Raw genomic sequence first — 72,089 nt, forward strand, 5'->3', positions numbered from 1 at the left:
ACCCCAACATGGATCCACCAATCCTTTACTTGCTTTTCAGCTTCCTCATGGGTCCCCTGGGTCAACAATAGTCAATAAAGATTAAAACCAAAGTCCTCCACACAAGTACTTTATTCAGCACTGCATCAATAACACAGGAATGAGCAGAGTCTGTCCTGGTGCTGCCCTACAGTAGCTGCAGAGTGGCTGGTGGGAGGCCACTGGCTTTCACTGGGGAAAGACCCCAGAATGCTTTGGGGAGTGGCCTTGAGCAGCTCTGGGCCTTGGCGGGCCTGGATTTGGGCTGCACCACCTCAGCATGACTGGCAGCAAAGTGGGCTGGCTGGCCGAGAGACAACAGCAAGGGCACTGGCAGAGTGGCAGTGGTTGGAGCGTGAATGTTTTCCCCCTGAGAGAGAACAGCAGGTTGGTGCTCCACACCAACAATGCCACTCCCACAGTCGGGCACCTCAACTATCCACGTAATCTGCTGGAGTACAAATTGGTGGGCAGCTTTGAGAGCTGGCAGTGCCTGCTGAGCATTGAGATCCATGTCCGCAGGGGCAGCTATGCCTGCCTGGATGCCAGCAAACCTAGGATCTCATTGGTCTCTGTCTGAGCAACCATTGTAGCATTAACACACCAGGTAGCCTCTGTCTGTGCTGCAGTGGAGCCACTTCACCATGGGTCAGCCTGACCGTTCTGCCATGGAGTTGCCCACCAGTTCCACACTGGGCTCCAAGCTCAGCAGGATGCCCTGTGCCCACAGCGGAGTCGCACTCCTACGTGCTCCCAGCCAGTGTCTGGAGGCCTGCCAGTGCACCAAGCACCTTGGTTTGCAAGTTCATCAGCGTTTTCCCATAGCCTGCCCCAGTCAGGTCCTCATCTGAGTCCCCTGCAGCAGAACTGGTCTACAACCTCAGCCTCTGGGTATGCACAAGAGCTGATGCACCCTCCCGGCCTGCTTGCTGCCCACACATGCCTGATCACACTAAAAAAGCCTCTAATGTTCACACTGTGCCAGTATCTGAGCTGCTGGCCATCAGCATTGGGTCGAGTGACGTTACACTTCCTCCTCTCTCCCTACTGTCACATGGTGCTGGCAGGGACTGAGCAGCCGGCAATTCTTGGATACCTGAAAACACAAAAGTAAGAGAAAGGGTGAGGGGAGGGGGTTGGGGAGGGAAGCAGAAGGTCCACACTCACCCCTTGGGCAGCTTCCACTTCATGGCACATTTCAGAATCTTAAACGAAGCATCTGTTCCAACTGAAATTTTGTACGAATTAAGTAGTGCCATTGTACCTACAGACACGAAGGCATCAAATCCACCCGACAGTGATGTTTGTAAAACATCGCACAAACTATAGAACAAGCAATCACATAGAGAACTATGACTGACAAGGCAAGGACACTCAGAATCACAAACTGACACCACCTCAAATGGAAGAGATAAAAGACAAGCAAACCTAAACTATAGCTTGAGGAATCAAACAGAAACCTGAGATGTCAGTTTGTCTAATGTGCTGAAGTCTACTGCCTTAGTTTTACACAGTGTAATTGTCGTCAGTTGCTTTTTGCACACAGTCTGAACAGTATCCATGGCAATATGTGTAAACAAATTTCTTTGGGAATTGAGGGTTAAAAGCAGCCAGATAAACGTCTGTGTAAATAAATAGAAACTCAAAAGATTAAACCATTTAGTCATCTGGACCTTCATTACAGTTCAGACTTACATACAAGCCAAAGAGCTGCCCTCATCAACTCACGTTCCTCTTCCATTTTATTGAAATTACTTTGGAATGATTATCAAGCACCAAAACAATTATTTCAGATGTGTAACCTCTACACACAGAACCCCAGGAAACAATGGATGCTTTCTCAGCATTCACTTCTCCTTCTGGGAATCAGCTGTGATTCAATCTGTAGCACTGTCATCTCTGAATCAGAGGGTTGTGGGTTCAAGTCTCACTCCAGGACTTGAGCACAAAACTCAAGGCTGACTCTCCGGTGCAGTACCGAGGGTGCGCTGTAGCTGCCTTTTGGGTGAGACTTTAAACTAAAGCTTTGTCTGCTCTCTCAAGTGGATGAGAAAGATCCCATGGCACTGTTTTGAAGAAGGTGAGTTATCCCTGCTGTACTAGCCAACAGTTATTCCTCAATCAACATCACACAAACAGATATCATTATATTATTGCTGTTTGTAGGAGGTTGTGTGTAAATTGGCTGCTACATTTCCTACATTACAATAGTTACTACGCTTTATTAAAAGTACTTCATTGTCTGCAAAGCACTTTTGGGATGTCCTGTGGTCAAGAAAGGTGCTATATAATTGCAGGTTTTTCTTCTTTCTTTCCTTCTTTACTTTTGGACATGGAGAAATAAATGTTTGGAATGGGATCTTTGTGTTTAACAGTCAGATCTGAAGCTCCTAGTCTCAAATCTGAATCCAGAGGTACAATGCCACAGGCCTACCAGCTGACCAAAGAAAATTAGCACATACCTTCCACTAAAGCATCAATAATTCAATCACATCACCCACTTGGCTGCCGAGGAAAATGACACCATTGAAAATGGACACCTATCTAAGCAACTCAATTCTTGACCTCCTTTGGTAAATTGAGTGACAGGCTTTTTAAATATAACGGCTGAAATATTATACCTTGTAATGCACCAAGTATTTGAACCTCCAACCCGTTCTCAAATCCAAGGGCCAGAAGCTTCATCGTGTTTGGCCTTTATGATTCAACCTCTGATCTGGCTTCGTATTGATACTGTGCCTTGGGTTGTGTAGTCAAAATGTTCTGTCATTCCAGGGTATTCCTGGGAAGTTAAAGATAACCATAAACTTCTCCGCTCCATAGCCAACAACATCCTCAAACTGCTTGTTTTCCTCACCCTTCATTCTCATTTCCAATTACAAGTGTAAAAGTTTCATTGATTTCTTAAGCTCGATTCTATCGGTGCAGCTCCTTCCCCCTGCCATTGCCTCTAGATCTCCACCTTGCCCAGCTCCCACTCCAGCCGTGATCTCCTAACTCTCTACAGGTTATGTCCATCTCCCCCAAACCCTCTCTCATTGCCCATCTCTTTCATGAGCCCCACACCTTGAAGTGTTGACCTACAACTCTTGATCATTCAACTACCCTCCTTGGCCCCTTGTAAACTGGCACAATGGCTCCCTTTCCTCGGACACCATTCCTATCACTCAAAATTGCTGTTGTTATCCCAGTGTTCAAAAAGCCCACGCACATCTCACCTGTGTTCTCCAACTGCAAATCCAACTCTAACCTCCCTTTCTTCTAGGGTCCTGGAATGCATCGTCACATCCAGCTCTGTGCTCATCAATCTGGCTGTTCCTTCTTCAAATCCCACCAGTCTCCCTTGTTACTAAACTGAGACATTTTGGCCAAAGTGAGAAAGATATTGGGCAGAATTTTACGTTCCCCCTGCCAGCGGGTTTCGAGGCCGGGAGGTGGCCATAAAATTCCGTGGATGGCCTTCCCACTGGGCTTTCACCTGCCCTGGCCTCTCCGTAATTTTAAGGTGGGATGGGCCAGAAAAGGCTGGTCTGCCTGCCCTTGATCCAATTCAGGCCCTTAAGTAGCCAATGATTGACCACGTAAAGGCCGTTTCCTGCCCAGCCTCAATTTTCTGGCTGGCGGGAGGAGTTCAGGGGGAGCAGGAGGAAGCCTGAAAAGTAGCCTTGCTCAGGCCTCAGGTGGGAAGGGGGGGATACGCCTCCATCAACAGCCACCTTTCAACTTCGAGCGCCCCCCAAAAAAGGGCTGATCCCCAAAACACAACTGTTCCTGGACTCCCAGGACTTAGACTCTGGGGACTGCTTACAGTCACAGCTCTGTCCACTGCAGCTTCTGGCACTAGATAGCTACCAGCCAATCAGATTGGCTGGCAGCTTTCTGAGGTGGGACTTCTTCCTGACTGAGGTGTGGAAGTCCCACCTCCAGCCAACTAACACTCCCCGGAGTGTTAAATGGCAGCGAGGCAGGCAGTGTTGGTAACAACATGCTTCCGCTGACTGCTCAGCTCGAATGGTGGGAATTAAAACTTCACCATCCGAAAAATCCCGGCCATTGCCTGTGGTTTCCTCTTTGACTTCTCTTCAGCATTTAATACGGTTAAACCACACCACTGCCTCCACTTTGTCTCTTCCACTGTCCTGTTTCAGGGGACAGTTCTTGAATCGCTTGACTTATCTATCTGAACATTGCCAGCATATCTCCAGTAATTGTTTATCTTCATGCCCATGCCATCATCTGTGGAATTCCAAAAGCATTTAACCTTGAGCTCTGCTTTTCCTTCTCTCACATGCCTCTCCTCGGTGATATTTTCTACAGATATAACATCAACTTCCAGTTTGTATGCTGATGACCATCTCTATCACTTCTCTTGATCCCACAACACCTCTTTGCTATCAGATTGCCTGCCTGGCATTAAGTCATAGATTACTCACAACTTCCTTCAATCAACATCAGGGAAGCTGGAACCTCTGTCATGAACTTTGCTCCCTTGATACAGTCTCTATTGCCTGAACTGAACTGTGCATAACCTTGGTGTCCTGTACAACCCCAGAGTTGAAATCCCAATCCGTCCACAGCCAAGACTCTGTTCCACCTACGTAACACCTTCCAACTCCATCCCTACCTCTGCCTCCCCACCGCTGAAACTTTAATCCATCCAACTATGGATTACTCCAATAACTTCCTCAGTGACCTCTCACCCTTAATCCTTCTCAAACTCCAACTTGTACAAAATATCACAGGCAATAGATATGCCATCCTGAATGAGCCAATTAATTCATCCTTCTTCATCTACGTTGTCTTCCTGACCTGAGATCAGTAACTCTGCCCCTGTGATTGCCTCCAATTTCAAGACATATCCCTGCCAGAGATTGCATCTTAATCTAGGCAAGACTAAGCTCCAGCAATGGGATAGGACAACAAACTGAAGGTGATGGTAGGCTGGACAGGTAGAGTGTTCTAATGTGTTCTGCTCTCTTAACATGGAAGAGCCAGGATGAGAATATCAAGGTCACATTGACTAAAAAATGAAACATTTTAATGTGAGACTACCTTAATTCAGTGTTTGAAGAAGCCTGCAGGTGGTTTTCAGGTCATTTTCAAACAATAAGGAACAAAAATATTAGGTTGGATATTAGCTTGATGGAAGGGAAGAGCCAAGGGGAGGTGGGGTGGGTTGGTGGGATGGGGCTTTGAAGTTGGGAATCCCAGAAGTAATTTTTCTCTGTAGGTTTCCCACCCACTGTACGCCTGAAAGTGGCAGTGGTTGATGAGGTGGGGTGTCCGATTGGAGCCAGAGGCTCCAATTGCATGGGTGTAGATGACCATGGGGGTTGAGGGCTGAGCAGGAGCCAATTATGAGAGGGGGGCAGATGGTAGCAAGGTAGGGGGTGGCATCCCATTGTTGTGGGGAGTTGGGGGGTGGTCAGTTGGTAGGCAGACAAATTGTTGGGGGATTGGTTTACTGGTAAGTTTGTTGAGGTTGAAAGAAACACTCCTGCTCTTCCTGGCCCACAAGCAGTGCTGTAAAGGTACTTTTTTCATGGACTCAACACTTTTCGCCTCCTTGCACCCCTTGGGTTTCCCAAGGCTGACTGTGGTTAAAAATAGAATCACCATTAAAATGAAGGTGTATGGCCTCATTGAAATATTTAAATGACCAACCTTCCTCCTCCTCCTCCTGCCTCTGTTAAAACCAGGAGCACGCATGTTCAAGGTAGGTTTGGTTTTTGCCTCAGAAGTTTAGCTTTTTATCATCCCATATGAAGTAAATATACCCAAGTGAAAGAATATTTATATTAATGGGAATATTTAATTATATTACTGTGAAAATGTATTTTTCCTTTAAATTTTTGTTTCAAATATTATTTTTTGGAATAAAAGTAATTACTGGGGTGGGGGGGATGAAATATGAAAATGTCTTGGAGAGTTATTTATTTTTGAGCAAGTTTATTGGCTTACCTTCATCTTTCATTTATTCATGGGCTGCCCTGACTGAAATTTGAAGATCAGTTCTTGGGAGGTTGAATTTCCTCGAACTACTCCGAGTCCAACGATGTAACTTGAGCATGAATCCTGTTTATGTGAGGTAGAGCAGGAATAGCCCCACGGATACTCATCCCTTAGACCTTCTATAGCTTCCCATGGGTAGTGTTCCAGCTGATTTCCTTAGCTTTGATATGTGTAGTTCTGGTGGATCCATTGCGACTGAGCATCATAAACCATATTGGTCCCACCCAATAGCAGAGACAAAAGAAGCAGATTGCAAAAAATCCTCAGGCAATTCAGAGCAGAAAGGACTTCCAGAACATTTCTCTCTGACCCCTGAAGAGGATGGGATCAGAACATGTTTTTAGGAGATTGCAAAGACAATCAGGCTCAGTGACCACATCCCAATTACCTTTTGTATGCAGTGTTATCAGCCACAGCCAGGAAATCGTTTAGTTCTCTTTTGAATACTTGTAGCAAATCCACACTTACTGCACAAGCCAGAAACTTATTTCAAAGCCAATGACACTGTACCAAAAGTATATTACCCCGACATCAAACCGAGTGTTATCCAAGCATAACTCACCTACTTGTCACCCTCATTAACTAAAGTATCTAATTCAAATAGTCTATCCACATTGACATGGTCTACTCCCTTCATTACTTAAAATACCTCAATGAAATCTCCTCAAAGTCTGCAGTGTTCTAGGGCACAAAGGCCTAGTTTTATTACCCTATTGTGATAACTTAGGACTTTTAAAGTCGGGATCAATCCAGTGGTCCCGCTCTAAACTTTTTCCAGAGCCTTTATATCTCCCACCATGTGAAAAGCAGCAAGTAACATCCAACAGTGTCGCTGAATCCTTCACCATCAACATCTTCGGGTTGCCATTGACCAGAAACTTAACTGGACCTAACCTTATAATTAGTGTGGCTACAACAGCAGGTTAGAGGCTGAAAATTCCATCGGGAGTAACTCACCTCCTGACTCCCCAAAGCCTGTCCACTGTTTACAGGGCACAAGTCAGGAGTGTGATGGAATACTCTCCACCTGCCTGGACAAGTGCAGCTCCAGCAACACTCAAGCAGGTCAACACCATCCAGGAAAAAGCAGCCCACTTGATTGGCACCCCATCCACCACCTTAAACAACTTCACCAGCGACACACTGGCAGCAGTCTGTACCATCTATAAGATGCACTGCAGGAACTTGCTATATAGCTCCTTTGATAACACCTTCCAGACCTATAAGCTCCCCTCCAAGCCATACGCCACACTGAAGTCGAATTATGTCACTGTTCCTTCACAGTCACTGGGTCAAGATTCTGTAACTCCCTTCCTAACAGCACTGTGGATGTAGCTACACCCACATGGACTGCAGAGGGTCAAGATGGAGGCTCACCACCACCTTTCTCAAGTGCAATTAGGAACGGGCAATAAATGCTGGCCTTACAAGCGATGCTCACATCTCAAGGTCGAATAGAAAAAAATAGAACAAGGTCATCGTTTTCACCATCACTGTCTGGACAGCGAATGGAAATTGGGCAGAGCTGTAAAGGATGACAGATCACAGTTCACCCACCCAGAAGTGGGCTCAATAGTCTAGTCTAAAGAAGCATTAGAGTGCTTTGTATTTTCTATTGGATAGTATTAACAATGCATTCTAATACTCCATGCTCAGAATTTTTCCTTTGTCAGGTGGGCTTGGCGGGAGGGGGAGGGGGCGGGGGCAGCCAGGAAGCCGGCTGCCGCCCACGATCTGCTCCGCTCCGCGATTTCACGCAGACGGGCCAAGGAAGGCCTGTCCTGCCATGGATTGCCAGCGGCAGGGCTCAGCGTTGCCTGTGCAGGCGGCGGGGAGGAGGGAGAGCTGGGCCTAGGGCCTCAGGGAGATTGAAGCGCTTTGTAAAAAAATTAATAAATACAATAAAAATTTAATGAAACATGTCCCCTCGTGTGATTGTGTCACATGAGACGGGACATGTTTTTAATTTCACACTAAAGTTGTTATTTCATTTGTATTAGCTTTAGGAAACCTCATTCTGCTCATGGATGAGGTTTCCTAAAAAATGTAGAGGCCGCTTGGCCTTTTTGCGTAAATTTCAAGTTAATTAATGTGTTAATGGCCTTAATAGGCTTTCAATCAACGGCGGGTGCGCAGCTGGGTCCAGCGTGCGCCCGCTGAACGAAATGTCGCGCGGGTGCGCGATGATGTCGGGACACACGCCTGAGGTCATATTAAGTTCATGCGTGTCGGGTGCCCACCCACATGCCGAAGGTAAAATTCTGGCCAATGTGTTTTTGTTATAACCTCAATGACATAGCTGTGAACGTTTAGAGGTCACTCACCATAACAGTTAGGACTATTTCCTGCGCAACAAACTTTAAGGCACAACTCTTAATGTTTCAAAATGAAATCAAATATGGGAGTCATTTGGAATAGCCTCCCTTTTTGAGTATCCTTGGAGATTTCTTCAAGGACAACCAGGCCAATGTGATTTCAGACCCTGATTCTTTCCTGGATTATACCAGCCTTTACTTTACAACTTTCGCCTGAAATATGCATTGCATCAACGGTACTGATGGTCATGGTATTAATGGTATATAACTGTATACCATTATTTTAATGGTAATTGAGGGCCAGGATTTCCTGGTTGGTGAGCAGGGGGGGCGGGGCCCACTCGCCGACACTTAAAATAACGCAGGATGACGTCGGGTGGAACTCCTGATGTCACCGCGCCCCGGGAAGGCGGGGGCTCAGCAGAATCAGCTGTGCGCCCACTGACCTGTCAACGGCCAATTGAGGCGATTGACAAAGTCATTGAAGTAATTAGCAGACCTGCCCGTCCAACCTTAAGGTTAGCGGGCAGGCTGGAAGTGCTGAAGGCCACCTGAAAAAGCATGAAACCCTCATCCACGGGCGGGATGATGTTTCATCTAGGTTTTTAAAAATGTGAAGAAGTATCTTTGAAAGTGATGGACATGTGCCCAATTCATGTGACAGTGTCACATGAGGGGACATGTCAGGGAATTTTTTTTCTGTTTTTAAGATTTTTTATTGTGGAGCCGATCTCCCTGAGGCAGCACTTAGCCTCAGGGAGAGGAGCACGCCCTTTCATGCACATGCGCGAAAGAGAGCACTGTCGGCTCTGGGAATCCACCCCCCCCCACCCCCCAGCACAGCTTCCTGGTGGACGTCACGCTGGGTGGGCCTTAATTGGCCCGCCCACGTAAAATGGTGGCACACCCCCAATCGGGCGCGCCAATTGGAGGCGAGCCTCCACGCTCCCGCTCCTAAACATCCCCCCCCCACCACAACGGGGGGATAATTTTGCCCGAGGTATCCTGAAGTGTCTATGCTGCTGCTTAACTTGGGTCAATCATGATGTATTATAAGAAAATGTAATAAAAAACTGTGATTGGAGAGTGTTAGAGGAAGTAAGTGTTTACTTACAAGACTTTTAATATTTTACAGATAGTCCTCCAGGACTTATACTGGTGATTTGTGATTAAATTCTCTAATTATTTCTGTAAGAATCATAAATGAGTATGCCTGATTATTATTTTTACTCAATTTGAATTGCTTATCTTTTTTAAAGGCCAGGATACACAACAAGTTAAGGGACCAGTTAGGTACCAAGATAAGGCAAAGTGACTTTATTCTGAAGGTGATGTAGGAGTTGCAGTGAAAGAGGCTGGAGACACAGACCAGGAAATCTAAGGAATAGGGAGTATGTCATAGGGTGGCCGAGTTGTGCTATTCATGATGGAGTTGAACTGCAGATACATCTTGGGTGGAAACATTGGGCAGGATTTTGCTGTCCGAGAGCAGGGGGCGGGGCCCACTCGCCGACGCGTAAAATAACGCAGGATGATGTTGGGCGGAACCCCCGATGTCATCCCGCCCCATTTAAATTTTCAGGAAGGCGGGGGTGCAGCAAATTCAGCTGCGGGCCCGCCGACCTGTCAATGGCCAACTGAGGCCATTGACAGGATCATTTAACCAATTAAAGGACCTGCCCGTCCAACCTTAAGATTGGCGGGTCGGCCAGGAGCCCCGGCGGCAAATAGAGAAAACACGAAACCTCATCCACCGGCGGGATGAGGTTTCATGTAGGGTTTAAAAAAGTTTAATAAACTTATTGTGTAAATTATGAACATGTCCCATAGAAATGTTAAGGATTTTTTTTCTCTCTATTTTTAATGTTTAAACAGCTGTCAGCGATCTCCCTGAGGCTGCACTTAGCCTCAGGGAGATGTGCACTCTTTTGTGCGCATGCGGGAAAGATCACACTCTCGCTTTTGGGGAATTCCCCCCCATCCGCACAGGAAATGCATAGCGCTTCCCGCCGGACGTCACGCTGGGTGGGCCTTAATTGGCCCGCCCACTTAAAATGGCGGCAGCGCCCACTTCTCTGGCAGGGATCAGCTCCCTGCCCGCCGGAGATTGGGTCAGGCCCGCCCGCCCGACAGGCAGAAAATTCTGGCCACTAAGTTTATTTACAATATACTCAGCAGCAGCTACACTTGTGCTTTCAACTCCAAGGCCTGGATTTTTCCCGCGTCGGGTGGGCTCAGCGGGAGCGGGTGGGGGAGGTCAGGAACCCGGCTGCCACCCACAATCAGGTGCCCACTGCCATTTTACGCAGGCGGGCCAATTAAGGCCCACCCAACATCATGGACGTCTCTGGGATCAGCGGGAAGGGGCGGGCGGGGACGGGAGATCAATGTCAGCCGGTCCAATGGCGGCCCGGCGGCCAATTCAAAAACGGCGCAGGCAGCCGTGTGAAGGCCGCCATTGACAGGGCCGTACCGATGCTGAACGTCGTTGGAGAACAGGGCAGGCGGGAGGGCAGGTTGGGTGGGCAGTCAGCCCCGAGGTTTTAAGACGACTGCCTCACTGCCCCCCTGGAGGGGGCGGTAGCACGCCGAGATATCCCTGTCCTAAGGGACAGGAGGAGGAGGCCCTCCCACCACCTCACAAACCATGCACGGGAGGAGGTGGCATCACGGGTCAGCTCCCAGGGTGTGGTGAGGCGCACATGGGTGCAGTGCCACAAGTGGTTTAATGACCTCCTGCGATCGGGAAGGGTGTGTACCGTGTTCGATTGGGTCACTCAGCACAGCAGTTCGGTGCCCACCCCACCAGCCTCCCCCGGACCTCAGTGTTCCTAGAGTGTGAGTGGCCAATGTCAATGAGGCTGCTTGGAATGAGTGTTTTGCAGCTCCAGGGTCACGAATCAGATGAGCCCTGCGAGGTTTTCCTCAGGTGGGGTTGGCCAGGCTGCAATGGCAATGCAGGTACAGGATGGACTAATCAATGCTCCTCTCTCCTTTCAGTAGAAGACAGCCCACAATAACGCTGAGAAGCTGTGGACTGGCAGAGGACAGCTCCACCTTCTAATCTTGACTAGATACGAGCAGGAGGCACTGGAGCTGGAGAGGTGCCATGTGCCCAGATTAACCAGCCGCGGTGAGGCTGGGGTGCCACAGGGAGGTAAGAGTGCCGTGCACTGTTGTCAGAATGTCTGTCAGTGCAAACATCCCACTGTTGTCTGTATATTGATATGAGCCTCCAACATGGAATTCCCATTGATAATGGAAAGACGAGGGCCCCCTGATCTGGGTGCCAGGCATGCACAGTAACAGTGTAACTACTTCAGATAATCACATGTCCTTGTTCTTCCTTTCAGGCTCACCAGAAGACCCTCCGTCTCAGAAGCCTGCAGGACCACCACTCACCCCTGAGTACACGGAGGGTCTAAACGCCCCAGCGTCACACCCTCTCACCCTCTCACCCTCTCACCCTCTCAGCCAGGCAGGCACCAGCACAGATACCAGCACCTTGGTGGGGATTAGATCGTCGGCTAGTAACTCGGTGCACAGCGGTGAGGCCACTTCACACTCGCTTGAGGTGCAGGCGGAGGCAGAGAGTGCCCAGGGTGCCAGCAGTTGGAGGAATGCTGGGGACCAGGAACATGCTCAGTCGGTGGCTGATGATGTCCCTCTGGAGTCGTCCCTGAGGCAGCAGATGCTGGAAGTCCAGCAGGATGTGCGGGAGGGACTGGCGGAGATACATGAGGGAATGTGTTCCATGGCCTGTGATGGTGGAGTCCATGCAGAGCATGAGCAATGCAATGACCCTCACTGCCCCCTCCATGGAGAGAGTGGCGACTCTCACGGAGAGGCTCCTCCAGGAGCTCAGTCAGGGCTTCCTGGGGATGCGCTCGGACCTGCAAAGCCTCACACCGGCAATGACCTCAGGTGGTCACTGTCAGCGTGGGAGATGGATTGGGCACCCAGTATCCCAGATAGGTGCCCATCCATAAATGGTGAGCAGGGAGGTCTAAAGCGACCTGATGTTGGTGCACGAGCTGCCTGTTGTCTCTGCGGCTCCTGTCCGGATGAGGGCAGCAGTCCCTCCACCCCTCTGCCAGTGACTGTGGCATCTGATGAGGCTGCGGCGACTGGGGAGATACCAGCTGTGCCACTGGCTGCTCCCTCCCAAGTGGGGCCAGCACAGGCTCCATGGGCCAGAGGACGCCCGCCAAGGTCATCAAGGCCAACAGGACAGCAGAGTGAGCACGGCTGCCTCCAATGCTGGTGCCAGCGAGAGGGGAGCACCTAAATGTAGCATCTGTAAATACAAACATATATCACCCTAGGCACAACACGGGCTTATCACTGGTGTTCTTTTCTTGCCTCACTTTTAAGTTCTTTTTAAGTTGGTGTGATGTTGAACACCTTGATATTTAATTTGATTTCTGTATGCCCAGCTCCACACCCAGTAAATGTGTTTGTTTTCAACAAGCCTCTGGGTGCTTCATTAGTTCTGCAGGTGAAGGTTATGAGTGACTTGTTTGTCATTGAGCTTTATTGAAATGGCACATGGTGCATGTTGCTGACCAGGCAAATGTTCCTGTCAGGTATCGAGTATGGAGCCTGAAGCCCTGGTGGTGGTTCATCTTTGGTAGGCTAACTGAAGGTGTGTTGGATCAAAGCCTCCCGGGTGTCCCTGTCTCCCTGAGGGTTGCCCGGGTCAGTATCTATCCCCTCAGTGTTCCCCTGAGTGTGCTCGTCCTCGGACTCACTACTGGACACATCGTCTGCTGCCAGAGCAGCTGCTTCAACATCTTCCTCCACTGCGTCCTCCCTTTCCCAGTGCCAGATTGCAGCATGTAACCACTATCAGTGACAGACGATCTGGGGGTTACTGGAGTGCACCCCCTGAACAGTCCAGGCATCGGGAGTGCATCTTGAGACGACCGATGGTTCTCTCCACCACCGCCCTTGTGGTGCCGTGGCTCCTATTGTGCCGCTGCTCAGCTTCTGTTCTTGGATGGTAGAGAGGCGTCATGAGCCACCTTCTGAGGGGATAGCCCTTGTCACCCAGCAGCCATCCATCCAGCCGGGCTGGAGCACTGAAGAACCCCGGCACCTGGGAGTGTCTGAGGATGTAGGCGTCATGGGAGCTGCCTGGGTACCTTGCACAGACTTGTAGAACCAGCATCCTGTGATCACACACTATCTGCACATTTATGGAGTGGAAGCCCTTCCTGTTGATGAAGGCACCGGGTTCACCTGCTGGTGCCTTGATGGCCAATGTGTGCAGTCTATTGCACCCTGGATGTGGGGGAAGCCAGCAATGGCTGTGAAGCCTCTGGCTCGCTGTGTCTGGCTGGCCTCGTCCGTGCGGTAATGAATGAAAGTCAATGCCCGCCTGAACAGAGCGTCTGTCACCAGCTTGACACAACTGTGGACGGTTGATTGGGAGACTCCACAAAGATCATCCACCGACCCCTGGAAAGAGCCGGAGGCATAGAAGTTGAGGGTCACTGTGACCTTCGGTGCCACTGGCATGAGGTGTCCACCAACACAGTTGGAGCTGATCTCAGGGCCGATCATCTGACAGATGGAGGTCACTGTCTCCTTTGAGAGATGGAGCCTCCTTCGGCATTGCACCTCGGACATACTGAGGTAGCTGCATCGCCGCCTGTAAACCCTGGCAGCAGGATAGTGGCGTCTTCTGCGGCCCCTTCTACCTTGCACTTACTGTTGGCCCTGCACTCCTTGTGCCTGTGCCTCTCCTCCCACAGGTGGCTCCCCTGGAGACTGAATGTGCACTCTTGGCCTTCTCCCCCTTCTGGCCCTCTCTTCCTCCTCAGAGGATGTGCCTCCAGCGGAGAGCACAATCCCCATTCCCAGGGTAAGGGGAGGCTGTCTGATACCTGGAAGGCCCCAAGTGTTATGACTCCTGCAGAGTCCGGAACTGAAGCCGGTTCTGTCTGTCAAAACAGCTCTGAAGAGAATTGAAGTTGTCCAGTTCAAACAAGCAAATAGCAGTAAGTAATAACCAGAAGCTCTAACAACTCGTATTAGCGAGTCCACTCACCTCTCTTATCCTGCCCGTGGATGAGGTTTTTGAAAATGTGGCCTACCCGCCTGCCCGTTGCGCCCGTGCAAAGCCCTGAAAATCGCACGGGCTGCACAAAATCAAAATCAATTGCTGCCTCAAGGGCCTTAACTGGCCCATTAATTAATGGCGGGTGCGCCTCCTTCCTCATAGCGCCCGCCTTCCGAAATATTGTGATGGTGCGCGGTGACTGAAAAATCCTGACCCAACCCTATCTCCAAACTGTCTGCTGAGGTAGCTATTGGTTACTACAGATCATGTGATCTCCCCTGACAAGTATTATTCTTTTAAGGTACATTACACACTAAATAAAACCATAATTACTACATTCCTCCCCCTTTAACTTTAACTCCACAACCTCAGATTCTTTGTCTCCTTTTCTGGAGTTGCCTGAACATCAGGTGCTTCAGTGGGCACTTACAGTTCTGTATCCTCAACTCCTACAGGAACATCAGACATGTCAGTCCTGGGTCGAGTATCCTCAACTGGAAACGCAGATCCAGTCGTGATCACTGGTGGAACTAAATCTTGGTGATTTTGTCTCTCTCTTCCTTAAATGGTCCACATGTTTACGGATGATCAGGCCTTCCACCTCCATGTGGTAAGATAGAGGTCCAGTCCCCGCACTTATTTTACTCAGTGACCACTTTGGTCCTTCCCCAAAGTTCTTCACATATACCGGCTCTTCCAGGGTACATTTCCTCTCATGACTCTGCCAGTTGTGTCCAGTTTTCTGGCTTCCCTGGTTCCTTTCTGCCTTCCCCTCTAAATTGGGTATTATTAAGCTCAATCTCGTCCTGAGATGGCGTTTCAACAGTAACTCTGCAGGTGTGACCCCTGTTGTTGTATGAGGGTTATTCCTGTAATGAAAAAGAAAGCATGTTGGCTTGGTTGCTACGGAATCACTAGTTAGCTTTTTCATACCAGTATTGAACGTTTAAACCAGCCTTTCAGCCAGTCCATTTGAGGAAGGGTGGCACAGTGCAGTTTCCACATGAGTGATGCTGTTGAGGCTGATAAACCGTTGAAACACAGCACTCGTAAATGCCGTGCCATTATCAGAAACGACTACTTCTGGTAATCCGTGAATGGCAAAACTCTGACGTAGTTTCTCAATTGTAGCGGCCGACGTTGGTGACTTCACCTCATATACGTCCAACCATTTTGAATGGGCATTGACAATGAGCAGAAACATTGTCCACAGGAAAGGTCCAACATAGTCAATGTGTAACTGCACCCAGGGTCTACCTGGCTACGCCCATGAGTGTACTGGAGCTGTCACTGGCAACTTTTGCAATTGCTGATATTGCACACAGTGATTTACTAAACTCTCTATTTCGCCATCCATCCCAGGCCACCATAGATAGCTACGTGCTATGTGCTATGGTCTTCATTTGGGAAATTCCTGGATGAGCACTGTGTAGTTCAATTAAAGTGGTTCCCTTCCCTTTGGAGGAACTATCACTCATGCACCCCACAATAAGATGCCGTCCTGGCTGGTTATTTCATGTGGATAAAAGCAAAAAACTGCGGATGCTGGAAATCCAAAACAAAAACAAAAATACCTGGAAAAACTCAGCAGGTCTGGCAGTATCTGCGGAGAGGAACACAGTTAACGTTTCGAGTCCGAATGACCCTTCAACAGAACTGACAGTTCTGTTGAAGGGTCATTCGGACTCGAAACGTTAACTGTGTTCCTCTCCGCAGATACTGCCAGACCTGCTGAGTTTTTCCAGGTATTTTTGTTTTTGTTTTGGTTATTTCATGTCTTCTGTTGAAGTACAGTTTCATTTCGTCAGATGCGGGCTCCTGTGACCAACCATGTAGCACTTCTTCTTGTACCTGAAATAGGACTGGGTCCTGACTTGTCCAGTTTCTGATCTTGTCGAGTACATACCGGCGAGGAATCTAAGAAATTTAACAGTAAAACAAGTTCCTGTGGAACTGGGAAATGCTCATCATTTTCTTGTAAAGGCAAATGACTAATGGCATCAGCATTTGCCATTTGATTGCCAGGCCTATGTACGAAAGTGTATTCGTATGCTGCCGGAATTAAAGCCCATTGTTGTATTCTTGCTGAGGCTATGGGTGGTATAGCCTTGTCCTCACTAAATCCTAGCAATGGTTTGTGGTCTGAAATGATTGTAAAATGGTGGCCGTGTACGTACTGGTGACACCGAAGATGATGGATAGGCCTTCTTTTTCTATCAGAGAGCATCCCTTTTCCGCTGTGGTGAGCGTTCTTGTTACCTAATCTATTGGCTGTTCTGTGCTGTCGTCCATCTGATGAGAGAGCACTGCTCCCACTCTGTAGGGAGATGCATCACATGTCAGCACCAATTCTTTTGTCTGGTTATAATGCACTAATAGATTGGACGAGTGCAACAACTGTTTCACCTTTATGAAAGCTTCTTTCTGGGGCACTTCCCAAGACCAACGTTGGTTTTTTTTGAGTAGAGAATGCAGGGGGGGTCAGCACTGTTGACAAATTGGGTAAGAACCACCCTAATAGTTAATCATTCCTAAGAATGATTTGAGCTCTGAGGTGTTCTTTGGCACAGGTGCCTCTCTTGTGGCTCTCACTTTCTCCTCGACCAGGTGGAGGCCCTGTGAATCTACCCGGTGACCCAAATGGATTACCTCCCTCACTCGGAACATGCACTTATCTTTTTTTAAGCATACTCCAGCTTGCAAGAAATGTTTCAAGACATCTTCTAAGTTTGCCAAATGCTCTTTTCAGTGAATCGTGTCATCAATACATCCTCTAAATAGACTATAACTTGGGGCAGTCCCTGCAGTAAGCTTTCCATTGTTCTCTGAAAGATGGCACAAGCGGAGGAGACACCAAAAGGCAATCGTGTATATTGGTACAACACTTTGTGGGCATTAATTGTGACAAATTTCCAGGAGGCATTATGCAACTCTAAGTTGCATGGTAAGCATGACTCATGTCAAGCTTTGTGTACGTTGTCCCGCCTGCCAGCTTGGCATACAGGTCTTCAATTTTTGGAATGGGGTGCCTGACTAGCTTAGCCACTTTATTAACCGTCAGTTTGTAGTCACCATAAATTTGGATGCTTCGGTTGGGTTTAAGGACGAGGACCATGGGTGCTGCTCCTTCTGAGAACTGAACAGGTTGTGCAATGCCCAGTTTCTGTAGTCTGTTCAGTTCAATGTTGACTTTTTCTCACAGGGCACGAGGCACCGGTGTCACCTTCATGAAGCGAGGGGTTGCTTCCAGGTCCACATGAATCTTGGCCTGCAGGTCCTGGATTTTCCCCAGTTCTTCCTTCAAAACAGTGACGTACTTTCTAAGTAGCTCTCGTGTCCCACTTGCTCTCCACTGGAAAATTTCAGACCATTCTAGTTTAATCTCCTTTAACCAATTTCACCCCAGGAGGCTTGGCCCTTCACCTGCTACCACCATCATGGGTAGCATTAGAGACTGGCACTCATAAGGGGCAGTTATTCTGCTTATGCCTTTTACTTAAATGTCTTCACCGGTATTTGATTTTAGCTTGGCAGCTGTTTGTTCTAAATTAATTGATGTTCACCATTATTCAAATATCTGAAGGTATGTTCCCCAATTACTGTAGTGGAAGTTCCCATGTCCACTTCCATTCAACAGGTCTGTCAATTTACTTTCACTGTGACAAATATTGGTTCCGTCTTTCCAACTTTCAGATTAAACAATGAGTAAATGTCAGAATTTGTTGTTTCAGGCTCTTCTACATTGTAGATTTCATTGGGCTTCTTTTGTTTACAAGTCTGCTTGAATCTTTCCTTGCATTGCCTCATCATGTGTCCATTTCTATGACAATAGTAGCATTCGATTTTTTTAAAACTGCCGATCACTAAAAGAATGATTGTTTCCACCTCTATTAAAATTATTCTTCGATTCCACTGCTAAGTTATTTTTCTCTATTCTTCGGCTAGCTGTTTTGGAGCTGTTTCCCACTTCTCGACAGAGTCTTGCTTTTTCGCGCCATTTTCAGTTGAGGTTTCCCGCCCAACGGGGAGGACGGCACCATTTTGTGCACCCTGTGTTGCTTTTGACTCTCTTACTGCACTTTCCATGGCCAGCGCTATCTCTGGCACCCTCTTGAAATCCAGATTCACTTCGGACAATAATCTTCCCGGAATAGTGTCCTCTTTCACACCACACACTAAATGATCTCTGAGCATGTCGTTCAGAATCATACCAAGCTCACAATTGTCTGTTAGCTGCTTCAAATTTGCCACGTAGCTCGCAATTGTCTCAACCGGGGCTCTATTTCGTGAATTAAACCTGAACCTCTGCAATCATGACTGAGGGTTTTGGTTGAAAATGACTCTTCATTGAGTCCACCAATTCATCGAAATTTTTTGAATCTGGGGCACTGGGTGCCATCAAACTTTGAATCAAGCTGCAGGTTTTGTTCCCACAAGTACTCAAGTGGATCACTCGGTTCTTCTCTTCCCCATAATTCCGTTCGCTTGAAAAAAGAACGTGAGGCGTTCTATGTATTGAGACCAATCGTCTGTGGCAGGTTAAAAAGGATCAATTCTCCCAAACTGTGGTATTTGAGAGGGGATAACTTCTTCAGTTCTAATGGAGCTTGCTACTTACAATCACTGGGTGATGTACAGTGTCGATTTCTTTATAACTTGATTTCTTCTGTTCAATCCTTTTTATCCTCTTTGCCAGTTTGTTGTAGGGTGGCCGAGTTGTGCTATTAATGATAGATTTGATCTACAGACACTTCTTGGGTGAAAACATTAAGTTTATTTACAATACACTCAGCAGCAACTACACGTGTGCTTTCAACTCCAAATCTATCTCCACACTGACTGCTGAGGTAGCCCACGCTACTCTCCTATTGGTTACTACAGATCATGTGATCTTCTTTAACAAGTATTATTCTTAAAGGTACGTTACACACTAAATAAAACCATAATTACTACAGAGTAGTTGTTGGATTTTAGGTCAAGCTGTTCCAAGGCAGGGCTGTGGAAATGTAGAAAGGCAATTTGAGTGAAGGAGTTTTCAAAGATGTTTGGAAGGAAAGTTCTGCCCAGCTGCCACTAAGAAGCAAGATGTTTTGGTTGTTCCTGCAAAATAAATGGTTAGGGTGTCATTGATTAAGTGAAAAGGAAGCACACGTGCATAAGTACATCTGTTCTATCTTGTTCTCGGTATAAATAAAAAATAGCAGCTGGTGTAGTTATCTCCCTCTGTCTCTTTGATCAGCTCTCAGCCATTCTTCATCCACATTTAAAGTTGTCAAATTTTACCTTTAAGCTTCTAAAGTTTATGCTGCAGCTAATGTTATGCCATTTGGAAAGATAAGAAACTACCATTGAAGTTGGATAGATAGCTTAGCTTTGTAAATATGCCTTTGATTGATCATGCTGCATGTCCGAGATCCAGTCCCAAATCAGTAAACACATCCTCCAACTAAATATTGGGAAGATCAAAGCCATTGAAGTTGGTCTTCACCTCACACTCTGTTCACTAGCCACCAACTACATCCTTCTGTCTAGTCACTGTCTGAGGCTGAATGTTCATGACCATGGCACTCTATTTGACCCTGGGCTGAGCTTCTGAGCACATTTCTGCTCCAAGACTGCCTAATTCCACCTTCGTAATGTTGCCGCTTGACTGGGGAATATTGTCCAGGGCAACAGGGATAACTCCCCTACCCTTCTTCAAAATACTAGCCATGAGGAACTTTATGTACATCTGAGGGGGCAGACTGGGCTTCGATTTAAAGTCTCGCCTGAAAGGCACCTCTGACAATGCAGCGCTCCCTCAGTGGAGTGCCAGTACAGATTGAGTGTGACATGGGAAATGTATTGCCTCAGTATTGTGGCTGGACTGTGACAAACAGGAAGTGTTCACACAGTTGTGCCACTTTTATGGAAAATATAGTTGTTTAAATATACTCAACATTTCTTTCTGCCCAATTAGGAGTTAAGTTGAAATTTTCGAAACAATTTTTTAGGACCTCAATAAATCAGAGATTCTCATTCCATAAATCTAGGATGGGCTGAAACCCACGAGAGAGAGGATTGCGATAATTCATTGGAAAATCTACTTTCTGTTAATGTCCAAGGAAAATAAAAATATTTGAACAAATACTAGAGATAGAAGATACATCTTTGCTGTGTACCAAACCAGAACTGAATGGCTGGACAAACACAATGACATTTGGCATACTGCACATTTTTTTATAGCAAAAATTCAAATCCAAAGAAAGGTTACCTGAATTAAGTTCAGGTATTGAACCTGGGTGAGTGCAGCTCCAGCAACACTCAAGAAGCTCGACGCCATCCAGGACAAAGCAAACCGCTTTGTTGGCACCCCATCCACCACCTTAAGCATTCACTCCTTCCACCACCAATGCAAGGTGGCAGCTTGCAGATGATGTATACCATCTGCATGATGCACTGCACAACTTACCAAGACTTCTTAGAGAGCACCTTACAAACCCGTGACCTCTACCACCTAGAAAGGCAAGGGCAGCTGGCGTATGGGAATACCGACCACCTTCAGGTCCCCATCCAAGCCACACACCATCTGGACTTGGAAATATATCGCTGTTCCTTCACTGTCATTGGGTCAAAATCCTGGAATTCACAATCTAACAACAGTGTGACATGACATGACATGGATGGCAGCCGTTCAAGAAGGCAGCTCACCATTACCTTCTCAAGAGCTGATAAGGATGCAATAAATGCTGGCCTAGCCAGCGATGCCCACATCCCATGAACAAATATAAAGAAATTGACAAATTAGCCTGAAAAGGCACAATTGTGGTCATTTAAGATCCTTAATTTCAATCCTGATTATAATCCAATGCACTTGTTTAACATCTCAAACGTTAATTATTATCAAACAATGTTTTGCTCTCGAACTCATGGCACTGGACAAAGCCATTTGCACAGTACAAATATCTCCTGATAGGGTAATCTAGTGCAAGACTAGTTGCTATGGGAACTTCTGAACAGCTTCTGAAGCGAATCATTCAATTTAGTAAGATTTGTTTTGCATTGAAAACCTGAGGTAAAGCAAAGCTTTCAGCAGGAGCAATCAGTAGAAAATGAACTCCAAATGGACCAATAACAGACCAATAACATTTACCTTGTGAGATGTTTTTCACTGATAATTTGCCAATCTAATTTTCCAGTACATGTGTTTTCGTTGGAAGCATTAAACACGAAATGGAAGGGGGTGAGGGACTGACGGATTTTGAGAGCAAATGTCTCTGCCGGTTGACAGCAGCTGTCACTAATTTCCTAGTGTTGTTTCCTGGCAACTTTGCACTTAGCAACCAAAATTAGGCCCACTATAAAAAGGGAACAGGATGAACACAGGGTGACGAAACAAAACATTTCCAGAACGGCCGGAGAAAGATCAAGAAAGGAATACCCCCTCAAGTCCCTGACTATTTACAGGTATCTCTGAATGTGAGTCAATTCCTAAATAGTAACTAAACTAAGTAGGAACCAGACAGGAATTGTAAGTCAGTGGGTGAATGACGATTACTTTTTTTTTTAAATGAAGATATGTACATCTGATTATATTTTGCAAACAAGAAATAATTTAATTAACAATCATCATAGTGCAATAACATTTCCAACAATTATGATTTAATCTATCAAAAATTCTTTCTGAAAAAATATACATTGGTCTTCTTATTCAAAGCAGGAGATTTCAATCATTTTAGTTTAATGCTGGAATTCTAAAGGGGGATAGATTTGGAGTAACATTGAATGAAGTTTAAATATGTATGGGGTTTAGCTGCTTTACTTTTGGTGAAGTATATTGCCATTTTGGCAAATCATCTCTAAGCCATTTTAAACGTACCTCCCTGCGAGCAAAAAGTCTCAGGTAGAGAACTGTTTCCTGTTTCCCTATTAAGTTACTCAAGGCAGGGGAAGAGGTGTTGATTGTAAATCCTAAATGAGCAGACCTGAGTTGAAACTGCACCGTGCGATTAGCAAATCTGAAAGGAAGAAGCAGAACAATTGACTACGATAAATTTAAAATACAAGGTCAGTCCATCAGTTAGCGTGCAAAGGGAATCTTTACATAAAGGTAGGGGGTCACTAAGGTGACATCTTTCATACAGATGTGAAGATGTTTTGAGTGGTGAATCAACAGAGCGTGGCATCATAACTCAGTAAACTATGAAGCTTGCAGTATGAAGTGTGAGACCCCCTCCAGGAGGCTGCCTAATACCAGTTTGAGTGCAGTGCAGCTTTAACATTTAGGTTATTTCTCAGCATTTGGCTCTAAGGCATATGTTTAGACAAAATAATGTAAGGGTGTTGTAGGTTTTCATAGTACCTTATGCACAAATAATATAAGGTGAATTGCTCGCCTGGAATGTGGACAAGTTGTTGGTATGCAGGGATAAACAGGAGATAAAAAAAGAAGAAACAATCAGTGACCAGGTTTAGCCTTCAAAACAAATGATGAAAAGAGGTGATAGGGATGGGAGCAAAATTTAAAAAAACTGAAAGAATTGCAGATAAGAGAAAGTTATTCAAGAGCAACAAGATTTTAAGAAATAAACTGACAACAAAGTGCTCTTAATACCATTTATAGACATGTCCAATGCATTTAATATAATTTAATTGTTATCAACCTCAATGGTTAGGCTGAGTTTAATGCCATCAGTGACTGTTCAAGGACAAGATTACAGATAAAAATTAGCACTGAAAAAGGCATTTTAGTTGCTTTATACCAAGGTTACTAAGCATTTTCTCTTTGAAAAAGTAACTTATCTCTTTATTTTGACTTCATTTCCAGTCCCTCCTGTCTGAACCCTCCTCAGTGCCTTATAAAAATGCATCGTGCAAGGCTATTTAATACTGATCGACAACCGCAATACACTCATCAACAGAATCAGCGTTAACGTGCTTTGCAATCTACTTCACTTCTTTAAAAATTCGGCTTATGTGGAAATGAGGCAGTTTCCCCTGGGTGACACGGTGTTGCAGATGTCAAAAGCAGCACAACAGAATCTGACGACTGGGATGGTGCCCGAAATGGGGTCGAGGGCCACAGTTCCCCTCCTGCTTTTCCTGGGGCTACTCTTCATTTTTGTCAAGATCTCCGAGAGGAAAGCGACTTTGCCAGGTAACAAAAAGCACAGGTGTTCTATTCGGAGTGTTGGTGAGAGAGTGATCACCCTGGCATATTCCTAACTGTGCAATGTCTTTAAGCAGGTCCTTCTTTCTGTCTGGGCATTGGACCTCTAATCTCTTATGGTAGATTCTTGTGGATGGGAATTGGCAGTGCCAGCAATTACTACAATGAAAAGTATGGAGAGATAGTGAGAGTGTGGATCCATGGTGAGGAAACACTTATTATTAGCAGGTAAATCAATTTACAAGTTTGCAGGAAATCAATATTCTGCTGAACAATGCTCTGCCGTGCATCAGCTGAACTGCGCTGCTACTGAGGAACATAAATATGTATTTCCCTTGTATTAAAATTAAACATGCTGTCTATGGCTTTGGAAGTTTTCTGTATTTCTTGCGATATGGAAATGGCCAGGATACTATTAAGAGATCACCGGGGCTTATGAAAAACCTTTTTCCAACTCTGATTTCTTGTCTAGATCCTCTGATGTGCTTGTCTCGTTTATAATTAACTCGAGCAGGTATTTTACTACATTATTTTGAGTTCATGACTTTTCTACATTGACCTTATCCTGTGCAAATGGCCAGGATTAGACGAGCTGATCACCCAGGCCAGTGACCAACCTTCTTTCAATTCTGATTTCTTCTTTAGATCCTCAGCTGTGAACCATGTGATGAAGAAGGGGCACTACATATCCAGGTTTGGAAACAAACAGGCACTTCAGTGCATTGGCATGAATGAAAACGGCATAATCTTCAACAATAATCCTTCCATTTGGAAACAAACACGCCCATATTTTGCTAAAGGTAAGAAATTTTACAATTTGGGTCAATTTGAGTCAATTTGACTCAAAGGTGTTACCTCAGTCTGTCTCAAAGGACTCAACCATGGGTGTGATTTGATGAATGCACGTAGTGGAGCCATCCATAAGGGTACATAGCATTAACTAATGAAGTTTTCCAGTGTCAGTATAAAGTGCAACCTTCAATATATTAAATATAACTAGATGTACAGCAGTGTAGTTGTCAACTGCTTTAGGATGTGGCCTTGCAAACCATTCAGTTGTATCAAACCACTAGAAATACCAACAAGAATAAAGCTACATAGTTCAATAAGAAGGCCCACCACTACCTTCTTAGGACAACTAGAGATGGGCAATAAATGCTGTCTTTATTAGTGATGCCTGATTATGAATTAAAGAAAGAATTAAATAAATATTTCATGGCACAGTCATCTTGCTTTAATCCTTAGATTTCCGACAAATGCACATGTACTCTCTGGTGAAAAGCTTTGAATTGAAGCTTCAAGTCAACACATAATGATCCAAAAAATACCCTCCAAATATTATATGAACAGAGTATCAGCAACACCTTTATTCTGTATTTCTAATCATTTATACTATTTAAGTATACTATGTGCTTTACTCCCTGAGGTGAAAGCAATTTTATGACCTGGGGTTTTCAATTGGTTGAGGCACTGTCTTTAAGGCAAGTTTTGAGCCAGTAAAAATCTATTGTTTGGAAATGACTCTGATTTCCAAGATGAGGAATGGAAGAGGAAAGAAAGAGTAGAAGTTAGATTTAATAGTCCAATGACAGTTTTTTAAAAAAATAATTAAAATGATAGAGGAGGGAGTAGAAATAGGAAGCTGAATTAGAGCACTTCATTATTTGATCTTCATTTGACGTTTTATTTTTGCAGTTTGGAGTTAATAAATCCACTTCTGATATTTGAGTTGCTTTATTATTGTAATATTACTGTTTAGTTGACTATCGTGGTGTATGAGTTGAAATTTAAGAAGCTGGCCAACATTGGAAGGTTGCTATTCCCTCAAGCTGCCTGATCTCAGCGTTAACATCTTTACTTCTGCTCTCTCTGTCTTCATTTACCCTGTTCTCTTTTATTCCACTTTTTCTCCTGTGTTTTGTCCCCCCTTATCCTCTATTATTTAAATATTAGAATGTAGCCTTATTACCTATAGTCCATTTAAGTTTAATATTCCAATTTGTTTTGCTGTGCACTCGGTCTTGTTCAACTTTCATAATGACGGAGGTCCACATAGCTTTAAATCAGATCTTAACGGGCTAAGCAGGAAACCGAAGACAGTAGCTTGATCTGTCTGCTTCACCAGTGGAAAAAAATCAAACTATGGTGTGAAATTGTCAAATCCCAGTCAAAATCAGCAATACTAGCACCAGTAGTACTGGAGTTCCATATTAAGGTATATAAGATAAGTTCGGACGAGTTTTACTGCATGGTTCCCTTCATTTCCAAGTTTCACCAGTTTTTCCTTTTGGGAGCTCCCTAAATAAGTATGAGGTTGGGGGTTGGGGGGGTGTTGCAGGTAGGGCATGTGGTGTCCTCAGCCTTGGTTCTTCTTCAATACATTTGGGGTATATGAGCATACATAAGAACATACAAAATAGGAGCAGGAGTAGGCCATTCAGCCCCTCCAGCCTACTCCGCCATTCAATAAGATCATGGCTGATCTGTTTGTATTTCGAGTTCTACATTCCCATCTAGCCCCTCTCCCCCCACCCCGATTCCCTTGCCTAACAAGAATCTATCTACCTCTGCCTTAAAAATATTCAGTAACCCCGCTTCCACTGCCTTTGGAGCCAGAGAGTTCCAAAGTCACACAACCCTCAGAGAGAAAAACATTCTCCTCATCTCTGTGTCATAAGGGTAACCCCTAATTTTAAAACAGTGCTCCCTAGCTCTGGACTCACTGACAAGATGAAACATGTATACCTTGTCAAGATCGTTCAGGATCTTATGTACTTCAATCAAGTCACCCCTCACTCTTCTAAACTCCAGTGGAAACAAGCCCACTCTGTCCAACCTTTCCTCATAAGACAACCCACTCATTCCAGGTATCAATCTAGTAAACCTCCTCTGAACTGCCTCAAACACATTTACATCCTTCCTTACATAAGGAGACCAAAACTGCACACAGTATTCAAGATGCAGTCTCGCCAATGCCCTGTATAACTGAAACATAACATCCTTACTTTTATATTTAGTTCCTCTTGTAATAAAGGATAGCATTCTATTAGTCTTCTTGACTACATACTGTACCTGCATACTAACTTTTTGTGACTCGTGCACGAGAACATCTACATGGGATGTGTCCCTCGAGGGAGAGAATACGCAATGCACGCTCTACCAGTTTCGATTTTTCAGCAGTTTGGCTTAAAAACTCTTAAGATTGGTGATGGGTTTCTGCACACGCCAGATACCTGGCTGATCAAAAAGTAAGCTCGCTACTTTTGCAGTAAGAGCCAGGAGCCAGAACATGAAGTCACGCAGTGTGGTTTGCTTTTTATTTTTGTTTTAATCTCAGCGGAACCAATGTGTTATTGATCCCAGGGAGGGTTTTTACTATTTCCTAAGAGGCTCAGAAATTGAACAAGTATCTTTTATTAGATGTCTGTTCGTTGCAGATCAGTGATTAATCTATCGTGCTTGCTTACTTATAGTAGAAGGATTCATTCCACTCAACTGCAATATTATCAGCTCAAGCAGAATTTTGCTGTCCATCCACACATCCCAATTCACACCCTTTGCACCCCCAGCCATCGTTCTTTAGCTGTCCTTTGCTCCCTAGGCGGCATTTTCAGAGGGTGGGTTGTCAATCACTAAATCCCCACTCTCTGATGTACCCACTTTACCTTGCTACTTTTGATAGCTCTTTAAAGAACCTACCTTTGCTTGATGTCCCCATTGCCTCCTTGTAAAGGCCTCTGAGATCTGCGTAAGGCATGCTCCACAAACCCAAGCTGTTTAACAAAGAAACCTTCATCACAAGCCATATCATGGATTCCTCATGCACATTAGATGGCAATTAAAATGATATATTTGTAAATAGTCACTGTGTACAATGCAGGATTTGTTGTGAGTGTTGTGTGTATCCTTTTCAGCCCTGACTGGCCCAGGTCTTCAGAGGACTCTTGCTGTGAGTGTGGAGTCTACCCGTAATCACTTGGAGAAACTGCTGGGGGGTAACAACGCCACCACGGCCTGCGTGGATATACTGCTGCTTCTGAGAGCCATCACACTAGATATTTCCAATAGGCTGTTCCTAAGAGTCCCACTCCATGGTAATCCTATTTTCTACCCTGTTTAAAGTAGACATCTGGAGTATGAGTAGTTATAATAATTAATATACTGCTTTACATACCCCGAGTGCAGTTCAATCCTGACCTTGTCTATACAATGCTGTCTGAACGAGTTAGAATTCACCTTGATGCAACTCATCTCAACTTGAATGCTATCCTAACAGCAGCCAATCTGGCAACGAGGGTTAAAACATTATGTACAAACACAATACCGTGTTCATACAAAATCCCTCTGTGCCATTTTACATCATCATTCATTAACTCATTTGCTTTATTCATGAAATTGCATGTCAACACAGTCCATTATAAATATTCAGAGACCCCATGTTCATTTGACATCTTAATCAGGGATACAGATTGAGATTCAAAGAAAACTGATGCTGCAGAGAGTGTCAGTGAGGAGAACTGGATTTGAATTGCGCATTTTTTCACAGGAAATCATTTTTTTTTTATTCATTCGTGGGATGTGGGTGTCGCTGGCTAGGCCAGCATTTATTGCCCATCACAAGGGGGCCCTTGAGAAGGTGGTGGTGAGCTGCCTTCTTGAACCATTGCAGTCCCTGTGGTGTAGGTCCACCCACTGTTAGGAAGGAAGTTCCAGGATTAATAGTCTCTAGCCCTGTCATTACTGCGCGTGCACACTTGTGCATTGAGGGGTAAGGGGGTGGGTTTGGTGGGCATTAGTAAGTTAGCCATTTATTCTTTCATTTATTTCTGCATTAATAGTATGTTTTTGAATAAAAGGAGAAGTGTATTTGCCTTTTTTTTTGCCTTTCTAGAGGGAGAAATTGTGTCTAAAATTCAGAAGTATTTTGACACATGGCAAACACTCTTGCTGAAACCAGATATTTTCTTCAAATTTAAGTGGATATATGAGAAGTATGAAAAAGCTGCGTGAGTATTGTATTCCCCTTATCTCTGCATATCTGAAGCTTGGCGCATTGCTTAAGATTACTGAAGCTGAGAATATTTCATTTGAAGTTACTTTATATTAAACAAAAATCAAATATTGCAACCCTTCAAAATAATGAAACATATTGTACATTGTTAAATGATTTGTAAAATATATAAACCAATAAATCGGAACAAGGAGTCACAGGCTTAAACTGGTGAAAGGACAATTCAGGAAACAGTGAGTGATCAGCATGTAGACCCATAACGTCTGAGCTCCAGGGCATGGTAACAGGAGGGTACCCCAAAGATGCGCTGGGGAACCCCCTGCCGGAGGTCCCTTGGTAAGGATTGCATAGCAATTGCCCAGGAAGTTCAAACTTCCGTTGGACAATTGCCCTGCAATGGGAATTATCTGAAAGTACAATATAAATCGCAAACTTCGGATAGTCTTACAGTATTGGTTACCCAGAAAAAGTTAGAATTATAAACTTTTGGGTAATTATACTACTAACCCCACCGACCACCCCCATGGGAGCCACCAACTAACCTCCCTACCCCCCCAACCTCCCACGAGACTCCCGCCACACCCCCAATACCTCCCCCCCTCAACATGGCTTCCCAACTGCCACCCCACTCCCCCAACCTCCCATGACTACCCACTGGGCCCCCAACTGCCCTACCCTACTCCCCACTGACCATCCCTGATGACCTGAGCCCTCACACTGACCACACCGCCCCCACTGACCACCTGACCCCCAGAGCCTCTCCCCCCAACCTCCATTCCTCCCCACTTATCTTACAAACTTACCTTTTCCCTGGCTTCTTAAAATGACTGGACCCTTAAACTGACCAGCTTTTTGGCAGCTAGTGCCGTAAAAAGAAAGGGGGTGAGGATTCCTTACCTCCAACTCTGCTGCCCTTGACACAAGGCCTTGGTCACCTGCTGCACTACACAGTTCTCACCCGGCCTGAGTCGGAAATTCTGGCGAGAAAGGAGGGGCTGGATTTTAAGGTAAAAACCTGGGAGTGAGGTGACTCTGATTGCCACCCCAAAGAAGTTACAGGCTGTAGAGCTGAGGAAGAAAATACCTTAGAGCCAACTCTGCCATCAAAACATCTGCTGCATGTGTCCTTATTCTGGTTCACCCGTCACCCCTGTGCTCATTGACCTACAATGTCTTCAGGTTAAACAATATCTCAATTTTGTTTTTCTTGTTTTCAAATCCCTGCACCCCTCCCTATCTCTGTAATTTCCTGCTGCTCTAATTCTGGCCTCTTGAGCATCCTCAATTTTCTGAAACCCCCTCCATAAGCCGTCTTCATCTCTCTACCTCTCTCTCCCCCTTTAAGATGCTCATTAAAATCTCTCTCTGATCAAGCTTTTGGCCATCTGCCCTATAATACCTCCTTGTGTGTCTTGGTTCAAATTTTGTTTTATTACATTCCTGTGAAGCACCTTGGGACATGTTATTATGTTAAAGGCGCTATATAAATATAAGATGTTTTAATGAATGGTTCAAGAGTCAGTTAGGTAACATGACAGGCAGAATGTAAGTTTGGATTTCATGGGAGTACGAGCTGAAATGAAACAAATGGCCTTTGCCAACAGTGTTTATCTTGTGTAAGTTATTCTTTGAATGATGACTGGGAACAGTAACTCCTTTCCTATACCGTAGTCATCCCTTGACAAGATGGCATTTCTTATGCAAACTTACCTCATGTTTTAAAACCGTTCACTTGCTGTCGCCAATTAAATGAGGTTCTGTTCTTGGGCTCACCATCATTTTAGTCCATGCTGTCTAATTGCAGCCAGGATCTACAAGATGCGGTGAAAGAGCTGCTACTGAGAAAACAGCAAGAGCTGCAAGAAGCTGAAAAACTGCAAGATATCACCGACTTTGCAACCGACCTGATTTTTGCACAGGTAGCCACTTGTCGATGAGAATGGTAATAAAAGCTGAATTATCATTGTTACATATGAGGATATCATCAAGTCTAGATATTCCATTGACAACACATGAATATTGCCTCAATGTCTATTTCAAAACATTTTTGAATTCGTGGCATTTATTGCTGGCCCCCATGTTTGCTTTCACATTCCAATTTATTTTTAAAATATTTTATTCCTTACTTATTTCCTGTCAAATATTTCTGTCTTTCTCATTCAATTTTGTTTTGCTTTTGCCGAGATCATATTTTGAAGGTTTTTTTCATTCTTTTAATTTCTAATTATTTTTGTTAATCTTCGATCATTGTGGGTGCTCTGTTCCATATCATTGATGTTCCTTTCCATCAATTCAGCTTAACTTTTCTATCTCCCTCCTTTTCACATTTGATTCCCCTTCGCTTCCCATTTAATGTTGCCTTTGTTTCTTCACATAGGATAGACAGCACGGAAACAGGCCATTCAACCCAACCAGTCCATGCTCCACCCGAGCCTTTTCCCATCATTCCTCATCTAAATCTACCATCGTAATCATCTATTCTCTTCCCCCTCATGTTAAGCTTGTCTAGTTTCCTCTTAAATGTATCTAAACTGTTCGCTTCAGCCACTCCCTGTGGTAGGGGATTTTGCATTATAACTCTTTTTGGGTAAAGAAGTTTCTTCCAAATTCCCTATTGGATTTCTTAGTGACTATCTTAAATGGCCTCTAGATTTGCTCTTTCCCACAAGAGGAAACGTTTTTCCTTTTGCCTTTTAGTTTGTGAAATTCTCTTGTCTTTTTGCTTTTTTAAATTCCATTTCAATACTTTAGATTGTTTGCCCTTCATTTCGAACAATATTTCTCCTCTCTGTGCTTTTCACTTCTTTCATCATATCTTTCTCAATACTATTCACTTTGAAGTAAATTAAACTTTTATTTGTTCTCTCGTCACCCGTACCTTTTCCCATCCAATTTTCTCCCTTGCTCCCCTCATGTTGCTGACTCAGGACAGCGAACATGGGAGTTGGCGTTTATCCCAGGGCCACGGTGAGCAAGTCCACCTGATTTCTGTTCTTATGACAGCCGATCCTCAGTACCCCAGCCAAATGACCGAGTATTATCAGTAAGGGCAGATAACTTTCCAACAGAAGTCACTGGATAATAACAAAACATATGAAACTTGGCTAGTCCTCCCTCAATCCTCGGGACACCAGAGCCAATTGTTATATCTTTATGCTCCTAGCTAAAAATGGCTAAGTGAATTCAAACCGTGGGCGGAGTTTTACGATGGGATTTTACAGCCCTTGCGAAGTTAATAGACTTTTGAATGGCCCCACCCCCCACCCCAACAGGGCTGTAAAATTCTGCCCTGCAGGTCAATTCTGGGACCTCCCTGGCTTACATAAGAACATAAGAAACAGGAGCATAAGTAGGCCATTTAGCCCCTCAAGCCTGCCCCGCCATTCAATAAGATCATGGCTGATCTGCCCCAGGCCTCAACTCCTCTTATGTGCCAGCTTCTCATAGCCTTCAGCTCCCCTACATTTCAAAATTCTACCTATCCCCTCTTTAAATCCTTTCAGTGACCTAGCATCCACTACTCTCTGAGGTAGAGGATTCCAGTCATTCACTACCCACTGAGAGAAGAAATTCCTTCGTATCTCAGTTTTAAATGTGTGTCCCCTTATTCTGTACCTGTGCCCCCTAGTTTGAGATTCCCCCACTAGTGGAAACATCTTTTCAACATCTACCCTGTCAAGCCCCCTCAGAATCGTGTACGTTTCAATAAGATCACCCCTCATTCTTCTAAACTCTAATGAATAAAGGTCTAACCTGTTTAGCCGTTCTTGATAAGTCAACTCCTTCATCCCAAGAATCAGCCTAGTGAGTCTCTTTTGAACAGTCTCCAATGCCAGTGTATCCTTTCTTAAATACGGGGACCAAAACTGTCACTTGTCTGGATCAATTCTACACTGAGGCCACTTTATCATCATGAATCATTAAATTAATTTAGAAATAATTCATTACAAATAACTTAAAATTTATTTTTTAAACCACAGTTTCACTTAGTTTGTACAAGAAAATCTGCACAGTGTATGGTCTAGATCTCATCATATGTAGGTGTCCTCAGCCTGATTCAAACTGAATCACATTTGAATAAATTGGGCGAAATGACATACAATTTAGCTAAATAAGATTAGCAAACAAGACAAAAGACACAATATGTATAGTTCATGAAAGTTTACAAATATCTTAGAGCAGCAATGAGCAAGGACGCCTATGACAGGAAAGATCTAAAAAAGAATATCATTCAACTGCTGGCCTTGCGGCAATAACATTTACTGAAGGTTAAGGGCCAAGAGTCTGTCTCATTCCAGAAAAGTTGGTGTGCTGAGCAATGAGCCTGTGAGCAAATAAGGAAAAAACAAACCTGAAGTTTGCTTGCTCCGAAAGTCTGTAATGATTGGAAAGCGGTTTGCAGCATGATTCCTGCATCCTGAGCTCGTATTTTCAAATTATGTTGATTCTAGGATCTGGGCTGTGTGAAGCTGAGATTCATAATGGCGGCTATAGTTTGACACAGGTAGAAGCTGGGATGCCTGCCCTGATTATGGTGTAAGGAGAAAGAGGGAGAAGGAAGTAAACAGCACAAAAAAAATCAAGTGCAAATTACTGCATTTTTATTCAACTTTAATGAACCATTAGTGATAAACTCTCTTTCTTTTATTTATTTGTGAGGTAGGTAATCATTTGGAAGTAAAACTCTTCTCCTATATTTATATTTTTGTATATCTCTCACATTAGATGACTGCCCATATCTCCGTTTCGGCATCACTCATCATGGCCAGCAATGCTCGCTAATATGCTCACATCAAGTTTACTGGTGCCAAAATAAAGTTGCCTTTCTGCTGTTCTGTAGACGCATGGAAAACTGACTGCGGACAATGTGAGGCAGAGCGTACTGGAAATTCTGATAGCAGGACCGGACACGATGTCTGTCAGCATCTTTTTTATGCTAATGCTTATTGCACAACATCCTGAAGTGGAGAAGAAAATAGTTGAAGAGATTCAGGCAGTTACAGGTATGATACAGGGAGAAAGCATAAAACAATAGTTTCAATGACAGGTTGACTTTCTTATGACTAAGTCATCTTAGTGTTTGAATCTTATGTTTGAATTTTGTTTCTTTCTTAATTTCAATCAAAATAGTTAGGTCATCCCAGCTACAAGCAAACATGTCTGGGTAAAAATCAAAATAAAACATTGGATTTAATCAATCAATTGCCATTTGTCTCCTTTGGCTTGCCACTCCAAAATGTCAACAATGACTCTATCAATCTCTTGTACAGCTGCCTTTCCTCTTGTCATCATTAACTGAGGTCCTTCAACCTGGCTTCCACTTTGTTCACAGCACTGCTCAAAGTAACAAATGACATCCATGCACCCTGGGACTGTGGGTCTGTGTGACCCTCATCCATGTCCCACACAGATCCACAACTAGCCTCCCTCCCAACCATTGTACCAGTGTAAGACTCATGCCTGCAGTCTTAAATCTGCTGGCCCTAAGTGTGAACGCATTTGGTGATCAACTGGTCTGGGAGGCCACCACCACCTTGGGTTGGTTTAACTCAGTCTGTTCCCCTTAGCCAAGACTGATTACTACTCCAACATAGTCATACAGAGTAGAAACAACTCTAAACTTGTCTTTTGCATCACTATAAACACATCCTTAGGTTTCCCTGCCCCATTCTTTACCTCAGTCTCAAAATCCAAGGAACTCATGGACTTTTCTAAGTCTAAACCAGTTGGCTCACCTGCTGGCAGCAGGTAACAAAGCCTCAGGCACGCGGTGTGCATGATTTTCCAGCCATTTTAATTGAATTATGCTCAGATTTCCAAAATGCCTTCTTGACAGACAAGCTGAAAGGGAACGGGGCAGGCAGATGAGGGTAGGACTAATGCTCATTTGAAGGATAAACTCAAACACAGAGTCGTTAGACTGAGCAGATTCTTTCCATGATGTAGGGGCCGAGTGACTTGCTCCTAATTCATATGTTCGTATAATTCTATGTAAAGTAAGAAAATCACTTCTTACAACTTTTCACAGCATACAACCCAAATTATTGCCTTTAGAAACCAGGTTTTTCCAAATTGTCAAATGATGGAATAATCTTAAGAAATTAAGTACATCCCATTAAGTTTTGTTTTTGCAGTGTCATAGCTAAAACATAAGGTGGGTAAGGCAGCTGATGCCTCAGACCCTGACCAGCATTGTTGGAATGGTTAATCACTTAAGCAGCTCGATATTTCAAAAGAAACAGCCAGATTTTCAGAGTCTCCATCAAGGTTAACAAGAAGGGCAATATTGAAAATGAAAGTCAAAGTTACTCTTACTTCCGGCTGTGCAAATTGGACCTGTTTCAAATCCATACAGTCAACTTGGAGAATCAATAATGGAGGAGCTGTCACAACATTTATCCCTTAGCCACACTGACCACTGCCGTCGGAGTCACTGGTCCAAGGATGATGGCCTTTGTTCCACATCAGCCTGCTCTACCCCCTCCTCACATGGCTCCCTCTGTTACTATCACATGTGGTACCGAGCATTGCTTTTATGAGCTTACTTGTCCAGTCGGATTGACCAATACAGAAGCTGCCATCTTTGTCTTCTCTCACTATGTGGCTGGGCTCTGGTTGTACATGGCACTGCTGGGGGACTGACCCGGACAGATATTTTGTTTCAATTTTCATGTGTTGAAAACCTACTGAGTATCCATTTGGCTAGTCAGCAGGCCTTCAGCACTGCACTGTCAAAGGATTTTATCAGTGTTTTCCTAAGAACAAAGCTATAATCTATGTAAAAAAAAAAGGATCAAATTCTATGATGTGTAATGGACTAAGAGATCAACACAAATGTCTACTTGTTAAAGAAGAACAAATACTGGGACAATGACATAGTGTCTAGAATGCCAACTCAGTGTCTTTTTGGTGACAATGATGTTGGCGCATTTCCTGATCGCACTGTTCCTTGATTCTGTTTCTGTACATAGTGTCCTAATGTCCTTGGTTTCGCCAAAGCAATTTACTGCAGAGAGTCAAAAGCTGTGGTTCCTTTAATATCTTGCCATTAAATTACAATAATGCAAAGTCCAAATGTAATTGATTTAGGTTTAATTACTCTTAACATCCTACCCATGAATAGCTTTTAAGGAGGCTCTTAATTCAATGTCCCAATTGTACTTTCAAGTCTCATCAATGTGGAGCTCTGTAAATAACCATTATATTTGCTTTCATCTTCTCTTTGAGATTGAATCTCACCTTTTAAAAAAAATTCTAGATTTTGTCCTCTTTCTTAATTTCACATGGCGGGCAATATTTGTAGAGAAGTGGGGAAGAGACCTGCCCAAGGTGTCTGCACTGAAACGAGCTGATGGGGTATGCTTGAGAATGATTTGTGGCAATGTTCACTCTGACTTACCATTGCTCAGTTGGCCCTTGCTTGGTAATTCCCTGGTGTGATCAAGATCTTAGCAGAACCTTTTCTTCATCTACTGGACCGTCCGCCATGCCTCCCATTATTAGATCAACCATATCCCCCACTACTTCATTCACCTTGCCCCCCACTATTACATTCAACACCACCCCCCTACTATTTCAACTACCACTCCCACCACGGTTCAACCCAACATGCACCCCCGACCCCAACCCCATTATTACCCTAGCTATACATTGGCCTATTACTTGCGTTCACGATATGGATTAAGAATGGTTACAAAAACATACATATATTTACACATAGTACCTTTCACAACCCACAGTGTCCTAAAGTGCTTTACAGCCAGTGGAGTACTATTGACTTGTAGTCACTGTTGTAATGTAGGAAAAGCAGCAACTAATTTGTAAGCAGCAAGCTCCCACAAGCAGCAATGCGATAATGTCCGGGTAATCTGCTTTTTGATGTTGGTTGAGGGATAAATATTGGCCAATACACAGGGAGGGACTGTCCTTCTTCAAAATAATGTCCTGGGATCTTTTAGATCCACCTGAGACAGCAGATAGAGCCTTGGGTTAACAGTTTATCTGAAAGGCAGCACCTCAGATAGTGCGTGCTGACTCAGCACTGCACCAGATGTCAGCTTTTAATTTCTACACTCAATTCCAAGAGTTGGACTTGAACCCAAAGCATCGTGACTCAGAGACGAGAGTGCTACCCGCTGAGCCACAGCTGACACTACAACATCACTGCTTCACAGTGGGAACACAAATACTTTTCTAACATAACAATCAATGAGAGCTCAATCCCCATGAATATGTCATCTGGCCACTTTTCTAATTTCCGATTATGTGAAATCAATAGGAGCTATAATCATTCTTTCTTTCTAATGAGTTAATACATACACAGCAATGCAAATCAGATGCTAGGCTACATGACACTTTTCCCTCTTCATTCCCAGGGGAACGGGAAGTGCAAAACAGTGACCTGCAGCAGCTGAAAACTGTGGAGAGCTTTATTAATGAGAGCATGAGATTCCAGCCTGTGGTGGACTTCACCATGCGCAAGGCACTTAAAGATGATGTGATTGATGGCTACCCAGTAAAAAAAGGCACCAACATTATCCTTAACCTGGGCCGCATGCACAAAGTCGAATTCTTTCTCAAGCCAAATGAATTCAACCTGGAAAACTTTGCACAAAATGTGAGTATCCACACTTGCTGAAAATTGAGCTTTACGTGTAACAGGCCCACACACTAGCTTCATAAAGGCTGCCTAAAGACACATGAAGTGATCTTTAGGTAGATGCTGTTCATTGTAGCATGTGTAATTGTGTGCACTGGTTCATGTCCGGATGATGTTCTGTGTCACAAGGCCAACGTACAGATGGTAATGCCACCAGATTAGCTTCCCTAGCCAACTCACCACCACCTTCTCAAGGGCAATTAGGGATGGGCAATAAATACTGACCTTACCAGCAATGCTCACATCCCATATGCAAGAATTTTAAGGTGTAATGTCTGCTTTGGTGCAGATCCAGCATGCTTTCTCCATTTCTTTTAGTGATGGAGAGGAGCTCTTGGTTTTACTGATGATAACAGGGGCCATCATGTTGGAAGGGTTGATTCAAACTGACCTAATCTTCTAGAAGCATTATTGGCAGCAGATCCAGCATACAAAGCATTTTTTTTTTTACCCAACCCAAACAGGTGATACAAAAGCTTTGTCTGACTCTGATGCCTGTGAAAATTGTCCTTCTTTATAGTGGCAAACCAGCACTGGATCAATGTGGAAGTTCAGCATAGCCAGTTCCTGTGTGGGTTTGAATTCTAATAGTTATCAATGCTCATGGCTGCAAAACAAATTGGGGCCCTCAGTTAAGAGTCTTGGCCTGCCTCTTGCCACCCTGCTTTTGTACAGGAAGCCTCTGAATGTATAAAACCCGCACGTGTCAGTAGACATCTGGCAAACCTGTGGGCAATGACAGCTTCATTTCAATTAAACCTTTTTAATCTCCTTCCTAAACAAAAATAAAGTGGCCAGGTGAGTCTCTCAAAACCACTTGAGAACTGAAATAGAAGGACGGGGGTTTGGGGTTGGAAAGGGATAGTGTCCCACAGAAACCTTAACGGATATAAATGGAGTAATATCGCCAACAGGGAGGAGAAACCAGCAACCTCAGAGCCGTTTATTTTTAGTGCAATCCAATGGCACAAAGTCAGTGTTCCATGGATGGTTACAAGCCAGCTCCTGGTGACCAGAGTCACCATTTGACTCAAATTGACCCTAATGTTGGGAGCCCCAGTCTAGAATGAAAGAATAAAAGCAAAATACTGCAGCTGCTGGAAATCTGAAATAAAAACAGAAAGTGCTGCCAGGTACTCAGCAGGTCTGGGTAACATTTCGAATCCAACCTTTCTTTGGTTCCGAAGAAGGGTCATATTGGGTTTGAAACCTTAACTCTGTTTCTTTCTTCACAGATGTTGTCAGACATGCTGAGTTTTTCAACTCCAGAGTGACTTGGATGGAAAACAGAGCTACCACATTAATAGAAAATTGCTGTGGCAGCTATTGCAAGATAGCATTCCTGGTTGGAAAAGCTAGAGTAAACCATCTAAATTCTTCTCTTGCATAAATTCTAAAATATTATTGGTGCCATAAAGTAATAATGTTACTTTCTGTACAAAGAAAACCTGAGGGTGGCTTCTTTACAATATTTTATCAAAGAGTCACACTGCAGAGTCAGAGCATAGATACATGATTTCGACAATGACATTTCCCAAAAAAGAATTGTGAGTTTTTGCTTCTCTTTCCGTTTTTTAAGTGTGTTTTTTTTACATCTTTATTTGGGGCCAGTTCCCCTACACACACACAAACACACATGCACACATTCTGTATGTTCTAATAGCATTGACTCTCTGGCTGAGGTTTGGTTTCATGGTGTTGATGAGCCGACTTCACTCAAGGAGCCATTCTTTGTTTAGATGTGAATTTGATAGTTAGGACCAGCTAAATATCTGGTGTCACAGGCAAGCCTGATCCTGCCTTCATCTGGCGACAGAGTACATGTTCTTTTCTGCAAGGATTCCTGGACAATGGCCAGGAGCAGAAGCCCCGGCTCAATTTATCCTTCCCGAGACCACGAATGCTGAGGCCAACTGTAATGTCCCTACTGTCATGCTGAGTGAATCCAGCAACTGTGTGCAGACTGTGGATCAAACCTCAGCTCCTCTTGATCTATCTGGCTTCATTACTCCCTGAAAGCAAACACACTGAGTTTTTAACCTTTAGATTGCTAACAACTTGCTGGGAGGAGGGAGGTCATTTGTCAATTGTATAAACTAAAGGGTACAATTCTAAAGGGGAAGCAGGAACACAGGGACCCAGGGGGGTATAAGTGCACGAATCATTGAAGGTGGAAGGACAGATTCAGAAATTGGTTTAAAGGGCACATGAGATCCTGGGCATTATAAATAGAGGCATAGAGTAGAAAAGCAAGGATGTTATGATGAACCTTTATAAAACACTAGTGTGGCCTCAAGTGGGGTATTGTGCCCAATTCTGGGCACCACATTTTAGAAATATGTGAAGGCTTTGGGCAGGGTCCAGAAAAGATTTACAAGTATGGTTCCGGGAATGAGGGACCTCAGTCACATGGATAGATCGAAGCAGCTGAGGCTGTTCTCCTTGGAAAATAGAAGGTTGAGAGAAGATTTGGCAGAGATTTTCAAAATGCTGAGGGGGGTTTTAGACAGACTAGATAGAGAGAAATTATTCCCATTGGCAGAAGGGTTGAGAACCAGAGGGTATAGATTTAAGGTGATTGGCAAAAAAAAACCCAAACAAAAACAACACGAGGAAAAACATTTTTACGCAGAGAGTGGCTCCCACTTGAAATCCGCTCTCTGAAAGAATGGTGAAGGAAGATTCAATCATGGCTTTCAAAAGGAATTGGATAAGCACCTGGAGTGAAAACATTTGCTGGGCTAAGGGGGAAAGGCCTGGGGAATGGGACCAGCTAAATTTCTCCTACACAGAAGGTGGCACAGACTTGGCGGGTTGAATATCCTCCTTCTGTGTTTTAACCTTTCCACAATCTACAAACCTTGTATTCCAGGCAAAGAGCCTCGCCTGCCAAGGACACATAACAGAAATTCGGGCATAAGCAGTGAGATAGGGCCTCAGTGGCAGAGGATGCAAAGTTACCTTGGCATTTGTTTGATCATCAGGTGCATCATCTGAAAGTCAAACAGAGCCAGTCTAGAATTACAAGATTTTCTCTGCCTCTGCAGTCCAAAGGTTTCATCAAATGTCTGAATGTTTGCTATGTTCTAGATAGTGGCAAAGATTGGCCTTAAACCTAGTAGAAACAGATATTGTACATGGCCACAATTATTAATTTAAAAAATCATTTGCTCATTCTATCTGTCCGTACAAGTGGAAGGTAGCATTAACTCTCCTGTATTTGTAGGTTCCTCGTCGCTATTTCCAGCCATTTGGCTGTGGCCCTCGTTCCTGTGTGGGAAAATATATCGCCATGGTGATGATGAAAGGTATCTTGGTGACCATGTTGAAGAGGTACCGAGTACATTCACATAATGGAAGCACCCTAGAAAATGTCAAAAATAACAACGACTTGTCTTACCATCCCAATGAGTCACACACTCTTCTCAGAATGATTTTTACCCCGAGGGATCAAGAAGAGGTCTAAGATCCCAATTTCTATGCAAGTAGCATGCACAAGGTTTCATCGGCATGATGCAGAGGGACCATAACGAAATCATCCAGATAAAATCTGCCATCTTTTCATAAAGTTGAACCAAAATGCTGGTTAGAATTAGGATCCAAATCTTTGTGGTAGAAGATTTTTCCCTCCCTAGATCCACTAATATTATTGTTTTTGGGATAATCTTGAAATAGAGCACTGTCATTTGTGATCATGGGTTATCATTTTATATTGTTGCTTCTGCAATCACCTTCAACCCTCTCCAGGACTAAGCCAGGCCACTAGGTGGAGCATCGGGAGTGGGTGAGAGGTGAGGACAGTAAAATCAGCACGTGTGTCAGTCACTGACCACCTCTGTGGAGAGGTCTATAGACCAGACCATGTTGCCTTTTCAGCAGAAGGAAGAAGCATGTTGGGTGTGTTTGGGGACCTGAAGAGTCGGGGAGGAGGGAAGTGTGATGATGTAATTTAAAAAAATATCATTTTCGAAATTCAATTCATGATCATGTTTTGAGAATCAGTTTCTTATTTAATTTTTTTCTATACTCATTTATATAAATATATATATTATATATACACACACACAACTGCACTAAACATTAAGTTAATAGATGTGGATAAGTATATAGAGAGACGGAAAGAAAATTTTCTCAACCTTAATTAATGCCGAGATCAGAAAGAGAGAAAATATCTTGAGAAAAGTGAGTGGTAGGTAACTTTATCAAAAGAAAGAAATTTAAGTTATGATAAAGCAAAGGGAAGAAGGCTATGTTCCACTCAGTGTAAGGAAGAGATGGTCAGTTCCATCCTGTGTTAGGGAAAGAGGGTGAATTCCATTCTATGTTAGACAGAGAGTGTGTCGGGGATATCAGAACCATATACCTCACACATTTACAAATCTGCCCCACTGAGGGCAGAGGGCAATCTGCCTTTGTGGTCTGGCTCCAGTGCAGCTAGAGATGGTGACAATACTGTGCAGGGTAGATTCCAAATGTGTATACTTCATTCATTGAAAAATAAAAAAAGGCTGCTTAATTAGGAGGTGCCAAAATATTTTTCATACTGCATGGAGATGTTATAATCAATCATGAATGGTATAATCTACTGTTTTACAGACATTATAGTTTTGTACCTTTTTGGGCCAGACAAAAGCTTTTGAAAATGTTCAGTATTCTGAGCATTTTGACAGCACCTGCCCCACTGGGGGCAGAATGCCAGGCCCTCATTTGGATTAAGCTACAATAAAGTTGTTGTGTCGTCAGCCTGCAATCTTTTCTCTCTTATTTTGAACAAACTCTGCGCCATGGCAAAACACTGCAGTATTTACAAATGGAACAGCATTTCAAAGCAAGGCTAGAACTTCACTTTCCTCCATTGCGTAGCTGGGAGTCGGTTAGCTCAGGTGGCTGGATGGCTAGAGCGTGATGCGGAATAACAGCAATGCCGCGTGTTCAATCTCTTTTCCTGCTGTGGTAGTTCATGGGGGCCCTGCCTCCTCACCTTACCCCCCTTGCTTGCGGAGCGGAGAGAGATGCCTATGGTCCTTTGGCACGATGGCTAGATACATGAATCTCATAAGCCAACGGAAGACAATCCTATTCCAAACTACCTGACTCCTAAAGATTAAAGCAAAACAAGTCTGGATGAGGTTGAGAGGTGGAATAAAGAAGAATGTTACGTAAATGGCATTGAAGCTACAATTATCGGCACATTTGCAACTCTGACTGAAAATTTGCGTTCTATCCCAATATTATTAACTCTAGTTGCTACATTTTAGTTAGAAGTCATTATAAAGTGAAAATTATCTCAAAACTAAAATATTGGAATTATCGTATCTAAATGTTCAAATTTGTTCAGAATTGAATTGTTTCTCTGCCCTTCAGATGAAGGCCTGCACAACAATGGCTGATAGGTGCTGCAGTGAATTCTTATCTAGTTATATAATGATGGGTTAACTGGATCTAAAGGAGCTTCAGATTCTAAAGTCCAGGTCAATCATCTTAAATGGAATCTCAGGGGTCATTATAGATGGAGAATTTCACAGGCTTGGCCTCAGCTGTATGTTAAAAATTTTCATCCCATTAAAATAAAAACAAAACATGCACATATATATATATATATATATATATGTATAGTACCTTTCATGACCTCAGGGTATGCGAAAGCATTTTACAGCCAACTAAGAACTTTTAAAATGTAGTCACTGTTGCAATGTAGGAAACACAGCAGCCAATTTGCACACAGCAAGATCCCACAAACAGCAAAATGATAATGACCAGATAATCTGAATTAGGTGTTGGTAGAGGGCTAACTCCTCCACTCGCTCCTCTTCGAAACAGTGCCTGGGGATCTTTGACGTCTACCTGGAACCTCAGTTTAATATTCCATCAAAGGATGGCCCTCCAACAGTGCAGCATCCCACTCCAACTGGAGTGTCAGCAAAGAGGTGAGACTTGAACCCACAAGTTTCTGACTCAGAGATGAAAGTGCTACCACTGAGCCCCATATGTTCCCCTTAAAAGGCCATTTGTGGGCAGTGTGCCTGTGATGTGTCAGCCCTGGCTCGGTCTTGTCTCTGAGTCATAAGATTCAAGTACCGCTCTGAGAAACCTGAGCACAAAATCCAGGCTGACACTTCAATGCAGTGCTGAGGGAGTGCTGCGCTGTCTGAAGTGCCACCTTTTGGATAAGACATTAAACCCATCTACTCTCTCAGGTGATTGCAAAAGGTCCCTTGGCACTATCTTGAAGAAGAACAGGTGTATTACCCTGGATGTTCTGGCCAATAATTATCCCTCAGTCAACACCACAAAAAGACAGATTAGCTGATCATTATAATCTTGCTGTTTGTGGGAACTTGCTGTGTGCAAATTGGCTGCCTCGTTAACAACAGTGACTACACTGTGAAAATGCTTTGGGTATCTTGAGATCTGAACGGTGTTATATAAATGCAAGTCTTTCTTTTTTTTTCTTGATATACACAGTCCCCAGTCAGATGAATTCAGAAGATTGACCCTCTTGTATTTGCCAAAATTCAATATTTGCCAAAATTCGAAGACCATAGCCAATAGAAACCCAAAATATTCTCTAAAAACCTGAAAACAACTTCTAGGGCAAAATTTTTAGCTCGGCGGTTGGGCATGTGCCCGACCCACTCGAGCGTAAAATGACGTGCGTTGACATCGGGCGAGCATCCCAACGTCAACGCACAGTCGCGCGATATTTCGTTCAGTGGGCACACGCTACAGTCGGCAGTGTGCCCACCAACAATTAAAACGCCTGTTAAGGCCATTAAAAAGATTAATCAAATGAAATTTTTCACTGCCCATCCAACCTTACAGTGGGCGGGGCAGGCGAGAAGGCCAAGGGGCCTTTGCACTTTTTAGGAAACCTCATCCACAGGCGGGATGAGGTTTCCTAATGCAAATAAGAATAAAATTAAAAATTAAAAATTTAATTAATAACATGTCCCTGCTCATTTGACAGAGTCACATGAGGGGAGGTGTTTTATTACATTATTTATTTATTTATTAGAAAATGCTTCATCTCCCTGAGGCAGCTCTGTGCTTCAGGGAGATTCTGAAGCGCCCACTCGCACTCCTCCCCCTGCCCGCACGGGCAGAGCTGAGCGCTGTTGCTCGTGTTCCACACTGGGCGGGCCTTAATCGGCTGGCCAGCGTGAAATTGCCTTCTGGCCTTGATCATGGGCGGTGGTCGGCTTCCCAACCACCCCCGCCTGCCCCTGCTGAGCCTGCCCGACAGGGGCCACATTCTGCCCCTGAAGATTGTACATGTGCAGTTAAACACGGAGATGCAGAACTTAGTCAGTTTTTCTATGCTTTCCCATTAGGTGCACTGCTGAAGCCCTCCCCTCCACTCCAAAACTGTAATCGTGTAGAAATCACTGAACTGATGAGAATGTGTCCTTTTATGCTATTAGTCTTACTGTAAAAATCCTTGAAAAAGTTTAACCTTGTTGAATGAGGTGTAGCTGGGATTTTAACAATATTCTAAATTCATAATTACTACTCAGAAACATTGCTGGCTGTGGAAAACTACTTTTGTATTTGTAAAATATCAAACTTCACCCTTACAATAAAAAATTCTATTATTTAAAGTATAATTAAAAGTTAAGAATAATCAGTGCATTTTACTTCCTAGTTTGCTGTCTATGAGAATACTTCAACGTGATTGGCTGCTTACTCTGCTTGATGACATCACTGTTGTTGGGCATGTAGAAATCCCCTTAACACGAGATCCAAATTAACCTTAGGAAAGGAGAAATCCATGTCACAAAGATCACTAGATCATTATGGACAGCTTTTTTCGAGGTCAGCAGTGAATGCCACCATTTTGACACTGATTGTGAAACACAAGCCTTTGTAAACTTTGATTTCCTATACGCGCTATTTCTAGCAAAGCGATAAACCTGTGTATAAAGAATGCAGTTATGATTTCTCTACAAAAGGTGAACAGAAAAAAAACGCACCCCCATTGTAGCTAGAGGAAGTCCTCCCTTTCAAACTTAAACTGGTACTGAGACTTGTAGGTATCACCTTCCATGTCACAATGGGCTTTGATTCAACCTTCCAAAATCTGTCCCTCCACTGTGAGGTAGAGGTTAACCTTTGAAAGATTGTGAGGCGAATCTCATCTTATTTACAAGATGTGTCCTAGCTAATGCCTCATTAGTGAAAAGGAGACTGATCTCAGATTGGAAGTCCTCTGGATCTACAGCCTTTCACTTTAAGTCCTATCCACCCCTTTCTGTGATGAACCCTGTTGTCCTTTACATCACAGTGGAAAGACAGATGGCAAAAGGGCAAAACAAAGCCTGCTGTCACATGCCCGGTGACCTCTACAAGTACTTGATACTTTGGCGGATATGGCATAATGGTAATGCAGGGTGGACTGCGGCAAAGGCAAAAGCAGAGAAACACCCTGTTCCAGCCATCCGCTGCGACTGCCAATTTACTTAGACGTCTTGGATCCTGCTCACCTCTGGGACCATGTAATAACAGCCAAGAGAATTGGGGCAGCAATGTACACCCTTCCTCCACTATGATCAAACTCCTCAGTGTAGGTTTAGCTGTAGAGGTAATGAGGGAAATCAGAAATGCTAAATTGGTAAGCTCATGAGCTAAAATTCCATAAAATATCACAGGTGATATTTTACCTTCAAGTACTTATTTGGGCCCATTATCTATGCTTGGGGAATGGGTCAGAGTTCAGCAGGATAATCCCAGTCAATAATTATCATAAATGACACATGTATATCCTATTTGCTTGAATAATGATTGCATGGATTTTCAGTATTGTAAGGTCCAGAAGACAGAGGGTTATTTAAAGAGTTATTAATCCATGGTTACATCACTCCTTACCTGCTGACAATATCCCTTCACTGTGTTCCCCAAAACTTTTAATTTGTAGGTGTTGAGCTCTACTCTTATGTGGAGTTTAACTAGCACAGATAAGCTACGCTACAGGTCCTATTTTGTGCTATTTTATTGGGTGGACAACATTCAGTGAAAATTATTAGTTTTTTTCTTAAAAGCTAACAAGTAATTTTGAACACAGATACAAAATCAACATACTGCAGATGCTGAAAATCTGAAATAAAAACAGAAAAGGTTGGAAGTATTCAGCAGCTCTAGAAGCAACTGTGGAGAGAAACGCAGTTGGAAATATATCGCCGTTCCTTCACTGTCGCTGGGTCAAAGTCCTGGAACTGCCTCCCTAGCAGCACTGTGGGTGTGCCTACAACACATAGCCTGCAGCTGTTCAAGAAGGCAGCTCAACACCACCTTCTCAAGGGCAACTAGGGATGGGCAATAAATGGGTCAGAAATCACCAGGATAATCCCAGTCAATAATTATCATAAATGACATGTGTGTATCTTATCTGCTTGAATAGAGGCAGCGATACCCACATCCCATGAAAGAATAAAAATATGTTGCATGCAGATCTGCAAAGCATTTTCAGTATTTTCTATTTTCATTACATAAGTCATCTCAATGACTTTCTAATATTCTACATGTTCCTTTGATTCTCTAGTATTCTGTTACCCCACTGTTCTAGGGTATCCCCACCATAATTTAACAGGTGTCATATATTATAGGCAAAATGCAAAAGTCTAGAAATCAAAACCTAGAATAGCAAATGCTGGAAACATTAAGTAGGTCAGTCAGCATCTCTAGAGAGAGAGAACAGATTCACCCGTCCAGGTATAGACACTTCATCAGGTCCCAGCCTTGGGCAGAAGTCCTCGTGTTGGTGGAAGAACCCCACACCTGCCCCAATCATGCTCACCATCTAAAAGGATGTGGCCTATGTCGGGAGTGCCAACAGACTGGGCCTTCATGGGCACCAACCCAACTGCCAGTGGTTTATGCCGTTTCTCGAGGGTTTCTGTGGATCTTCCACTGAAGTTATGGTAGATGAGTCAAGAAGTCCCAAGGGCAATCCTGCAGCAATAGCTCAGATGTGGCATGTAATAAAGGTCATGGATTTCAAATCACAGCAATCTCGGTCTGCATGTGAAAACACAGGCTTTCTGCTGTTACCAATCTGAATAACTATGTCGGGGCGGTCTGTTCCTCTTTGTTTCTCTCTCTCTCTCTCTCTCTCTCTCTCCCCACCCCAGCCCCAAGTAGAGGAAGTGCCAATCCTGTATTCAACCCTGCATGAGTTGGCTAAGATTGGGAATTAACCTAATGGGGAAATATGGGGACAGCTCCAAGCACTCCCAAACTTCCATTCCTAGCTCTGCAGGTTCTTTATGAACAGCATTTGATGTGTGCAGTCACTGACACTCCATTAAGATGGGGGGAAATGAGTTGGTGCAGGGGGTTAGTGGGTTGGTCGGGGGGGGTGGTGGGTGGAGGGGTGAGGCGGGGTGGAAGGGCCAGGCAAGACCTGTGGATATATCCTAAAGTCTCCACAGAGTGCTTTGGACATTATTACATTTCACAAATATTCCAAAACTTTGTACAACAAACACAGTCTGAGGAAAACTTACAACTCAATTCATGACAAGTACACCATGGCTACCTTTACAGTTATTTTAAATAGCAGCATAATTTAATCACAAACCAGCTACAACCTTTAAACGGGCAGATATTGAGCTTTCAAACTGCTATTTGATACTGCAATATATTTATTTTACAATGCATATGGCTAACAATTAAATATTTAGCAAATCATTTATTGCATTTTAAGTACATTGTACTGCATGCTTTACCACTCTATTTTTAGATGATTATTACAATAGAACTTAAAAATATAAAGTCACCTTGGTCAAAGGGTCAGTAAATCACTTTAACCGGTCGTTTAGATGAAGATGTACAAGGGTGAGATTGTTTGACTGTAAAATAAAGCTTTTTTTCCATGGAAGTTATACTGTATGATTACTGCAGTCTGGCTACGCCTCAATGTAGCAAGGAGTGGCCTATTAATTAGCATGTATGGGAATACATACAGATTGGAGCAAAGCTGCTATGAAACGAAGTGAATCCAATTTCTTTCAGCTTGGAAATATTAAACGTTTGTGTGATGGTGGTTACAGTTCACTCAGGGGGCCCAGGTTCCTGTGGTAACATGCGTGTTGTAGTCTGGAGCTATGGATAGTGATGGTAGAGGCTCCAACTCTCCTTCCATCACATTTCTGCCCAGGAGTCTCTCCCATTCTTACCACCGGTGTGTTTTGGAAGGGTTTGCTAGTTGACACTCAAGCCGTTTGTAGCATTGTGAAGGCCTTGACCATCAAATCCCTCGGTGGGATTCAAACCTGCAGCTTCTGGCACTGAGGCAGGGACTCTGCCCACTGACCTCCAACAAATGTTTTTGTAGTCAATCTTAACTCAGTGGAAGAGCAGTCTTTAGGTTGTAGCAGAGAGCTTGACAGTCATGAGACAGGGAATGTCGTTAATTAATTAAAGTGGAATGAATCATTCATTCTACAGTTGCCTCAAGTAAACAAATCGCAAGAGGCTTAAATCTTTTACAGTATTCCAGAAAGGGTTGGCACAGTGTATAATGTCAATAACATGACTATAAAAGAAGATAAGGTAACAAGTGCAGACATGAGCTCTTCTCTTCACTGCAAAGGCAAACAGCGACCGTGGATAGTAGGATTACATTGAATGTAGAGTAGGAAATCCTACTAGATTTTCTGCTTTTTCCTTACACAATTACTCAAAAATCTTGCCCAATTTGCTGACTTCGTTTGAAAACTTCTGGGCAGTTCAATAAATCAAATAATTATCAAATTGGAAAATGCTGAGAATTATGCCTGGTCATTCTTCTGCTCAAAGGAGCCATTCTTTTGAAGTGTCTGTGTTCAAAAATGTCATCTTATTTTATAGCTCAGTGAGTGTAATACCAATGTGTTTCTGAAAGTCGCTTTGCCCCATGAAACTGAACTGGTTCATTTGTTTTTCAATGTCAGGCTCACTGTGGTTTTTAGTAAATAGGTTTACATAAATGACTTTTCTAATTAAAACGTTCAACACAACTTGTATTTTACTGTATGAAAGTCATATTCCTATTACTAAATTTATTGGAAAATAAAAGCCTTTAAATGAAAAAGCATACCTTTATTGCTTCATTATTTGATGAACATAAACAACACTAACATATCCTTCACCTTTATTTGTTCATCTTCATAAGAAAATCTTGACTTCCTTCTATCCTTAGCACAAAGTCATTGAGCCCAAACTGTGCTGTACCCATGTATTAATTATCTGCTGCTTCTACAGTTACTACAGCTCATAAACGTTCAGTCATGAATGCAAATAAACTTGGACAAACACAGATCCCAAGCCTGTACTTTGGAACCCATATACTTACTAGTCACAGTGATTCAAAGTAAAGCCTTCTTGAATATAATCTATTATTCTCATCCATAAATATAAGCGACAGTAGATTTATAGAAGGTGCAACTGATGTTGAGAAGGGACTTTATTACATCTCAAAGCATTTCACACATGTAATGAGTTACAACATTTTTTTTATATACAGACTTGTATGGTGGCAATTCTTTTATCAAGAGCATTCCACAAACCCAAATGAATGAATGACCATTAATTTGTATTAGGGGCAATTGGTCATATCTATTGTTGGCCAGTCGATATGTAATATCCACCTAAACAAGAAGCCATAGTCCCTATTTAATATTTCTGTTGACAATTTTTTTTACAATAAAGGACTTAGCCCTGGGTCATCAGTCTAGTTCGTGTATCTGAATCTCAGACTATGGCTTTAATGTGACTCAGAGATGAGACTGCTACCAAATAAACTAAGCTGACAGTGATCATTTACTTTCATTAAGGTAGATCTTGGCTTTGTGCGGTAGTGTAGCATTGGTGATAGTCAACAACTCCTTTACAGCTCTCTTAGTTTTTATTTCCTTTGACTTCAATGGAATGATTTCAAGGAGATTTAAGATCAGCTGCTGACTAACTACCACCGGTTTCACACCATCGAACAAAGTCAAACTCCACTCCAATATGATCCTTTACACAGTTCATACGTGCCAATGTAAAATGTATGAGTGCCGTCTGTTGCTCGATATTGTGACATCAAATTAAAAATGTCCATTTCTTCTGAGATTTTCATTTTGGTTAGATTTGGTCTCTGGTTATTTTCACGCAATTACATTTCTGAATAAAAATGTGTAAAGTTGGCAGTCAGTGCAATGAGGAATTCTCGTGTCTGTGCATGCTGCAGCATGTGCTGAATAAGCAGGGACCTGTGCCTTTTTTGGAGTAGCCTTTTTTGTTACTTTGAATGGCAGCAGTTTCTGAATCTCTTTGGAGCTGTGCTGGTGATGTGAATCAGTGCAGCGCCTGTTGTGAAGTGAATGGGAAACAGTAGCTCATTCAGAACAAAGGGATGTGGTCCATTCAGCACTTCCAGAATTTAACCCAGGTTTCCTGTCGTATGTTGGAATCAGCAAGCTCGATGGTGCTTAAGTTAAAAACAAAAATTGCAATTTACCCACTGGGAATTGCGAACAAAATATCAAAAAGCAGGCACTTCTCTCACTGTAAAGCATGCTGGGTTGGGGGGTGGGGGTGGGGTGGGTGGTGGTGGTGGATTGGAAATCGGGTTGCCGTCCCTGGAGTGAGTGCGGGAGCTGCCGGGTGCATAGGCAGGCTGGCCTAAAGGCCTGCCTCTGTGCTCTGCCTCTCTGTCAAAGTTCGAAAAAAAACAATGGAACAAAAACATCACTCCAGGCCTCACCCTTCCCATGCCTCATCCACGCTAACCTATGTTACCTCATGCCCTGTACCCGTCCTCCATAAATCTCCATGTGAGCCTACGCCCCTCCACCCATAGCAAGCAATATTTTTTTTTAACATGCTAGACATTGTTTCAAAAATTTAAAGGGCAGGTCTTTTAAATGCCTTGATAGCTTCCTTTGGCAGTTGGTCTTGACAGCTCCCTTTGACAGGTGTGTCTTATAGTTTTGACAGCGATTTTGACAGGTGTGTCTTATAGTTTTGACAGCGATTTTGACAGTTCTGTTGACAGTTCCATCAGCTTGACAATAATGAGTTTATGCACTTATTATGCACATTTAGGTCTACTTCTAACAATTCCAAAGGGCACCTGACCTACCCCAAAGGGCAGTTTACCTCTTCTAAAGTGTCCCGGGACCAGATCCAAAGGGGTACCCTGCCTCTCTAAATGGGTACCCTCACTATCCAAATGAACCTACAAAGTTCAGACCTGCTCCTACCTGGTCTAATCTGCACACTCCCGGATTCACACTACAGGGATACAAAAGTCAGGATTGTGTGGAGGCAGCTGATGATGTAAATGGCCAGCTGCCTCCGTGAACTACACATGGGTGAACACTGACCTGCCCCCCACCCCCCCACCCCCAATTCCCGCTCCCTCGAAAATAGGAAGTGCCGTGTTCAGGAGCGAACAGATTTCTTTCTGTAATGAAACTGGCCAATTCCAACTTGAGCATCATCTGTTATTCTTATAATCAACAATGTTAAAGGAATATTGCTGTCAATATAAATATTTCCTCTTTGAAGTGGGTTATTATATTTGTTCAAACGAAAGCTCTGTGACATGCCCACGCTGTATTTTGTACATTTCCCTTTGAAAGCCATGGCCTCCTTTAATATACTCCTTGCGCCGATTTGTGGCAGAAATCATTTTCAAATAAGAACATAAGAAATGGGAGCAGGAGTAGGCCATTTGGCCCCTCGACTTGCTCCACATGCAATACGATCATGACTGGCCATCCCACAATAATAAAATCCAAGGGGTAAATCTAAAAATGGACACCTCATGCCAAAACGGCATTTTTCAATATAGAAGAAAGTTTTACTTAAATAAGATCCATCCTTTGAAGAGCAGGATCCTTCTCATTATATTATTAAGGAGAAAGGTCTTTTATATCTGCAAAGCTCTTGTGAAACAGTAAGATCCAATAAGAAGCAGAACGTGCTGATAAAACACAGGGTGGAATTTATAGGGGCAGGGCTGTAAAATGCAGTGAGCCATTCAAAAGTCCATTGACTTCAGCTGGACAGTAATATCCCACTGGTGTAAAATTCTGCCCATAGATTCTCTAGAATCCCTCTGCTGGTATATGTGTATGGTAATTCTTCGTTGGACGAAATGCACAACGCAATTCTCAATACACTTTCCCTCCCCTTTTTAGTAAACGAGAAGCTTAGTGTGTTTTATTGGTTGCTTCTGTAAGTGTAAACAATAAACTTAAAGGTAACTTGGACATTCAACTTCGCCAGTAACTCTATTAAATATTCTAACTTTTTAAATTAATTTAATAAGCATTCAGTCATTTACAATGAGATGAAAGGCTTGTTCACCAACTGAAATTAGTGTATAACTAGAAATGCACAGAGCTCTCTCCCCAAAGCAAGGCAGTTAAAAGCCCTGTCAGGTAGAAGCCAAGCAATGCAAGAAGTGTCCTTCCTGGCTGGAACCTGATGTGTAGTATCAGATCAGTAGCTGCAGTGTCAGTGCTCCTTTAGATGCCTCCTTTGGGTTCTTCTGATTCAGGATGGGGGAGAGAGACAGGACATACTGTTCTGAAATCATAATTTGTTTCAAGTGCAGCGCATCAAACCTACTCAGCCCCATGTCACCCGTGCCTAGTGAGAGCAATATGTTTTCGTCATCTCTCACATTTGTTTAAAGCCAACCTCTGCAGGAATGGAAGTAGGCGATTGTGATATGTATATTTAAAAGGAGGTAAAATTTTGATTCAGGAAATTATTAATATAGCAAGTAACATAATGATAACCATTCTAAGGTGCAGTCCAGAGGAGCGCCTGTACAGCAATAATGGTTAGAAATATGCATGGCTTGGAAGGGGAAGAATCTACTTACCAAACTTCCTTGACCTACACTGGCTCCCGTTAAGCAACACCTCAATATAAAAATTCTCATCCTTGTTTTCAAAAACCCCCCATGGCCTCACCCCTCACAGATCAGCCCTTGATCTTATTGAATGGCGGAGCAGACTTGAGGGGCCGAATGGCCCTCTTCTGCTCCTATTTTTTATGTTCGTATGTTCATAATATCTCCCTATGTGGCTCAGCATCATATCTCACTTAATAATGCCCCCGTGAAGCGCCTGGGGGAATTTTACTACATTAAAGGTGCTTCATTGATGCAAGTCATTGTCGATATTGTATAGAGTGAAATCTGTTCGAACCTGTTTGAAATTTGTTCAAGGGTTTGCGTCAACACAGGGCTGCAGCAAATAGAAACGTTCGAATTAAATCATTAATTTGTCTGTGGTTCCCCCGCTACCCACCACCCACCCATCCCCCCGCCCCACCCCACATCCACCCTGGCCCTCCTGCCTGCCCTAGGAAATCATGGGCAGCATTTTCCCGTTGGCGAGCGCGGGGCGGGGCTCGATCGCCGATGCGTAAAGTGACGCGTGGTCACAGCGGGCGTGCGTCCCGACATTACCGCACATCATTTAGATTGTCAGTTCGGCGGGCGTGCAGCCGAACTCTCAAAGGCCTATTAAGGCCTGTTAAAAATTAATTAACTCAATTTAATTCAACTAGGACCCGAGGGCACAGCCTCAGAGGAAAGGGAAGACCTTTTAGAAGAGAGATGAGGAGAAACTTCTTTAGCCAGAGAGTGGTGAATCTATGGAATTCATTGCCACAGAAGGCTGTGGAGGCCAGGTCATTGAGTATATTTAAGACCGAGATAGATAGGTTCTTGATTGGTAAGGGGATCAAAGGTTACGGGGAGAAGGCAGGAGAATGGGGTTGAGAAACTTATCAGCCATGATTGAGTGGCGGAGCAGACTCGATGGGCCGAATGGCCTCATTTCTGCTCCTATGTCTTATGGTCTTATGGTCTTAATGAGCTGCCGGACCAACCTTCAGATTGGCGGGCAAGCAAAGAGCCCAGGCGGCCTTCGCATTTTTCATGAAACCTCATCCACGGGCGGGATGAGGTTTCATGAACTGTTTTAAAATCTAATAAAAATGTATACATTTATTCTTTGACACGTCCCAGCTCATGTGATAGTGTCACATGAGGGGACACGTTTTAAAAGTTTAAAGATCCTTTACTTTAAAGTTTAAGACTGAAACAAATCTCCCTGAGGCACCTCAGGGAGATCTCTGCGCTCTTTCACGCGCATGAGTGTGAATTGTTAGACAAAACAGTACAGAGGAGGTGCCAGGGAAGTTAAGAAGAAATGATTCCTTATGAAGACCTACAACCATATTTTTAAAAATAAGATAGAGATTTATATTTGTATATTCACTGCTATTATGGAGAAATTAGACTTTTCATGAATTCCCTTCCAACATTTCCCTATTAAAGACTTATTGGGTGGAATTATCCCAAATTTGCACTAAGTGCGGTAGGGGGCGGGTAAAACTACATTTTACCTGCTGGCCGCGATGGTGGGTTTTCGCACCTTATTGTCCTAAACCCGCCACATTATTTATGCACTCCCAGGAAACGTGCCATTTCCATGGCTGGTGGCGCTCATTCGCCCACCCGCTATCACCCCACCGTGGCATCATGCCAGGCGCCAGCTACAAGCACACATCTCAGTGCTTCCAGACCACCACTGCTGCACAGAAGACATGGCTCTGAAACTGAGGAAGACTGCAGCCCCCAGGTTCAACCACCCATCCCTCGAGCACCATTTGGATGCCGTGGAGGCCCGCCGGGACGTCCTGTACCCCCACTCTGGCCACAGGATGGGCAGCAACAGCACTAACCCGGCTTGGGAGGCGGTGGCAGCGGTGGTCAGCGCCAACGCCCTTCAGAAGAGGACAGCCACCCACTGCCACAAGAGGATGAATGATCTCCTCCGTTCCACCAGGCTAAGTCACTCTTCTCATCACTCTCAGCTCACACACTCACAAACCCAGCACACATCCAGAGTGATCTCACTCGCTGCTAGTTCAAGGAAACATCACCATTCACTCTCTCACACTCACCATCATTGTCCTCATCCTGTCCATGGGACCACTCACCACCCATACATGCCAGGCATACTTACCATCCGGCCTGACAGGCGTCCTGCTTTCACTCTCTCCATCTCTATTCATGCTGGACAAGCTGGCACATAACAAGAGGAAATGTTCGCAGACCAGTGGCAGAATGCCCGAAATCAACATCCTTGCGGGAAAAAGAGTCATCCAACTGGCCAGCGACGATCTGGACCAGTCCTGTACTGATGATTAAGTCAGCGGTGCTCTACCAGGTGAGGGTCCAGCAATGCAACATCCATCAGACAACCATGCTGTGAGTGACGTGCCCTCTTTCACAGGCCACTGCCATGCACCAATTATCTCCCCTTGCTTTCACAGGCACATCTGGGAAACAGCCGATGGAGTCCATGACCCAGGGCCTCCAAACAAGCTCTGAAGAAACCTCTGAAGAGAAATCTGAAGGCGCCCTCCTTGAAGTCCCAAAACAGCGCCCACCCACACCCTTCACCAGCGCAGAGACACACACCTCGGTGGGACTAAGCTTTAGAATTGTCTCAGGATCACAATCTGGTGAGCACATCGCACTGTCTGATCCACAGCAGGCAGAGGCAGGGGCCTCCCTGGTGTCTGGAACTCAGAGGGCTGTTGGAGGCCAGGAATCTGCTCTGCCCAAGTCAGATGATGAGCCTCTGGACTCAGTCATGTCACAGTTGCTGGAGCTGCAAAGGCAAGCTTGGGAACATCAGGGAGGGATGTCCGCTGCACTCCTCAGATTGCAAGGCATGATGGAGCAGTCTTTCCGCCTTCAGTCTGAGGTATAAAGCCGGCATGCCAACCCAGTGAGGTCAACAATGGTAGGATCGCGCCCGCCATGGAGATGTTGGTCCAGGACTTGGCTCCTGCACTGCTGTGCGGACTCAACTCCATCGCTGATGCCATAGTTGGCCTACAACTGTACGCAAGGGGTGCAGGGCAGCTCGATCTTAGTCCAGCTACCCCTGCTCCTCAAGAAGTCAGCCTGGGGCCCCAGGCACCCATTGGGAGGAGGATCCACAGGTGCACACTCCAGGCCCATTCATCCAAGTGACTCTGGCCCATCCGTCTCCCCTCTTCCTGTGGCCTCAGTAGCTGCAGCTCCACAGACCAAGGAGGGTGCCACTGCCACACAGCAGGACCCTTGAAAGCAGCTCAAACCTCCAGAGGACACCCACCAAGATCATCACAGGCAGGGTGTTGCAGTCAGCAGGCTGCCTCCACCTCTGCTGTGGATGTCCAGGGAGCATAGCATCAGGGTTAGAAGAGTTAAGGAGAATTAGTTGCACAGCCTGGGCATGGCTGCTAATCATTTGTACGTAATGTTCACTATTGTTAATTAACTCCCAAGAATGTCTCCCTGCCTATGGCCCCTTGTTCTGATGAGCAGTGTTCTTGTTACTCAGATGTGAAACATTTCTGCACAAGATGAAGGTAGGTGCCTCAGTCCAGGGCCTCCTCCCCGTGCTCTATGAAACCTTCAGACCAAAGTGGACACTGTTTTAAAATTAGGGATCGCCCTTTTAGGACAGAGACAAGGAGAAATTTTTTCTCTCTGAGGGTTGTGCGACTTTGGAATTCTCTGCCTCAGAAGGTGGTGGAGGCGGGGTCACTGAATATTTTTAAGGCAGAGGTAGATAGATTCTTGTTAGGCAAGGGAATCAAAGGCTATCAGATTTAGATGGGAATGTGGAAATCAAAATACAAGATCATCAACCATGATCTTATTGAATGGCAGAGCAGGCTCGAGGGGCCGAATGGCCTACAGCTGTTCCTATTTCTTATGTTCTTATGATGGTCCAGCCTCACACTCCCTGGAAACATTACTGAGCCTGCACCTCGGTGGTGCTTGTCATTGTTGCCATTGCTTTCCCATTGACATCGACAGATGATCCAGCGGAGGAGGGGTGGGGTGATTCCGGTGGCCTGGCCTAATAATGATGCGCTGATATATGACAGTGAGGTTCATGATGTCCGATGGCAGGAAACGTGGCTCTCTGTCGGCGAGCTGAGCGGACGATCACAAATTGGTTTCCCGCCGTTGTAAAACCAATCGCACCATATTGTCCGCTCACGCCACCAATCACTCCTGACACTAGCAGGCACGGGAAACTCTGCCCGTTGTGTTTTACAATACAGCATGTGAGTTGGGAGATTACATGGTTCACCAGTAGAGGACAGTGTTTGAAAATTAAATCATAGTTACTTATGTCGTTCTTTTACATGGGATAATATTCCAAATCACCCAGGCATTTTTTCATAAAGGAATTCTATTGATTTCATAAAATGCAAGTTATACATGGAGGATTTTCAAGACTTAATGTAATAATGATTATCAATGTTCTCTGTGAGAAGGCATTCTGTACTTACCATTCTTCACTCAGGAGGTTGGATAGTGACCTTGTATACCAGTCTTTTTGTAATATTTTATACAGCGCTCATCATTGGAAAATATCACAAATGAAGAAGACATAACTCATCAAAGAGTATTAGAATTTGTCAGATTTGGAACAACTAAGTTCTTGACTGATGCCCCTTTGTTGTGCAGGGCTGGCAAAATAACAAAGACATGCATTCACTTTATTACATATTTCAGAAAGATGCCAAAGCACTTCAACATACAATGCATTATGTTTCAGCACAGTGACTGTTGCTGTGTAGGCCAATCTATTAAAGGAGGATCGGAGCACGAGTTGAGAGAATCCTTAATTTCTATTCCTTAAGATTACAGCAGCGCATCTATTTCATTAACTACATCCAAGACTTTGGTTTAACCCTCCTTCTCATTTGATAAATAACATGCTGCCTTTTCATAACTAGAAGACTTCAAAATGTTCTTTTCCTTTTCATTGCACCAAGTCAATTAGCTGGCTGATTATGTTTAAAGGCGGTAAATGAGCAGAATTATCAGCCTCACAGTGCCTCATTAATCATCTCATACGACAGACTGATGCTCTTACATCAATTCTCTGAACTGAGGAGTAAAGTGCTTCTGGATATAAGTATGTGATATTGTCTACTTATTAAATCAAATCTACACAAAATCTTTTAACATACACCTGCTATCTCAAACCTCAGCTGCAGATTTCAGCTACTATTATAGATCTAACGTGATCTTCATTTTAAAACGTTTCACCTCTTTTGGGAAGTAATTAGTTCAAAAGTCCCCCCCGCCACCACCCAATCCCCCAGCCCCCCCAACATAATTCAGAAAATACAGTTCTAATTTTTATTAAAGTTTGAGGGATGATGGAGGCAAAAACCATTGCATCCTTTACAACAACAATTTTATTTATATAGTGTCTTTAATGTAATAAAGCATTCAAGGGGATTCACAGGAGTATTATAAAATTTGATACCAAGCCACATAAGGAGATATTGTGGCAGGTGACTGAAGGTTTCATCTGTCCAATTAGTGGTGCCGAGCTTAACCAAGAGGCGGGAGCTGTCTGCAGGGCATGGGCAGCAAAGCAAGATGGCGGCCATGATTGGACCTGCCACTGTACTGCTAAATGGCCAAATTGAAGGAAATACGCATGAACCACACAAAATCCACTCAGATTCAAAATGTTGTCAGCATTAAAAGAAAAGACCTTTCACTTCTGCCCATATTGACACTAACACACACGGGATGTTCAGGTTCCGCGATTTTCAAATTGAAAATTGCCTTCTCACCCTCCCTGGACCATTAATAAACTCCTCAGGAGCTTAATGGGTCATCAATTGGAGGCAAGCGGGTTCCCCATTCCCACCACCACCCCACTCCACCCACTCTCCCTTTGAAAATTGCGATACCAGGTAATGGGTGAACGGGATGCAGTGCCACTCTCTGAGAACATGATTTTCAAATTGCACCTGCAGCCATTCCCGCCCTCAGATAGGGAAAGAGACAGAGAGATTTAGAGAAGGAATTCCAAAACTTAGGACCTTGGCAGCTGAAAGCATAGACACTAATGGTGGAGCGGTTAAAACTGGGGATGCTCAAGAGGCCAGAATTAGAGGAGTGCAAATATCTTGGAGAGTTGGGTAGCTGGAGGAGATGACAGAGTTGTGGAGAAGGGAGGCCATGGAGGGATTTGAAAACAAGGATGAGAAATTTAAAATTGCAACATTGCTTGACTGGGAGCCAATATAGATTAGCAAGCACTGGGCTAATGGTTGAATGTGACTTGCTGCGAGTTAGGATTCTAACAACAGAGTTTTGGATGACCTCAAATTTATGGAGAGTAGGATGTGTGAGACCAGCCCCCAAGTGCATTGGTCTCATCGTCTAGGCACGGTTGAGAGTTTCAGCAGCAGATGAACCAAAGCAGGAGCAGAGTCAGCGATGTTTATGAGATTGAATCAGCCTTAGTGATGGCACAAAAACGTGATTGGATATTCAGATCAGGGTCAAATATGACACCAAGGTTGCAAATAGTCTTGTTCAGTCTCGGACTTTTGCCAGAGAGAGGGATGGAGTCAGTCACCAAGGAATGGAGTTTGGAGGAAATTTCTGCTCATCCAGTACTGGATATTGGACAAGTCTGATAATTTACTGGAGGCATTGAGAGAAGCGAGGGCAACATAGAGCTGGGTATCATCAGTGGAACTTAAGTTGTTTGAACAGAATGTAGATGAGAAATAAGAGAGAGCCAAGGATTGATCCTCAGGGGACACCAGAGGTAAAGCTGTGGGAGGGGGAAGAGAAACCATTGCAAGTGATTATCTGGCTAGATAAGAATGGAACCAGGCATGAGCAGTACCACCCCACTGGATGATGGAGAGGTTGGAGGCGGATAGTATGGCCAACTCTGTTAAAGGCTGCAGACAGCTCCAGAAGAATGAGAAAGGATACTTTAGCTTTGTCATAAGGTATCATTTGTGACTTGGATAAGAGCTGTTTTGGTACTGTGGCAGGAGCAGAAACCTGATTGGAGAGATTAAAACTTAAAAGGTGGACACAAATTTGGGAGGTAACATAATGTTAGAGGATCTTGGAAAGGTGGGGGAGGTTCAATATGGAATGGTAGTTTGCAAGGGTGCAGGAGGTCAAGTTTTTTTTAAGGAGAGGGGTGATGATGCCAGATTTGAAGGAGAGAAAGGTGGATTCATATTTGAAGCGGAGGAGAGAGTAGGGCAGTTGGACGAGTTTGAGATTGGTATAGTCAAGAGCAAACAAAGACATCATGGACTGAATGTTTCCTTCTTTGGTTCTGTGGTATTTTTGATGAGATGTTAATTACAATCTTATAGATTATGCCAACAGTCCCTAACGACACATGTAAATTAAAGGATAAATATCAAGATTTAGTGCAGAATTTTTTAAGCACAGAGCTGAGTTGATCTCCAATAACCGTGGTGAACAGAAAATCATGTGGGTTACAAATCCATACCGGAATTTCCAACATTGACCAAGCTCAGTGGCAGTGAGCTAAGTTGCAAAACATACAACTTCATAAAATTTATAATAACTCAAAAAAACTACAGAAAGTCATATTGTTTAGCTTTGTTTGTGTTACAGTAATTTATGGGGTGGGATAATGAAATGTCACTGTAATAATCCCCCTACCTTCCTGGCATGCTACTGAACAAGTTGACCACCAAGTTCCAGGTTCAATCCCATGCCAGTGTTAATAAGGTAATGCCACAGTAATATTACATTTAACAGTTAAGAAAAGCCCCAATTTTAACCTACCCCGGCCAATGCATGTGAGACGGGTTTGGGTCAGGTGTCTGCTAACCAACTTTATCCAATCTTACTCTCCATTGAAGTCAATGGAGCAACAAATCATAAAATCATGAAATTATGAGAATATAAAATTTGAAATCATAAAATCCAGTTTTAAAGGATTTCCAATCCAAACTTGTCCAGTGGCCAAAAATTTGGGTTAAGTTAAAATTGGGACTAGCAAGTCTCATTTTTGGTTAAAACCATGATTTATTGTAATTGCTTTAGGATTATTTCAGGGTTTTTCCCCCTTTCTGCTTCTTTTGGTTCAGGTGGTAACTATTACAAGCACAGATGGCTGATCTGAGTAGTTGCTTGGCGTGCAGGGAGATGGGAGAAATTGGAGTGGAGTGCCAGAGATTCCATATGCTCTAACAACATTTGATTTAGTAAGTGGATATAACCGTTAAAAAAAATGTCCGGAAGTTCTAAAAATCCTAAGGGTTCCTTTATTCTTTCATGGGATGTGTCAGGGTCAGCATCAGTTATAAAAACAGAAAATGCTGGAAAAACTCAGCAGGTCCGGCAGCATCTATGGAGAGAGAAATAGAGTTAATATTTCGAGTCTAATATGACACCTCGTTGGAAGCCCATCCCTAATTGTCCTTGAAAAGAGCAGCTTGCTAGGCAATTTCAAAGGGCAGTTAATAGCCATCCACATTGTGGATCTGGAGTCATATGTAGGCCAGACTGTGTAAGGATGGACAATAGTGAACTAGATGCGTTTTCACAACAATCAGTTATGGTCACCATTACTGCTCCTATGGCATTATTTCAACCAAGAGCCGGGGGAGTTATCAGTGTTCTGGCGAATGTTTGCCCCTCAATCACAAAATTAAACTAATTTTCTGGCCATTATCACATAGCAGTTTGCAGGAGTTTGCTATATGAAAATTGACTGTCAGGTGTCCAACATTACAACACTTCCAAGGAGCACTTCAAAGGCTTCAAAGCATTTTGGAATGTCCTGTCATCATGAAGATGCTGTTGCAATGCAAATCATTCTTTCTTTTAAAAACAATAACTCAGTCTTTAAATTTCTGCCCAATAAATCAGGAGAAAATTTTTTAAAACTCCACGAAATAAAGATTACTTGTCACCTATAATAAATGAATAAAACTTTGTGAAATTTTGGTCTCCTTACCTAAGAAAGGATATACTTGCTTTAGAAGAGGTGTAATGAAGGTTCACTAGATTGATTCCCATGTGGAATCATGCAGTAGGATTGGCCTGTCTTCTCTGGAGTTTAGAAGAAAGTGAGGTAACCTCATTGACGTGCATGGCCACAGGGAGGCTGGGAATCTTGCAACAAATAACTCACCTCCTGACTCCCCAAATCCTGTCCACCATCTACAAGGCACAAGTCAGGAGTGTGATGGAATACTCCCCACTTGCCTGGATGAGTGCAGCTCCCACAACGCTCAAGAAGCTTTGCACTGTCCAGGACAAAGCAGCCCCGCTTGATTGGCACCCCATCCACAAACATTTGCTCCCTCCATCACCGATGTACAGTAAGAGCAGAGTGTACCATACAACAAGATGCATTACAGAAACTCACCAAGGCTCCTTAGACGGCACCTTCCAAACCCACGACCACTACTATCTAGAAGGACAAGGGCAGCAGATAGATGGGAACATCACCACCTGGAGATTCCCCTCCAAGTCACTCACAATCCTGACTTGGAAATATATCGCCGTTCCTTCACTGTGGCTGGGTCGCAATCCTGGAACTCCCTTCCTAACAGCATTGTGGGTGTACCTGCACCACATGGACTGCAGCAGTTCAAGAAGGCAGCTCACCACCACCTTCTCAAGGGCAACTAGGGATGGGCAATAAATGCTGGCCCAGCCAGCGAAGCCCACATCCCGTGAATGAACAAAATAAAAAGGCCACCTCCATGGAGCTGACGACCTGCACACATGGTGGGGGTGGCAGCAGCACTGCAAAATCATCTGCAATTGGGGCCTTAGGTAGGAAGCTTGGCCGCCCTTGGGAAACTTCTGTGACATTGGGGCACTGTCCCCATTTTCACGGCTCCCGCCAACTATTTTCCCTGCCCCTTGCCTCCAAGCCTGCCACAACATGGTTGGAAAAATTCAACCCAAAAACCTGTTCTCCTGGCTGGAGAATCTAAAACCGGAGTAATCATTTCAGAGTAAGGGGTCAGCCATTTTGAGCTGAGAGATGGAGAAATTTTTTCACTCAATGGGCTGTGCACCTTTCGAATTCTCTACACCAAAGAGCTGTAGACGCTCAGCTGTTGTGTTTATTCAAGACTGAGATTGATAGATACTTGGACACTAAGGAAATCGAGGAATAGAGTCGGCAAAGTGGACTTGTGGTAAAAGATCAGCCATGATCTCATTGAATAGCGGAGCAGACTCAAGGTCTCACATGACCTATGCCTGTTCCTATTCCTTATGTTCTTACATTCTTAAAACAGCATACATAACTGATAGGTTCTTAACAGGAAATGATCAGGAATGATCTTGTCTCCTCACTCAAAAGAATAAAATGCTTTACCACTATTACCTACTCAAGCTCTATGGGCTGAATAATATGGCATGTCCCCACCCCATCCCACCCAGAAACCACATCGGTATGAAGCTGACCGGCTCCACACTGACCAGCCCTGCAGCAATAAAGCACTGCGGACATCATCAACCGGGGCTGACTGGGTCTTCCGCCCCCTCATTGGGGTGAAAGTCCCGCCATCTGGAGCTGCCGGCCAATCCAATTGGTCCATCAGTCCCGGCAGCGCCAGGAAGGCATCAGTGACCGCTGCTGGGACTGCAGGTGGAGTGAGGACCCCAGGATCCCTGGAGGAGGTAAGTCCAGGGTCTTGGGCCAAGAAGGTTTGGGAGCATCAGGGACAGGGTCAGTGGGTTTCAGAAAGGGAGCAGGTAGGAACGAAGCAGGTGGTGGTTCAGTCTAAAAGGGGGCAGCCCCACAATCAGCAAAGGAACCCCTGGAAAGTGAACCCCCCCCCCACCACTTCCTTACTGCTCTTTAACCATTTGGGGTTAAAATGCGGGCTTCCTGCACCCACCCTGCTGCCCACACCAGATGTGTTATGGCGTGGGCAGTGTATTATTAGAGTCAATAAGCTTGATAACAAGTCTAATTGACCCTTAATTGGCCATTTCAATATGGCGACTGGGCTGTCGATTTCGGAACCCACCTGCATTATGGGGATGAGCTCCAGGGTGGGCAGGAAGGTGCTGGGATGGGTGCCCAGACCATTTTATGTACCTCCCCCCTCACAGGAAACACACCCGCTGGGGGACATGTAAAGTTCAGCCCTACAACTGCGTTAACCATAAACCACCATTTTGTTTGAAGTCCCATGTAAAATAACATTGGAGCATTCTGGTTATTTTTAATGTATTTTAGCAGCGTCATTTCTACAAAGCCCTGATTATTCTATTAAATTCAGTAGATGTAGCAGTTCTCCTGACAACTCAATGAGTTTGTGTAGTGAGAAACTGAGTCATACAAGCCTCACAGGCACCAAGTTCAAACTCTGTAATGACTTAGTCAATTGTACCCAGAACACCAGTAGGCCTCATGGTGTCAGTGATCCTGGGTTAATGAAGGGAAAATCAACTGGAGTCTCATTTCGAATCACCACACAGAGATTCCTGCTTCCAGTAGAAAATATCCCAAGGTGCTTCACAGCTAGAGGCATAAGGACAATAAAGATTGAGCTAAAGATTGGCAAGGGTGGCCAAAGGCTTGATGGCTTGATCAGTAAAGTGACTTTTAAGAAAAGTCTTAAAGGAGGAGACTGAGAGGGAGAAGGTTAAGCAGAAACTTTCAAAGACTGAGCAGCTGGTGGTGGAGGGGGGGGATGGGTTGTGGTGGGGGGTGATGGGCAGATGCACAAACTGTTGTAGTCAAAGGAACCAAGAGATGGGAGGAATGTTGTTGGAAGTTAAAAATTAAATTGGCCACTATCTTAGGAAGTATATCTCTCACCATGACTACGGAAAAACTCAGAGCAGAACTGATTTACATGAATGAGACCGGAAATGAGAGGCTATACCATCAGGAAAAATTGAATGGGCTGTCGCTCTTTCTAGAAAGGGAAGGTGACCTGATCGAGGTCTTTAAAATGATAAAACAGCTTGACAGGGTAGACTTAAGAAGGTATATCCACTTGTGGAGGAGACCAAAACTAAGGACCATGATTATAAGATAGACACTATTAAATTCGGGAGGGAATTCGGGAAAAATGTCTTTACCCAGGGAGTGATTAGAATATGGAACTCAATATCACAAGGAGAAGTTGAGACAAGTAGAATAGATACTATTAAGTGGAAGCTAGATAAGCAGATAAGGGAGAAACATTAGAGGATTATGCTGATTGCATTTGATGAAAAGGGTGAGGAGGAGGTTCATGTGCAGCACACACGTCGGTATCTGCCAGATGAGCTAAGTGGCCTGTTTCTGTGCTGTAGAGTCTGTAATGTAACACAGAATCTGTATTGGGTATAAAACGAATTGCAAAATGTACTTATAAGAACTGATTTTAACTAATTGTTATAGAGTTGATTTTCCAGGCAACCTTTCTTGGTGGAAACATGGAATTTATTTACAAGCCAGCAGTAGCTACATGCGTGCATCAAACTCCATTAGAAGAACTCTCTCCTCAAGGTTCCCTGCACTGCTAGCTCATTGGTTTACACAGATCATGTGATCTTCAAACGCACGATTATTCTTAAAGCTACAGTCCTACATTTATCAGAACTATAATTACTACATTCCTCCCCCTTTAACTTTTCTGTACACTTTGTATTTACAAGGATATTTATCTCATCACATTACAATATTTACACAGGTCATGAAATTACAAGTTCAGTCTTTCAGGTGGTTTCCTAATCCGGAACATTGTAGCTCCACAACTTCCGATTCTTTTGCAGGAACCACATTCTCTGGAACCACATTAACACCAGGTACCTCATGAGGCACTTGCAGTTCAGTATCTTCCCCTCTGACAGAGACATCGGGCACATCCGTTTTTGGTTGAGCAACTTCAACAGGAACCAAGGTTCAGCAATGGTTACAGGTGGAAAATCATTTTGTTGGGGTATCTCCCTTCTTCTTAAATGAGCCACATGCTTACGGGTGATCTGGCCTCCACTTCCATGTGGTCCGACAATGGTCCAGTCACAGAACTTACTTTACAAGGTAACTACTTCGATCCTCCACCGAAATTCCTTACATATACTGCTTATCCAACAAATTGTCACCCACGACTATGCAAATCATGAGTCGCTTTTTGGTTCCCTTGACTTTTCTCCACTTTCCCCTCCAAATTGGTAAGTATTAGGGCTAGTCTTGTTCAAAGACTGTGCCTCATCAGTAATTCTGCAGGTGTTGCACCTATCATAGTGTGGGGCGTTGTTCTGTAGTGAATAGGAAATGAGATATTGTAGTTTCCAACGATTCACCTGTTAATTTTTCGATTCCTCGCCTTAAAAGTTTGTACTGCTCTTTCCGCCAATTCGTTAGCTGACAGGTGGTATGGTGCAGTCTTCATGTGGTTGATACCATTCAGGCTGACAAATCGTTGAAATTCAGTGCTCGTAAACACGGTAACCATTACCTGAGACAATTACGTCTGGTAATCCCCATGGATAGTGAAGCTTTGGCGTAGTTTTTCTATTGTAGCGCCTGATGTTGGCGACTTAACCTCATAAACGTCTAACCACTTGGAATGAGCATCTATAATCAGTGGAAACACGGTTCCAAGGAAAGGACCAACGTTAATCTATGTGCAATTGCACCCAGAGTCTACCAGGCCACTCCCATGGGTGTAATGGGCTGCCACTGGCAACTTTTGTAGCTATTGACATCGCACACGGTGTTTTACTACATTTTTAATATCTCCGTCCATCTCCGGCCACCAAAGATAACATTGTGCTATCATCTTCATTTATGAGATTCCCGGATGGGCGCTGTGTAGCTCTACTAAGAGTGGTTCCCTTCTTTGTAAAGGAACTACTACTCATGCACCCCATAATAGAATACTAACTTGACTGCTCATCTCGTGTCTCTGGATAAAAAATGGCTTCGGTTCATCAGAGACTGGTTCCTGGGACCAACCATGTAACACTCGGTCTCTCACTCAAGACAGGACTGGATCACGATTCATCCAGTTTCTTACCTGCCTGGCACAGACTGGTGAGGAATCCAGGAAATTCATCACTAATGCAAGCTCTTGGGGAATTGGGGCATGGTCATTGTTCTCTTGCAAAGGAAGGCAACTTAGGGCATCGGCATTTGCTATTTGAATCCTTGGTCTATGAACAAAGGTGTATTCATAAGCCACCAAAATAGGGCCCATCTTTGAATTTGTGCAGAAGCTATGGGAGGTATAACCTTTTCCTCGCTAAACAGACCCAAAAGTGTTTGTGGTCTGATACTCCCATGAAATGTCACCCATGCACATATTGGTGGAATTTTTCACACCAAAAATAATCAACAGGCCTTCCTTTCCGATCTGAGAATACCCTTTCTCAGCTGTGGTAAGTGTCCTGGATACATAGCCTATCAGTCTTTCTGTAAAGTCATCCATTTTGTGAGGTAGTACCACTCCCGCTCCATAGGGGGGCGCATCGCAGGTTAGCACCAATTCCTTTGTCGGGTCGTAATGCACTAACAAATTTGAAGAGTGCAAGAGCTGTTTTGCTTTCATGAAGGCTTCTTCTTGGGGTGACTTCCAAACCCAACACTGGTTTTTCTTTAGCAGTAAATATAGGGGGACTAGAACCATTGATTTGATAGAAATCGGCCATAATAATTTACCATCCCTAAAAATGATTTAAGTTCAGAGGCGTTCTTAGATGTAGGTGCCTCTCTGATTGCTTTAACGTTCTCTTCAACTGGGCACAATCCTTGGACATATACCCGGTGGCCCAAATAAATGACTTAATTTGCCTGAAACGTGCATTTTTACTTCTTAGGTGCACTCCTGCTTCTAAAAATAATTTCAGGACTTCCTCTAGATTAACCAAGTGTTCCTTTTCTGTGAATCCAGTTATCAATACATCATCCAGGTAGACCACAACCTGAGGTAGTCCTTGTAGCAAGCTCTCCATCAGCCTCTGAAAAATGACACAGGCCGAGGGAACACTGAAAGGCAGGCGTGTGTATGATATAACCCTTTGTGGGTGTTTATGGTCACAAATTCTCGGGAGGCAACATCCAGTTCTACTTGCTGATATGCGTGACTCATGTCAAGCTTTGTATACGTTGTCCCTCCTACTGGTTTGGCATAGAGGTCTTCAATCTTGGGAATAGGGTACTTGTCCAGTTTGGCTGCTTTGTTGACCGTTAGTTTATAGTCCCCACAGATCCAGATGGTCTGATCTGGTTTAAGGACAGGGACTATGGGTGCTGCCCTCTCTGAGAACTGAACCGCTTTTATGACACCCAGCCTCTCTAGCCATTTCAATGCAGCGTCAACCTTCTCTCTCAGAGCATATGGCACGAGTCTTGTTTTCAAGAAGTGAGGGGTTGCTTCTGGGTCCACGTAAATCTTGGCCTGTAGGCCTTGGATTTTTCCCAGTTCAACCTTGAAGACAGTGTCATTTTTTTAGCAGCTCTGACAGTCCCCCTGCTCGCAAATGGAAGATGTTGGACCAGTTTAATTTAATCTCTTTCAACCAATCGTAACATAGAAGGCTTGGTCCTTCACCTTTTACCACGGTCACTGGTAGATGTGCTGTTTGGTGTCTGTAATGAACAGTTATTCTGGTGATACCTTTTACCTAGATTTCTTCATCTGTGTACGTTTTCAACTTGGCAAATGTTTGTTCCAAATTTAATTGTTGAGCACCTTTATTTAAATATCTGAAAGTCTGTTCTCCTATCACAGTGGTAGAAGCACCCGTGTCTACTTCCATTTTTAAGGGTTTACCATTCACTTGCACTGTGACAGTAATTGGCTCCGTCTTCCCAACTTTCATGTTGAATAAGGAATAAATGTCAGAATTGGTTGTTTCTGGTCTTTCTACGCTATATACTTCATTGGACTTCGCTTGTTGCCTGGAAGCCTGTTATAATCTTGCTTTGCAATTTTTCAATATGTGTCCACTTTTGCGACAAAAGTAACACTCGACCTTTTTAAATTGCCAATTGTTAGGATTATGATTGTTTCCATGTTGATAAAAATTAGTTTTTGACTTTACGGCTAAGCTGTTTCTTCTAAATTTTCCATTAGGGGGTGCTGTTTCCCACTTCGCGGTGGACTGCCAGCTTTTTGCGCCACTTTCGGTTGATGGTTCCCGCCCAATTAGGAGAGCAGTGTCAATTTGCGCACCTTGAATCGCTTGTGAATCCGTCACAGTGCTTCTCATCACAAGAGCTATTTCTAACGCTTTCTTAAAATCAAGGTCCACTTCAGTCAGCAATCTTCACTAAATAGCATCCTCCATCACGCCACATACTAAACGATCCCTACACACGTCATCCAGGGTTTCACCAAAATCACAATATTCTGTTCGTTGTTTTTTAATTTCGCCACGGTATCCCCCAGGGCTCTGTTATGTGAATTGAACTTGAACCGCTGCATTGTGACTGGGGGTTTGAGTTGGAAATGTCCCTTAACAAGCTCTACTAATTCACTGAAGGTCTTCGAATCAGGGGCACTGGAGGTTGTCAAGCTTTGAATTAAACTGTAGACCTTGCTGCTACAAATACACAGGAGAATCGCTCTCCTCCCCCGTGATTGTCTTGGCTTGAAAGTAGAACTCAAGACGTTCTATATATTGAGACCGGTTGTCTGTGGCTGGCTCAAAGGGGTCGATTCTGCCAAACTGTGGCATCTCCGATGAGTATATCTTCCTTTCTTTTTAATTATCTTAGATACTCATAATCACTGGGCGAGGGACAGCACCGGATCTGATTTATCCTCATCACCAGTTTGTTATAGAGTTGATTTTCCAGGCGACTTTCCTTGGTTTTTTTATTTATAAGACAGCATGAGCCACTACATGCGTGCATGAAACTCCATAACTAAAGAAGATCTCTCTCCTAGAGGTTCCTCACGCTGCTAACTCATTGGTTTACAAACAACAAGTGATCTTACAACACAGGATTATTCTTGAAACTACAGTCCTATGTTTATCAGAACTATAATTACTACACCAATGAATAAATACTCGCCTCAAGGGCCACAACTTCTTGTTATGCACAGCCAGTGAGTCTCCCTGATGAAAGCTCACATCCTGAAACTTGGCTCCATTGTATTGTCACAACAATTCTGTCTATTCTTCTTAATTCTGTTGTTTACATACTGAAACAGTCCAGTGTACACATTGCAAGCAGCGCCTTGGGGAAAAAAAATGCTCAGAATCTATTTACTGCTTATATATATGAGAATCCACATTAATCTAACTGAACCAATTCAAACATCACAGCTATCTGATGAGGCCAAACAAAATATTATGTTAGGTGCACCTTCAAGTCAAATGGAATTTACCGAGAGTACTCTAATATGTTGAACAGCTCGAGAGAAGTAAGGTTTAATGGCTGGAATTTTATGGCCCCATTGCGGTGGGGACGGGGCCATAAAATACGACGGCCATTCTAAACTCCATTGACTTTGGCGGGAACGTAAAATCTCACTGCCATAAAATACCGCCCAATATCTCTGTTTTCAACATATGCACTCTGCTTTGCTAAAGTTCTTTCATTTGCTTTTGAAAGCCATTTGAGAGGGAATTAGACAAACACTTGACAAGGAAAAATATTAATAGAGAAAGGACAGGGAATTAAATGGGATGAAAGTGATCACTTTGATGTGTGGCTGGTTCTGGAGCAAACACAGCCTTCTGTGTTAAAATATCATTGATTCTGTGACCAGTTCAAACTGGCAAAACTGAAAACCACTTTGACCTACTAATACCACTCACACTAATGAGTAGCAAGTTGACAAATATTAAAATATTTCTGAAAGGATTCCTTCATCACACATTTTGGGCAGGATTTTCCCCCTGTTGGGGGCGAAGTTGAAGTGCGGGCGCGCAGGGGCGCGCCTCTGATTGGCGCCTCCGATTGGGGGTGCGCCGCAATTTTACGTGGGTGAGCCAATTAAGGCCTGCCCAACGTTATGTCCGCACGGAAGTGCTTCGCGCTCCCTGTGCAAGGCGGTGGGGGGGGGGGTTCCCTAAATCTGAGAGTGCGCTCTTTCACGCATGCTCACGAAAGGGCACACTCATCTCCCTGAGGCTAAGTGCTGCCTCAGGGAGATCGGCTCTACTGTCAAAAATATTAAAAATAGAAAGAAAAATTCCCTGACATCCCCTCATTGTGACACTGTCACATGAGTTGGGACATGTCCATAATTTTTTTAAAAACTTTAATTTAATTTTTTAAAACCTACAGGAAACCTCATCCAACCCGTGGATGAGGTTTCATGATTATTCTAATTCCTGCCAGGGCTTCCGACCTGCCCACCAACCTTAAGGTTGGACGGGCAGGTCCATTAATTAGTTTAATGACTCTGTCAATCGCCTCAATTGGCCATTGACAGGTCGGTGGGTGCACAGCCGTTTTTCCTGAGCCCCCGCCTACCTGAAAATTTAAATGGGGCGCAGTTATGTCGGGAGTTCCGCCTGACGTCACCGTGCGTCGTTTTACGCATCGGCGAGCGGGCCCCACCACCCCCGCTCGCCAAGGGGAAAATTCTGCCCTTTGTTGTATTCACTTATTCTTCTGTCTATTTCCAATTCTGTAAATAAGACGAATGTTCCTGGGTCATTTGAGGCAAATAGTCATCTTTGAAATTACATCTATTGCAGGAATTAGCACTGCAAGCCCCTTCTTCAATTAATACCAACGCTAAAGGCAGAAAAATACAACAGACCCCCATCACCTTTCCAAAGATCTTCCTAAAAATATTGTTTGTGAGGTTTGAAAACTGAAAGAGATGCCCCAGGGTTAAGGATATCGTGGTGAGGCCAGTGATCTAAGAGTTAAAAGTTATTGGTTGCTTGCATGGAAGGATGGGAAATACAGGAAGAAACACACTTCGAGCTCTTTAAGAGCACTGAAGGGTCTCCAGCCCAAATGTGCATGAATCACAAAAGGTTAGTATGCAGGCACAGCAAGTCATTAGGAAAGCTAATAGAATGTTAGTGTTTATCACAAGGGGAATTGAATACA

General features: G+C 43.9%; 1 protein-coding gene across 1 annotated transcript; it reads left to right on the forward strand.

The window, feature by feature from the left end:
* The first annotated feature begins 21,778 nt into the window (after positions 1-21,778).
* cyp19a1a (cytochrome P450, family 19, subfamily A, polypeptide 1a) lies at positions 21,779-41,908 on the forward strand. The gene is made up of 11 exons (XM_078530221.1): positions 21,779-21,867; positions 23,216-23,545; positions 23,635-23,785; positions 24,030-24,071; positions 24,203-24,357; positions 27,472-27,651; positions 28,449-28,563; positions 30,373-30,487; positions 33,409-33,571; positions 36,944-37,185; positions 40,454-41,908. The coding sequence occupies exons 2-11, from the start codon at positions 23,371-23,373 to the stop codon at positions 40,691-40,693; spliced, it is 1,578 nt and encodes a 525-aa protein (XP_078386347.1). The 5' UTR covers positions 21,779-21,867; positions 23,216-23,370; the 3' UTR covers positions 40,694-41,908.
* Positions 41,909-72,089: the final 30,181 nt, after the last annotated feature.

This window comes from Cetorhinus maximus, chromosome 26 (genome assembly GCF_964194155.1).
Source record: "Cetorhinus maximus chromosome 26, sCetMax3.hap1.1, whole genome shotgun sequence".
Classification (NCBI taxonomy): Eukaryota; Metazoa; Chordata; class Chondrichthyes; order Lamniformes; family Cetorhinidae; genus Cetorhinus; species Cetorhinus maximus.

Coding starts and splice junctions, on each gene's coding strand:
- cyp19a1a (XM_078530221.1), top strand. CDS start 23,371: ATGAGGCAGTTTCCCCTGGGTGACACGGTGTTGCAGATGTCAAAAGCA. Junction 24,072..24,202: donor TTTATAATTAACTCGAGCAG/GTATTTTACTAC, acceptor TTTCTTCTTTAG/ATCCTCAGCTGTGAACCATG. Junction 24,358..27,471: donor ACGCCCATATTTTGCTAAAG/GTAAGAAATTTT, acceptor TATCCTTTTCAG/CCCTGACTGGCCCAGGTCTT.